At 44.0% G+C, this 72089-nt stretch overlaps 1 protein-coding gene across 1 annotated transcript; it reads left to right on the forward strand.

Annotated features, from left to right (window-relative positions):
- The first annotated feature begins 6974 nt into the window (after window positions 1–6974).
- On the forward strand, window positions 6975–59240 carry AQP1 (aquaporin 1 (Colton blood group)). The gene is made up of 5 exons (XM_061587629.1): window positions 6975–7041; window positions 8026–8537; window positions 50032–50196; window positions 53194–53274; window positions 54058–59240. The coding sequence occupies exons 2-5, from the start codon at window positions 8142–8144 to the stop codon at window positions 54229–54231; spliced, it is 816 nt and encodes a 271-aa protein (XP_061443613.1). The 5' UTR covers window positions 6975–7041; window positions 8026–8141; the 3' UTR covers window positions 54232–59240.
- The last annotated feature ends 12849 nt before the right edge of the window (window positions 59241–72089 follow it).

Raw genomic sequence — 72089 nt, forward strand, 5'->3', positions numbered from 1 at the left:
CTGACCTCTGAACAGGAATACTCTACACTGTAACATTTTGTTGCAGGTCCCACTTTGGCAGCCACCTCCAGACTGCCAGTATTTTGCAGCAGGGATTCAAGCACATCCTGGAAATTCAAGTATGCACAATCTGTCACCAAATCTCCTTTAAAAAAAATGTCTAACCACCATATAAGCTTTTTGCAAGCAAATTAGGACGAATGCTTCATAACCTGGTCCTCTGGAGGAGTCCTATATCTTTATTTGTGCTGCAAGACCTTTGTAATCTGCCCAGTAGTATAATGGCAAATTCAGAAGTGTAGGTCCCTTCATGATAGTCACAGCCACACCCCTCCCCCCTTTTTTGCTGCTGGGTTGAGAATGAGGTTCTTGTTAATGACCCCTGGAGCCAATGAGCATGAAAGGGGAGTGGCTGACTCACCTTCTTTCACTCTGATTGCTCCAATCAGCAGGAAAGGACAAGGAAGCATGCTAGAAGACTCTTCTCAGTGGCCAGCACACTCCCCTTTCATGCTGATTGGCTTGTAGGATGCTGGAGACATAGGGACCCTGCTGGGACCCTGCTCCCAAAGACGTTAGGGGTTTAAGACTCTGGATGACTACACCCCTGAATCTACCTGCTGTATCTGTTGTGTGTTATGATATAGGGTTGTGGGCTATGCCCCAACATAATCACAAACATTTTGCATCAGATCTTAGGATCAGACTATCACAATCTTGGTCTTATAAAAGGAGCTTGCCCTAACAGAGATGTGCCTGTTGTTACTTTTATTCCAGAGTAGTAAAAAAATGGATACATTATGAGTTGACGTCTTTCTCTCCCACACAGAAACACCATCCTTCCCTTAAACTTTCTCCAGCTGAACTGGAACATGGATCCAGCGGCATCTTATGTACTTTAAAAACCAAACCAAAAACACCAAATAGCAGACCTTAGGGAAACTAAACAGGATATGCATATATTAAAACACACACACACACAAGCCAGCTGAATTTGAATGGGTTTTGTGTTCCAAGGGCTTGCATTGTTTCTTCCCTGATCAGCTCAGTTGAGAAAGTGGATGTCAGCATTAAAAAAAACAGTTAAGGAAACCCCTTTAAAAAAGTTTTGCAAAAGTATTCAAGGGACCGCTAAGGAGTCATAGCAGTCAGATTCCTCAGATCATAATATGTCCAAAGGGAAATGTTTTTTGGGGGGGTTGGGGGGAAAGGTGTATTCTTAAAAGAAATCTCAACTCTGGCATCCCAGGAAACTTAATTTTGTAAATGGAATCATGCCTGCCCTTTCCTCCACCATCCCCATCTCTCTGCTGTTGGCTTTGCTAGTGGGCTTGGTATATATGCAGAATCCCGTCACCCTGGTGACAGCAGAGGCAGCTGCCTTCTGAAAAATGTGTGTGTGTTTGAAATGTGCAGTGTTCAACTAAGCAAGACATTCCTGGATGTCAGTGTAAGAACTGAGTGTGTGTGGAGGCAGAGATTGATTTTTAGAAATTATTTTATTAATTTTTCCACCCTTCCTCCATGCACCTCAGGGCACCACAGAAAGGCAATTTACCAACTTTATCCTCACAACAACCCTATGAGGTAGTCTGAGACCTCATCAGCACTATCAATTTAAAGCAGCTCCATCCCACTTGGCTTCTCTCAAAGAATCCTGAGAGCTGTAGTTTGCTAAGGGTGCTGAGAGAGTTGTTAGGAGGGCCCTATTCCCCTCACAGAGCTACAGTTTACCAGGGTGGTTTAATGATCAATCCATCTTCCCAGGGAACTCTGGGAACTGTAGCTGTATGAGGGGAATAGGGGTTCCCATAGACATCTGGGTGGCCACTGTAAGAACAGGATGCATGACAGTGTGCAGAGACTGTGGAAGCCATAGGATGTATATTTCCTATGGCGCCCAGCATTTCTACACACTGCTGTATTTAAAGGTGAGTCTAGGGTCGAACAGAGGTGCTACCACATCATCCTTCATGAGTCCTTTCTGTCACCACTGCACCTCAGGAGGCAAGGGAGGCTTGAAGAGGTCTCCTGTTGGGGCTCTACAACAGGAGTCAATCCACTCCAGACCCAGACCGTGCCACTGAACAGGATGGCTGGAAAGTGGGGGATTGCCTAAATCAGGAGAAAAAGGGTTTACAGGGATGGGGTGTGGCAACCCGGCAAGACAGAGAAGAAAGAACAAGGAACAATTTCCATGGAGGAAGGAGCTGGAAACAAGAAAAGCGAGGAAAAAGGAGTGCTCTGAAGACTGACAGAGGAAGCAGAAAGGTCAGCAAATACAAAGACAGGCTTTGTTGAATCGAGAAGAAGCTCCCTGCAAAGCACAATTCGGAGAGAAGAGAAAAAGCTGACTGTAGTGTTAAAGGACCGCGTGTGAGCTGCCTGGGATGCTGAGTTAGGATGGAGTATCCCTTTCCTCTTTACATGTGAAGACTCCAAAGAGGAGAAGAAGGGTTGGGTTAAATCTCCTAGGCCATCAAGAGTGACTCACTATATCCCACTTTGGATTTGTTGCTTTTCTTGTGTCATGAAGTTGGAGATGGGGGGAGGAAGAGAGAGAGAATACCCGTTAAAATGACATTATGCAAATAAAACGCATGACGATCTCTTCTGAATGTGTGCACCAGGTGGGAGGGCTGGATGAACATTCAAGACCTCGCACTATTCTGGCCAACCCAACTCACATTGCAATGTGTAGGTTTGGGTTTTTTTTTAAAATGCAAATCCTACATAAATGTGCTGAAGCTGAGTCAAAAGTGCTTTGCAGAATTTTTTTCACTCAAAAGTGGATTTTGGGGTGAGATGATTTGATGAAACAACCCAATCTACATTTTTTTGTCCCCACCAACGTTGGCACCCTGAATGTTGATGGGTACCATTTCCCCTCTCTGAAAGGTCCAGAATGACAGCAGACGGTCCTTCCCTCACTCTGATTTGGCTTCTTGATAATGGCATGTCATATCATGTCAGGAAGCAATCAAAAACTGGGAATGTGGCTGGCATCAAGGGCCGGTTCTAAAGGGCAGCCAGGTGGGGCACTGGCCCGATGGCCCCTGGAGCTACAGGGGGCCCCTCAGTCGCCCCTCCACTCCCCTTCCGCGATCCGCCCCCCCACCTGTCTGCTGTTTTTTACCATTGCCCTCAACGAAGATGGCGGCTGCGGTTTCCCTAAGATACTGAAGCCCCTGCCACCATCTTAGTTGATGGCAGAGATGTGCGCGCGTAGCACGCACGTGTGCCATCAACAAAGATGGTGTCGGAGGCGTTGGCGTCATCCCCTTAGGGAAACTGCGGCCGCCATCTTCGTTAAGGGCAATGGTAAAAGACAGCAGACAGGTAGGTGGGGGGTTGCGTGCGCACACACACATGCACACACCGGGGGCCAGGGCAAGCTGATGCCCAAGGGCCCCAGCATTCCTGGAGCTGGCCCTGCTGGCATCACTGGTAGTTTTGGCCTATACTTGACCTCATCCATGCTTCTATCCCTTTAAGCACTGAAATAGCCCCCCCTCTCTCACACACACATTGTTTTCTACAGAATGGACAAGTTGGGGAACACTTTGGCTTAGCACTAATAATTCTAGCTCCCTAAATTATTTCTGGTGCAGATTTGTTGGATAAGGGGAATCTGTCCATCACAAAATAGTCTTACCATCATATAACAAATCAACATTATCCGCAGCTCAAATTGCTCTCCATTGGTGAGCAAGAAGCTTGCAAAGAATGGCCAACTGGAGCATCATTCAGGAGCATTGTGAGACCTTGCACTCTTAGCCAGATGCATTCAGCTGCAATCAAGCTAGTCTTAGGTTAGTTCCTGGCTATGCTGTTCTAGATTTTATTAAGATTTCATTGTGCCATTTCTTGGAAATGTCTTACTCACTCAAGATGGGCTGGGCTGGTTTTTTTTTTTAAAAAAAGAACAAAGTATGCAGGAAGCCTGTGCACCATACTCCATATCATGAGTGTCAAGGGAGATGTTTATACAGCACTTCATTCATTCTGATGGACAAGGCTGACCCAAGTTTATTACAGTTCACTTAGCAGTCCATGGCGCCAACTTGGAGAGACTGAAAAAAGGCTCGATGTTTTGTCATTAAGTTGGCATCTCGCTCTTGCTCTGCTCTGAGTCAAGAAGAAAGAAGGGGGTTCACACAGTACCTCATACCTTGAGCAATACTCCTCTGCACCTAGGGATGGGGGAGAAATCTGATTCAGGCAAACTCACCGCATTTGCACTTTCCGAAACAATATCTGAACAGAAACACAGGCATCCTGTGAGATTCACACTTTGAATGTTGCAGAGCAGTTCTCCAACCAGGCAATGTGTACTAAAATGCATACATTAGGGTAAAGTGTGTATATAAATGCATATATTAGTGAAAATAGCATAGAAAAATTCATCATATTAGGAAAAACTGCTTGCAAAAATGTGTACCTCTGTCAAAAGTGCATACAAAAGTGAGGAGAAATTCACACTAAAATGCTGAAGAATTTTTAGGTTGTTTTTTTTTAAAAAATACAAATTCCTGCAGAAATGTGGAGAACTCAATTTAGGATCGGAAAAATGAGAAGCTGTGACAACCCGAAATGGATGGATTTGTCCATCCCTGTCTGCACCCCATGAGCGTGCCCGTCTTCTAAATTAATGCATCAGAGCACAGCTGAAGCAGCCAGAATGTTGGCTGCAGGTCTGGGGATGCCTTAAGCAAGATCCCTTCATGGGCCCTGCTAAAATATGTGGGTCAGGGAAAGATTCCTGCAACAGCAGCTGTGTCTCTCATGGTTCTGCAAACTAAGAGAACCCAGCCCAGACACCTGGCACAAAGCTAGAGATATTTATCTCCTTGTCTGAGTTTCCTGTACACTGCAGAGAATTTGGAGGGCGTGTGTGTTCCTTTTCATGTCAGGCTTTAGAGAACATCAGAGGCAGCGAGAGTCTAGCCGTACCATCTGGTTGTAAAGCCAAACCAAAATACCTTCCCATCCCATGTTGCTGCCCCTTTTATGGGTTTCTTGAAGGAACAAGCCGCAAAAGACATAGGAGCATTAGAAGAGCCTGCTGGATCAGGCCAGTGGCCCATCTAGTCCAGCAACCTGTTCTCACAGTGGGCAACTGGATGCCGGTGGGAAGCCCTCAATCAGGACGTGAGCACAACAGCACTCTCCCCTCCTGCAGTAAATGGTATTTGAAAGCATACCATCTCCAACCATGGAGGCAGAGCATAGCCAATGTGGCTAGTAGCCATGGCTAGCCTTATCCTCCTTGAATTTGTTTCATCCTCTTTTAAAGCCACCCAAGGTGGTGGCCATCATTGCATCTTGTGGGAGCAAAGTGCTGTGTGAAGGACTTCCTTTTGTCTGCCCTGAATCTTCCATCATTCAGCTTCATTGGATGCTCATGAGTTCTAGAGTTATGACAGAGGGAGAAAAACATTTCTCTATTCAGGTTAGGGTTGCCAGTTTCAAGGCTTGATCCTGTATCTTTAGGAGAAGAGAAAGTCAGCCAAGTGCAGGTGTTCTTGCAACACCGTAATGGGAAAAATCACAAGGTGGAATTCTCCCTTCCCCCTGCACAACTTTTAAAGATACAGAAGACCTCGTGGAGGCTGGGCCTGTCAACCAAGAGGTCTTCTGTATCTTTCAAAGTTGTGCAGGGGGAAGGGAGAATTCCACCATGTGGTTTTTCCCATTACAGGGTTGCAAGAACACCTGCACTTGGCTGACTTTCTCTTCTCCTAAAGATACAGGATCAGTCTCAGGCCTTGAACCTGGCAACCCTAATTTAGGTTCTCCATGCCATGCCGAATTGCATGCACTTCTTTCATGTCACCTCTTACTCACCTTTTCTCTAAACTAAAGGGCCCACGATGCTGCAGCCTTTCCTTAGAGGGAAGTCGCTCCCTCAATAGTTTTTGTTGCTGGACCGTTTATAATATCCTTTTTCGGGCGAGGCAACCAGAACTGTACGCGGTATTCCAAACGTGGCTGCACCATCGATTTGTATAACAGCATTAAGACTTCCTTGGGAAATGGCAGACTCTCCTTCATAACAGGTTTTTCATTAAAGGCTGGGTGGTGTCGTGGCCTCAAATGGAAAAGGAGGAGCCAGATGAGTCTGTGGCAGCTGTACTACCATCAGACCATGTTCCTGATGCTGGTGTTTCAGAGCCAAGGGAGTCCAAGGCTGAAGACCACAGAAGTTGAGCCTTCAGAACCTGGGGTGAGACCTTCACAGACTGACTTGTCAGAATCAAGCGTGTACCAAGTGAGAGGCCATAGAAAGGCGAAGAACAGCTTGTCTGCAAGTCCTTTAAGAGCCACAGTCTTTAGGCCAAGAGGGTGGAGCTTGGGGAAAGTGTGGACTGGAGGCTCACAAGGTCTCAGTTCTCTTCCTGCCTTTCTTGGAGCAAGTTGCTCACTCAGAGCTATCCACAGCGCTGCAATTTATCCACCTGCTTGCTTTTCTTCGCTGTGGGCATCTGGTAGAGATGGAACAGAAGAGATACCATCAGTCGGGGATGCTGTACTAGTGAAGATCCTACATTGGCCAGAGTTTGGACGAGATGGGTTTTAAGCCCATCCCAACTCTATCAGTCTATGAAATAAACCTAATTTTCTCTCCTCTCATCCCACTTAACCACAGATATTTGTTGCTACTGAATTTGGCCTGAACAGAAATGTCAAGGCAAAGTTGGAGGACATTTTCTGGGAGCTCATTTCAAGAGTTTCACGAAAACTCACAGGGTGTTGCCATGCTCTCTCTCTCTCTCTCTCTCTCTCTCTCTCTGTGTATACATATATTCTGCACATCTCTGATAGGAAACACCCAGCAAACACCGATGCAGGCTTGTTAAGCTTCCCATTGAGCAGGCAATACTGATAAGGACCGTGCTCCAAAGACATATGACGCAGCAATTTAAGGAAGGGAAGTTAGAGAAGGGTTTGGTCAGTGCCTGGACATCCCTGGGAGTCTGACAGGGCAAGGCTATAAATGTCTACTCAGAAGTAAGGCCCCACTGTGGGACTTACTCCCAGGTAAGTGTGCATATATAGGATTGCAGCCGCAGGTCATTCTAGCATTAGAAAGGTAAAGATATGCATAAGAACTTGTGCTAGAGTTGTCACCATGTTTTCATTTAAGTGAAATGTGGAGGTGATCATGGAAGATTCTGCTCAGGGAAGCTATGTGAGGAATTTGAAGGAAAGGCAGACAAGTTTGGATAAAGCTAGTACAATTTTACAGAGAGTTTTATACACAGGGTGTCATGCCTCTATGAGGATCGGAAGCTAACAGCAATGTCTGGGATCGAATCAGGCAGACACTCCCAAGTGTGCTAGCAGTTCTTTAGCATAGGGAAAGTCACTTATTCTGCAAATATTGTCCCTCTTTTAGAAAGATTGCAGCCCCCACAGAGCTTAATGGACACTGGCAACCCTTATTGTTAAAAACTGTTGGTAAACTTGGAACTGACAATGTTGTTCCACTACTTAAAAAAAAACAACTTTTGTTTTAGAAGTCAGTCCTATTTATTTAATTTGCTGTCCCTCTGCGTTCATTGAAAGGGAGAATAAATAGTGCATGAGCATGTCAAGAGACTCAGTTCAGAGAAAGAGAGAGAGAGAGAGAGATTAAAAAGTCTGGTATGAGCTTTCATTCTGGTCAGTATCCTGCCTCTCACTACCTGGAGAGTGAAGGAAAGATTTTAGCAGCGCCTCCAACAAGCACTCCTGATTGCTCTTGTAATAATGATGCCTCTAAAAGCATTTCAGAGCAACGGCTCAGCAGCACAGATCAGAGTTTGCTAAGGAAGACAGAGGAGTGGAAGTTGTCGAGGCGGGGGAAGCTGGTGGAGGAAGGGAAGCAAAAAAATTATTGGCAGGCAACTAGTGGTGCCTTGCATCAGTCGAGCAGCCAGCATCTCTTGTCAATGCTCTTTCCTCCCTTTGTACAACACCCCTTCCCTCCTACAGACCACCCAAAGCCCTATAAATAACCAGAGCGATCCCTTTCTCCCTCAGACGCCTCGCTCTTCAGCAAGGAAGCCTGTTGAGAGGGCAAGTGGTAGGTGAGAGAAGGCAAAAGGGTGGAAAGAGAAAAACAGAGAGGGAGGGAAGGGAACTGGAAAGAGGGAAGCATGGCTAGCGAATTCAAGAAGAAAATGTTCTGGAGAGCGGTGGTGGCCGAATTTCTCGCCATGAGCCTCTTCATCTTCATCAGCATTGGCTCAGCCCTGGGCTTCCAGTTCCCCATCACGGACAGTGACAACAGGACCACAGCACCTGTTCAGGACAACGTGAAGGTCTCGCTGGCCTTTGGGCTTGCGATTGCCACCATGGCCCAAAGCGTGGGGCACATCAGCGGGGCCCACCTGAACCCGGCCGTGACCCTGGGCCTCCTTCTCAACTGCCAGATCAGCATCTTCCGGGCCGTCATGTACATTATCGCCCAGTGCTTGGGGGCTGTGGTAGCCACAGCAATTCTTTCGGGAATCACCTCCTCTCTGGAGAACAACGTGCTTGGGCTCAATGCGGTAAGACAGCAGCAAAGGTTTTCTTCTCTGCTCCTCTTCCTATATGTGTGCGTGTGCTGACACTTAGGAAAAGCCAACAGCCTCCTGGACTGTGGTGCTCTTGGCATAGTGATGGGTTGAAGTGAGACCCTCTGCCCCAATGACGTTGGGTGGGATTGTCGGCGCATTTCGGTGGAAAAGTCCATCATTTGGCTGGTGATTTCATTGAATCCAAGTCCAAAGGGAAGGCAGGTTGTGTGCTCTCTTTCAAGCAAGGTTTGGGTTATAAGATGACAAAGTGAGCAGATATGTATGAAGGCAGCCAACTGTGATTTGTTTCGTTTGGTCCAGCAGAACTTGTGCCCTTTTAACTACTCTGTGACAAGGAGAGCTTCAGCAGGTGCAAGGAGGGGGGGGGTTCTTGCTAGATGCAAAGGAAGACGAACAGTTTTTGCAGAAGAGGGCATGTGGGGAGGCGCAGTTTGTCACTGCCAGGAGGAGAGAAGCAGCAGCTGCTGCCAATTCTCCCTTTTACAGAAACGTTCCAAGTACAGGAGCGCTGGCCATCTCTGCCATTGGTCACGCTAGCTGAAATAAGATCCCTGCAAGAAGAAAGTTGTCAATCCCATTATTCTCTCTCTCTCTTGCATTAGCAATGGAGACAATGTTGTAAAGGGAATGGGATGGGGTGGGATGGGTGTAAAGCAAGGAACTTTCTTGAAGAGCATGCTATGGGTATTTTTCCAAGCTCTCATGCTGCAAACAGGCTGTGCGAGGCAGAAACTGAACTGGTAGCCACTTCTCCATCATGCCACCTTCATTCCAAGGAAAAGCAACACCTGTTGATTTTCTGCCTGACACACACAGTTCTTGAAAGCATAGGAGCTGGATGGGGGTGACACCTGTTCTTTTCAGTCTGCCTAACCCCTCAAGCATTGCTTCACATGGGTTTTGACTGAATGGATTCACCACCGTTACTGCCTAGAAGTACTAACTCCAAGAGAGCAAAGATTTTAATAAATGCATTGATGAAACTGGGAACAGTTTCCTTTGCTTCAGTCTGCCACATGCATATATTGTCTTTATCAGCCACTGTGCATTTCTTCTCTGCTTCTCAAGTTTCTCTACTCCAATGGAGATATTCAAAGTTGTCAAAGCCATTTAGGGTTGCCCAGTCTACAGCTAATACTGTTAAGCTAGTAACATCTGTCATTAATAGTTGCAACAAAGGGAACATTTTTGCCAGAGGCAAATCTTGTCCTAACCAAGGAGAGCGACAGGAGAATCTGGCCCCTCTGCTTCTATGCCATTAAGTTTCCACAAGTGGGACCTGCAACAGAATGTTGCAGTATAGATCCTCATCCTCAGCAGGAATGTTCCTGATTATGCCTTCCTCTGGAATACTATACGTTGTTAGTGGCTCAAGCAAGCCAGCTCATGCCAACCTTTCAGCTTCTGATTGTTGTTTGCCAACGTGCACTCTACATTCCTCAGCTCTTGGTGATCCCTGAGTATGTTCAGTCTTCATTAACCTTGGGGTGTTTTTTTTGGAGGGGGAGAGGTTCATTTATTTATTAATTAATTTATTAGATTTATATCCCGCCCTTCCTCCCAGTAGGTTGGTTCCTATCTTTCCAGTTTTTTTTAAAAAAAGCTGTCCTTCTGCAAACTTTGAGGTCCTTCTGAGCATGCACATATCTCCCTCTTCTTCCTGCTTTGGCTCCACTTATGTAGGCACTCATCACTTGAGTTCTGTATTAGAGGGAGGGAGTGGTGGCTTTGGTCTTTGGGTTTACATACATAACGCCTGTTGTCCCCTGCAAACCCACATATAGCAGAAGATCCATCAGAAGCATTCAAAACTGCCTTGTACCAAGTCAGTTTATTGGTCCATCTAGCTCGGTGCTGTCTACACTGACTGGCAGTAGCTCTCCAGGGTTTCAGGTGGGGGACTCTCCCAGTCCTACCTGGAGTGAATTCCAAAGGGCAGGTGCCACCACACTAAAGGTCTGCTTCCTGTGTTGTGCAGAGTGGACCTCCTAGTGAGATGGTATCTGCAGGAGGCCCTCAACTGCAGAGCGCAGTGACTGACTGGGCATATAGGGGGTAAGGCAATCTTTCAGGTTATCTCTTGATGGCTGAACCATCTCTAGCAGTGGCTAGAGCTCACCCCCTAGACCTGGGATGGGCAACCTGTGGTCCCCCACGTGTTCTTGGACTACACCTCTCATCTTCCCTGATCATTGACCATACTGGGCTGGGGCTGATGGGAGTTATGGTACAACATCTGGAGCACCACAGGCTCCCCATCCTCACCCTAGATTCAGGGATAGCCTTCCCACACTTGGTGACCTCTGCTGTTGTTGGACTACAGATTCCCCTCAGCCCCCGCCAGCATGGTCAATGGTCAAGGACCATGGCAGCTGATGCCTGACATCAATTGGAAGGCACCAGGCTGGGGAAGATTGTTCCAGGACATAACATCCAGAGAGTAAATAGCCACTTCTTTTTTAAATATGTGTGGGGAAGGGTGCCAATGTAGCTTGGAGTTGGAGGCAGTGCTCAGTCGCCACTGAGTGACAGCTGAGATAGAAGGGATCCCTCGTAACTCCCCCAGATGCTTTTTCACCTACAAGAAAAAAGTTACAGAGTCCCAATATGTTCTTTGCATCTCCCACTAGGGATGGAAAGATCTGTCAGTTTTGGCCCTCTCAGTTTATTATTTTTCCAATCTGAAATTCAGTTCTCCACATTTCTGCAGCAATCTGCAGGTTTTTGTTTTTCTAAAAAAATCCCTGTGAAAATTCTCCAGCATTTTACTGTGATTTTTTCCTAATAAAACACATTTTTGTGGGCAGTTTTGACAAATGTACACATTTTTGCAAGCAATTTCTCATCCTATAATGCATTTTTGTATGCCATTTTCACACATATATTCATTTTTACGCTCATTTTCTCCTAATTTATGCATTTTTGTAAACACTGGTGGCTGGCAAACTGCATTGCAAAATTTGAGTAGTGTGAATTTCAATAGATGGCTGTATTTTGGTTCTCATATTGTTGGGGAAAGGGCAAATTTGATAGATTTGGCTTGAATTGCAAACTAAATTGAAATTCTCCCCCATCCCTATCTCCCACCATGGATGAAAAAACAGCTGGGGAGAGAAGCAATTTCAAGCTGAAAAAGGACAAGGGAGAGGGTTAAGTAAATACCCTCTCCTTAGCTGCTTACCCTTCTTTCACTGATTTGCAGCCTGTCTTGGAATGCTGTGCATTAAAAACAAACAAACTATGGAGAGTATTGCAGAACTCCGCTTAATGTGTACTTTGAGCATTAGAGAACTCTTTAGAAAATTGCAGAGTCTGATTGCTTCAGCCGTCTCCCTCCCACCAGCTGGCTTTTGTACAGAGCATCAGCACAAACCATCTGCTTCAGAGCTTTTAGACATTTAGTCTGTCTTGAACAAGTCCCCTTCTTCTCCACAGCTATTGCAGACTTGTAAATGTCTGGTTGGGGTTGTCAGAAATCATGGCGGAGGGAGTGAGGATCTGTGGAGGGAGGCTGACATTCTTTGGAGCAGAGCAGTGGCAGGAAACCTGTGTGACCCTCTAGAATTTGCTGGACTACAATTCCCATAATTCCTGTTCATGGCCATGCTGGCAGGGGCAGATGGGAGTTGGAGTCCAACACCTTCTGTGTGAAGGCTGCACAGGTTCCCCAACCATGGAGAAGAGGTTCTCAGTGCTGGTGCCAAAGTGGGCTAGCCTGTTGATGGGGACGGACTATCACCAGCACATAACTCTGGTGCTCAAAATCTTGCACTGGCTGCTGGGGATGGAAGGTTCTGTCAATTTCAGTTCTCTCATTTTTCCAATTTTAAATCCAGTTCTCCAATTATCTGCAGCAATGTGCAACTCCCCCCCCCCAAATTGCATTAGAATTATTCAACATTTTAGTGTGGATTTCTACACATTTTTGTACACGCTGTTGATTAATGTACACATTTTTGCAAAATTCAAAGGATGTCTGTCTTTTGGTTCTCATAGTTTTTCAGAAGGTGTGAGTTAATTACAAAATAATTACAAATCCTTGGAACTGTAGTTTGTTAAGGGTGCCAAGAGGCATTTTACAGTCAATCCCTCTTCCCAGAGAATTCTGGCTCTGTGACGGGAATAGGGGTCTCTGAACAACTTTCAGCACCCTTCACAGATGACAGCTCCCAGGATTCTTTGGGGGAAGCCATGACAATTGAAAATGGTATAAGAGTGCTTTAAAGAGTGGGCTCCTACTGGGAGAAAGGGTGGGATATAAATCTAATAAATAATAATAATAATATTAATAATGATGATGATGGTGGTGGTGGTGGAGGATGGTGTAGAAGGGGCCATAACTGAGGTACGTCAATACATTTCCAGACTAGCTGTGCCTACATTTCATATTTGAGAGCTGCTGTTCTACACAATGCTGGTCGAAGCACGTGTCTTTTCCTGTTTAAACTAATATCTATGCTGCCTCCTAGGCGTAGAGTTACGGGGAACCGCCCTGCCAAGAGGCCCACAAGACATAGAGAGAGCTCTGTATTGTCACTCATGATTAACTGAAGTGTTTCCTGACACAAAGATAGTTGCAAGTTTCATCTGTGAAACCCAGATGCCCAGAGCTGTTCTTTGCTGATAGCCTTATTTGCCAGATTGTTTGATTTAAGTCCTTGTTGTGCTGCGGCCCTCAGCTTTCAGTTACATCCTGGTTCCCTTGTTTTCCCCATCCCTTGGTATGAAATGAATATGGCCAAATTAGGTTGAATCCTGGTGCATACAGGACAAGGTTTACATGTAGAAATGTCAGCACTAAAGCTCGCCTCATAGATGATGCCTTAGCACCAGATTTTTTTCATTTAATATTCTTTACTGAAGATAAATAATTAGATAAAGATTAATGAAGATAAAGATTAAAATACAGCATGTGATTCCAACTCAAATACATTAAAAAAAGGAAAACATACATTTAGTTGTTTAAATAAAAAAAGAGGTTTATATTGTTAACTCAAATGCCTAAAGGCATATATTTGGTTTGTTAAATTAAAGAAAAAAGCTTGTATTTGTTCTCCTGATATTTTTGGTTCCATAACAAAATTGAAATTGCCCAGTTTTCTATTTCTATTTCTATATACTTATTTATTTGTCCACTTTCTCTCTCTTATATAATATATAAGTTCGATCAGGTTGACAGTGGCCCATATTCTGTTCAACCAATTCAGAATCACAGGTGGTTTGGGTTGTTTCCAGTTTTTAGCAATTTCCATTTTTAGCAATTAGCAAATTTCAGTTTTTGCTAATACTAATAAAGTTGCAACCATTTCCTTGTGTGTATCTAATACTATACCCTTCCCGTAGTAGAATAAGGTAACATCAGGAGTGCTTGGATCAATATCCTAAAATATATACATGTAATGACTGGATATAGATTGCCAAACAATAGATTTTTTTTAAAGTAACAGGGTGATATTCAGCGCTAGTCCTACTCAGAGTAGACCCACTGAAGTTAATATACATGCCTAACAAGTTCATTAATTTCAGTGGGTTTACTCTGAGTTGGAAACAACCCTTGGAGTACTTTCTGTCCCTTAAATCCTTCTTTTCATGCAGTTTGCATGAGTGGAGTCATTGATCGTTGTTCACCCAAGGGTGCTAGGGCAGGGCTGTAGCTCACTGAGAGAGCAGAGATTTTGTCCATGCAGAAAGTCCCAAGTTTGATCCCTAACTTAAATAAATAACAAACAAATGAAAGATGTCATTGCTCAGAAACACCCCATAGCTAAGGGCCACACTGTGTGCTAAAAAGCAAGTGGAGGAAGGTTTGATTCGCGGGGGTTCCCTATTAGGGCTAATGGCAGCCTCTTGGGGGGAGAAGGGGGGAGTGAGCAGAGCAGTGGGTGGGGAGGGAAAACACCATGTACTGCGTCCCTGATCCTGCCCCCCTTCCACTAGGAATGGCCTACCCTGTCAATCTCATTTTCTCATGTTTCCAGTCTGTAGTTCACCACATTTGCCATCACTCTGCAACTTTTAAGATAAAAGCCCTCTCTCTCTCACACACACACAAAATTGTCAGCATTTCATGGAATCATAGAATAGTAGAGTTGGAAGGGGCCTATAAGGCCATCAAGACCAACCCCCTGCTCAATGCAGGAATCCAAATCAAAGCATTCCCAACAGATGGCTGCCCAGCTGCCCCTTGAATGCCTCCAGTGCACCCATTTAAGGGTGCATTTCTCCTAATCTACACGTTTGCAAAATAAATAAAATTCACAAAGGAATGCATTCTTGTACATTATGTTGACCAACCTAGGCATTGTTATGCATGTACCTCCCTAACTTGCTTTTTTGAGCACATCTTTTGTTGGAGAACTGGGCTGCAAAATTCAGTGAAGGGCAAATGTAGGTGGATAGCTGCATTTAAGGTTGCATATGGTTCTGGGGAGTACAAATTAAGTACCAAACCACATTTCTCTCCCATCCCTAATGACAGCAGTTTTAAAAATGAGCACGTTAATTGCTTCCACTCAAATAATGTCACAAGAAGCTTGACCCTGAGACCCTGGAGAATGTCTGCCTGCTGGCCGGAATAAACAACACCAGGCTGTTGTCAATCTGCCGCTTTTATTGATATTTTATTGGCGATATCTTTGAAAAGCTTTTCTTTTGGATTGGAAGCTACCCTGGCAGTTGGAAAAAGGAAGAGCAGGCCAACAAATTCTGTACGAAAAATGGTAAATGAGCTGATGGAACAACAGTCTGACTTTGTATAGGGCAACGACAAATGAATGAATCAGAGAAAGTTACAACCAACGGCTAGGAACAGAGGAAGCTGCCTTATCCTGAGTCAGACCATTGGTCCATCTAGCTCAGTATTGTCTACACTGACTGGCAGTGGCTCTCCGGGGTTTCAGGCAGGAGCCTCTCCAAGCCCTACCTGGAGATGCTGGGGATTGACCCTGGGACCTTCTGTCTTCAATGCTCTGCCACAGAGCTACGGCCATTGGCTTCTCAGCTCCGCTGGAGCGCAGTGAGGTCTAGAAATGTTACAATTGCCATCTGAGGACAGAAAACACCCATACCAACGAGCTCAACAATCCATTGAATGTATTAGAGATGCAAAGAACAGCCCCGTCCTCCTCTGAAAAAAGCTGCTGGTCTTATCAAAACTTGTTTTCCTTTCCTCAAAATTGCTTAGACTTTTCTCCTAAGGAGGCTCTTCACATTCACTAAGACTTTTCACCTTAGGGGAAACGTAGGGGTGGGAAAAGACCCCAGGCCTGATCTGCATTGAGCATGGCTTAGAGTTCGTAATCACCAGCCCTTGACTCCCAGCAAGAGAATCTGGCAGTGAAGGACAAAGGATGGCGCCCACCACAGCACTGCTTACGTAACGCCCCCCCCCAACTGGATTAGGACTCAGGGGGTAGATATAACGCTTTCACCTTTTTGTCCCATGCTGCAGTCCCAACCTGCTGTTTGCATGGGAAGGAAAGGTTTCATTCTCACAATGGAAGCATCCTTTTCAAGGTGTGAGCCCCACGATCACACCGGGGGCAAATGGTTAAATCTGCTCCATCTTCCTGCTGTTTCCTTTTTTTAAAAAAATACAGTTTATGCCTCTTCCAGTTGCCTGAATGGCATCATGTCTTGTTTGACAGGGCAAGCCTGGATTTTTCCTGATAGGAATAAACAAGCATTCTGCCCCCCCCCCAGACATCTCTCATGTCTCAAGAAAACTCTTTTTATCTATTCATTTATTTATTTGATTTATATCCCACCCTTCCTCCCAGCAGGACCTCAGGGCGGCAAACAAAAGCACTGAAAACACTTGAAAACATCATAAAAACAGACTTTAAAATACATTAAAATAAAACATCTTTAAAAACATTTTTTTAAGCTTTCAAAGCATTTTTTAAAGGTTAAAAACATATTGTTTTTAATAAAAGAAGGTTTAAAAACATATTAAAAAGCAATTCCAACACAGAAGCAGACTGGGATAAGGTCTCAACTTAAAAGGCTTGTTGAAAGAGGAAGGTCTTCAATAGGCGCCAAAAAGATAACAGAGATGGTGCCTGTCTAATATTTAAGGGGGGTAATTCCACAGGGTAGGTGCCGCCACACTAAAGGTCAGTTTCCTATGTTGTGCAGAATGGACCTCCTGATAAGATGGTATCTGCAGAAGGCCTTCACCTGCAGAGTGCAGTGATTCACTGGTATAAGGGGTAAGATGGTCTTTTAGGTATCCTGGTCCCAAGGTGTATAGGGCTTTGTACACGAAAACTAGAACTGTGAACTTTGCCCCTGTAGAAATGGGCAGCCAGTGCAAAAGCTCTTTAATAAAAAAAAACCTTTTACTTCCTTAACTAACAAGCTGCAGTACTGTTTTCTTCTTTCTGTGGGTTCTACGTTTAGGGACACAGTAGAGGTTTATATAAAATGTATGAAGAATTTGGATGTAGCTACATGAAAATCCTTAGTGACAAGGAATGTCATATATATGAGGCTGAATTAGTGAGGACACAAAGGAGTGGGATTGCAGATTAAACAGCGGCATGGACACGCCCCAAGTAAGTCTCTAAGAAAGTGGGTGATACAGCAAAGTGTGACTTCTTCTCCTGTAATACCGGAGCTCTCTTTTCACTGTCTAAATCATCTTCAGGGTTGCAGGCATTCCATTCAGTTCACGTTTAAAGCCAGACTTAATTTGCACTTTCCAAAACAATATGAGAACTGAAACGCAGCCATCCTTCAAAATTTGCACTTATCCAATTTTTGTGATGTAGTTCTCCAACCAAGCAATATTTTTGTTGCTGTTATGTGCCTCCAAGTCGACTGCGACTTATGGTGACCCTGTGAATCAGCAACCTCCAAGAGCACCTGTTGTGAACCACCCTGTTCAGATCTTGTAAGTTCAGGTCTGTGGCTTCCTTGATGGAATCAATCCATCTCTTGTTTGGCCTTTCTCTTTTTCTACTCCCTTCTGTTTTTCCCAGCATTGTGGTCTTTTCTAGTGAATCAAGTCTTCTCATTATGTGTCCAAACTATGATAACCTCAGTTTCATCATTTTAGCTTCTAGTGATAGTTCTGGTTTAATTTGTTCTAACACCCAATCATTGGTCTTTTTTGCAGTCCGTGGTATCCGCAAAGCTCTCCTCCAACACCACATTTCAAACGAGTTGATTTTTCTCTTGTCCGCTTTTTTTACTGTCCAACGTTCACATCCATACATAGAGATCGGGAATACCACGGTCTGGATGATCCTGACTTTAGTGTTCAGTGATACATCTTTGCATTTGAGGACCTTTTCTAGTTCTCTCAGTTACCCTCCCCAGTCCTAGCCTTCTTCTGATTTCTTGACTATTGTCTCCATTTTGGTTAATGACTGTGCCAAGGTATTGATAATCCTTGACAAGTTCAATATTTACACAAATGCATATATTAGCAGAAAGAGTGCACAAAAAGAATATTTTGGTGAAAATAACATAAAATGCATTATATTGATACATTGCTTGCAAAAATGTGTACGTTAGTCAAAATTGGGTTCTTTGCATGTACAGCTGTACATGTGACTGGGATCCCTGATAGCACAGGCTTCCTCATTGCTTGGAAGTTCCTATGCACCTACACTTCTGCACATACAGAGTCCCATTTGCACCTTTGAAGATCTGCTCCCCAACCAAGTCTTCAGTCAACACAGTCTTGAAGGTGAGAACAGGGCTTCTAACTCAGCATCACAGAAGGAAACTGACTGTAGGAGTTTCAGGACTGGGGAAAAATACCTTTACATAATCCATAACTCAGATATGGAATGTGCTGTCATTAAAAAACCCTATGCAGGTGGTTCAATTGCTCACATGAAGAGAGAATGAAAGTGGAACTGAACTCAGCTCTTTGGCCCTGCCCCCTTGGTTGCATCCCCATTACCCTCCATGCATTGGAGGGTGTGTATAGCAGGGCCCTTCTCCTCCTTCCACCATGCAATTCGAACCCTGTGTGAGGGAGCACACCTGAATAGTGCTATAATGCAATGACCATGAGCATAGACAGTTTTAAGAGACGTTAAAACAAATTTATGGAACAGGAAAAGGCTATCAATGTCTACTGAGTCATGAAACAAAGCCCTGTAAGGAGAGACTGAAAGAACTGGGCGTGTTTAGCCTTGAGAAGAGAAGACAGAGGGGAGATATGATAGCACTCTTCAAGTCCTTGAAAGGTTGTCACACAGAGGAGGGCCAGGATCTCTTCTCGATCATCCCAGAGTGCAGGACACGGAATAATGAGCTGAAGTTACAGGAAGCCAGATTTTGGCTGAACATCAGGAAAAACCTCTTAACTGTTAGAGTGGTACAAGAATGAAACCAATTACCTAGAGAGGTAGTGGGCTCTCCAACACTGGAGGCATTCAAGAGGCAACTGGACAGCCACCTGTCGGGGATGCTTTGACTTGGATTCCTGCATTGAGCAGGGGGTTGGACTGGATGGCCTTATAGCCCCCTTCCAACTCTACAATTCTGTGATGGCTATCTACAAACATCCTCCAGGATTAAATGGAAGAATGCCACTGAATTCCAGTTATAAGCTGCAGCATTGACTGGGAGGGTTCTGCCATGCATCTGACCTCTTGGCAGTGGCGTCGCTGCCGCTTACAAGGAAGGGAGAGGGTGAGGCAGTAGGGATTTCATCACTGGGCAGGCACACTGGCAGGTGCACTGAATTAGCTCTGCCAGTGTGGCCACACAACTCTGGCATCTCAGGCACTACTGTTCTGGAAAGCAAGTGAAAGCAATTCCTTTCTGACTTTAGTGTGCTAAACATGCACAATCTGGAGAGGAAAGAAAAGGGAAGGAAGGAACCAGAAGAGAGGGATTTAGATGGAAGGGGAAAATGGGGTTGCTTCAAAAAGCATTAGGAGATGCATAAAATGAGGTCACAGGTTGCCTGCAGGCTCTGGGCTACAGACTGCCCAATTGTGCATCAGGGCATAGATGTCTCCCTGAGGCCTCCAGAGACAGGTTGTCAATCAGAGCTGCCTGTTGTGAACTGGGAACATTGGAAGCTGCCTTGTACCATGTCAGTCCATTGGTTCATCAAGCTCACCTATGCTGACTCTCCAGGGTTTCAAGCAGGGAATCTTTCTGGCTCTACCTGGTGATGCCGGGGATAGATCTTGGGACCTTCTGCATGCAAAGCAGGTGTGGTAGCATTGAGCTACAGCCCTCCACCCCTACTAGGGGGACTAATGACCCGGCTCAAGTTGAAGACAGATGCAATTTGCAAAAGAAATCACAAAGCTGTGGAGGGCCTGGTAGTGCACTTGATTTGATGATATGGTTCACCAGTGAACTGAATCCCTGATATGGATCATTCTTGCCCCCCCCCCCCGGCATATTCACCAGCCTGGTTGTTCATCCTGCCTCATCCTTCCTTTGGGAAATAAAGCACCCCGTCAAGAGATGCTTAGAACACGAGGAGCCTATGCTGCTCCATCTCTGGCCACAGACCCCTTTGTTCCCCTGTCAACTGGCCCAAGGTCACCCTAGTGAGACTCATGGCCAAGTGTGGGTTTGAGTCCTGGTCTCCCAGATCCTAGTCTGACACTCTAACTACTATACCCAACTGAATCCATGTTTGCCTAAATCTGAACTCCTACTTAACTGAAAGCAAATCAGACTGAAATGACAGACTTGCCTCCAAGCAAATGTAATGAAGACCTGGCTCTTAACACCTCACCCAACTGCAGCAGCTCCCAAGAGCTGCCATGTAGGTATGGGTGACTCTGTCAACTAGACATTCACTCCCATCATCTGTAACCATTGACCATGCTGGCTTGGATTGATGGGAGCGATAATTAAGGAGATGGGTGAATCTGTCCATTTCAGGATCTCATCTTTCAAGTCTGAAGACATGTAGTTCACCTTTCCACATCGCGTTGCAATTTTGTTTTTAAAGTCCTCAAGAAATTTGCCGGTGTTGTAATGCACATTTCTCCTAATATACACAAAAGGGTAAGCCATTTTGCATCACAGAAGCATTTTTGCAAAGCAATATCCCTTCATATAATGTAGTTTTTGGCAGAGCTTGGAAAAGTTACTTTTTTGAACTACAACTCCCATCAGCCCCAGCCAGTGGCCATGCTGGCTGGGGCTGATGGGAGCTGTAGTTCAAAAAAGTAACTTTTCCAAGCTCTGGTTTTTGATGCTATTTTCATTACGTCTTGTACGTTTGGGCACACTTTACCCTAGTGCATGCCTCTTTGTACGCATCATTTGCCTGGAGAGCTGCACTGCAAAATTGGGAGACGTGTGAGTTGCAAAGGGTGGCTGCGTTCTGGTTTGTGTATAGTTTTGGAAAGTGCAAATTAGGCAGGGTTTGCCTTTAAAGGCAAACAGCATCAAATTTCTTCCTCTATCCTTACTTCCTCCCCATTAACCTGAAACAGCTCAGGATCAGACTGTAAAACCGAGGCTTGCTCATTCTCTCCGAAACCACTGCTGCAGAACTTGCCCACGCAGCAGGAAAAAGAAACGACTGCAGCGGTCCTGATGCCAAGTGGCGTGTCCTCCAGAAAACAGCTGGATGGACTGACAACAGCTATTAAAGATGGGCGGTCTGGTTTCCAAGGCGTATGGCTTCCCCGGGTGCATCATTACAACTCCAGTGCTCTGAGTTACCTCAGAACTGAGACAGCTCTGGAAGACAAATTGCAAGCAGCTGCATGCAAAAGGAATTGTTTCCCCTGAACCTCTGGCTTCTTTCCCTTCATGAGTGATGCAAACTGGGAGTTGTAGTTGCCTACAGGTGTTGGGGAGCAAAAAGGAATTGGGGGCAGAGGGAACCAGGGTGTGAGAGGGAGGCCCTCCCTGTGTAATCTTGTCCACACTCTTTTGGCTTTCACTCATCATTTCCCAGATATTTGGCCAATGGCCCCACCTGCACTATCCATTTAAAGCAGTATCATACCACTTGAAACAGTCCTGAATTCCCCCAAAGAATCCTGGGAACTCTAATTTGTTATGGGTGCTGAGAGGAGACTCACCTCACCTCACAGAGCTATAGCTGTGGTTTAACATTCAATCCATCTCCTTGGGGAAATCTAAGAATTGTAGCTCTGTGAGGGGAATAAGGGTCTCCCAACAACTCTCAGCATCCTTAGCTGCCCTTAACAAAGTTGCATTTTCCAGGATTCTTTGGGGGAGGCCACGACTGTTTAACATGGTATGATGCTGCTTTAAATGGATAGATGGAGACACCAAATTAGCTCCAAATGTCACGTGAGGTGAAAATCGGGTGACAAAGTAAGGGGGTTTAAATAATTCCTAGTCTTAGGGCCAGGAATCATGTCAGCATCAAACATCATTGAACATCTATGTGGGCCCCTAGGCCCCAACCTGCCCCCTCATTTCTGCCTTCTCCTGGGCTCTCTTTTCAAAACAAATCAAAATACTCTTACCATCTCCAAGTGGTTGTCATCTTTCTTTTTGAAATCCCCACCCTAGGCTGGACATGATTAAAATCATTGTGATGGAAGACATGGAGCCACCATGTTTTTTAATGGTAGCTGCCATTTTTGTTGTTGTTGTTATGTGCTTTCAAGTCGACTACAACTTATGGCGACCCTATGAATCAATGACCTCCAAGAGCATCTGTCGTGAACCACCCTGTTCAGATCTTGTAAGTTCAGGTCTGTGGCTTCCTTTATGGAATCAATCCATCGCTTCTTTGGCCTTCCTCTTTTTCTATTCCCTTCTGTTTTTCCAAGGATTATTGTCTTTTCTAGTGAATCATGTCTTCTCATTAGGTGTCCAAAGTAGGATAACCTCAGTTTCATCATTTTAGCTTCTAGTGACAGTTCTGGTTTAATTTGTTCTAACACCCAATTATTTGTCTTTTTTGCAGTCCATGGTAAGCACAAAGCTGTCCTCCAACACCACCTTTCAAATGAGTTGATTTTTCTCTTATCCACTTTTTTCACTGTCCAACTTTCACATCCATACATAGAAATCAGGAATACCATGGTCTGAATGATCCTGACTTTAATGTTCAGTGATACATCTTTTTTGTAAAGCTACAATATCCCATTTTTGTAAAGTTACAATATTCCAGAAGCAGATACGACCTCTGGGGGATTGTCAGGGGAAAATGGCCACTGCACGGCGTTACTTCTGCTGCCATGGTAGCTCCCCATGAACTCCAGGGCCCCACCATTTTAGGAGGGGCCCCCACCTCATACCATTTTGTCTAAAGTTCCCTCAAACTTGAAGCACAAACATATATGTTAAATGTGTGTTGCACATCTGTGCATGTGTGTGTGTGTATATATATATATATATATACACACACGTATATATATATGCATATACATATATGCACACATACATACATACATATATATATGCACTTCCCCACCACCACAACCATCACAAGGAAAATCCTCCCTTCTAAAAGCTGGCAGCTGCTCCTGGAGAGATGGTGCTAGTGGTGCAAACAGCAACTTGTCAGGGTGGTTTTTTTGGGGTGGGTGGGGCGGGGAAGAGTTTGCTGTAAAAGAAAAGGCTTAAACACCCCCTCCCCTTCAGCCGGCTGTGTACCAGGGGATCCTGTGGCTGCAACTGAAAACAAACACACAAACTTAAAAATACAAATGCGACAGCATGCTTAACTGCGATGTGTAGTTTGACACTGTTTCAACAAATTTCCCCGACGTGTTTGCCTAAGGGGAAGCCAAAGGAATCCCTCCATTTGCATTATTCCTGCATGGAGAGACAGAAGCCCTAAAAATGGTTTTCCGGAGAGAAATTCCCAATTTGCTCACAGCATGGAACTCTGAGCTCCCCACCTGAATATTGAATGCCTGGCTCTTGTTCCACCCTCTGTTTCTCCGCTCCATCCTCCCCCACACCCACAGTCCTCTGCCTGCACTCCTGCAACCCACTCTATATTTATACCATTTCTAAGTATATTATTAACTGTCCCTGGAGCCTTAAAATTTCCATGGATATGCAGGAACATAAAAAAAAAAGAATTGCTGTGCTGGCTCTGAGCAAAACTAGACAGCCAGATGTCTTAAGAAAGCTCCAAGGCAAGGTAAGGTGGAGATAGCCCCACGTTTATTGGCGGTAGCCAGCATTTGGGCATCAGAGGTATACTGCCCCCGAACATGGAGTTTCTATTTTTAGCTCTTCTTTTGCTACTTTTTGAAAAAGTGATATAAAACATAATATCTTTTTATAATGTAATTTGTGTTACACTTTTCTTTTCACCCTCTTCGCCCTGATGGAGAGGGGAGAAAGGAGGCTTTGCCAGTCCTATGCTCAGCACTTTTGGAAGCATTGAGGATAGGCCTGGCAAAGCACCTGACGCTGTGGTTCCCAAGCGCCCAGCACTCAACTCGCTGTCAGGCACTTAAGAACCATGCACTAAGGATTTAGGTAGCTGGGTGGGACAACCCACCTGTCAATCTTGACATCATGACTTCATGTGACGGACAGGTGGGATGTCCTGCCCACCTGTCAAAGTTGGCCCAGGGGGTGGGGCCAGATAAAGATAAAGACCCCAGAGCCAAAAAGGTTCCCCACCCAGCTGCATTTTCAGCTGCAGACAGTGGCAGCTAGCCTAATAGGGCAAATGGGGCCCTGCCCTGCCAACTGGTCTGCAGCCAGATGGCCCCCATGGGCCTGCCTTCTTACTTACAACTAGGGATGGAGAGACCTGTCTGTTTCGGTTCTCTCAGTTTCTCATTTTTCCAATGTTAAATTCAGTTCTCTACATTTCAGCAGCAATCTGCTAATTTTTTAAAAACAATCCTCATGAAAATTCTCCACCATTTTAGTGTGAATTTCTGCAAATAAACACATTTTTGTAGGCAGTTTTGACAAAGGGACACATTTTTGCAAGCCATTTCTCATCACTTCATGCCTTTTTGCATGTTATTCTCACACATGTATTCATTTTTATGCACACTTTCCCCTAAAATAGGCATTTTTGTAAATGTTGTTTAGTTGGCGAAGTGCATCCCAAAATTCTCATGAATGCAAATTACGAAGGATGGCTGTGTTTCGGTTCTCATATTGTTTCAGGAATTGCAAATTTGATAAATGCTGCTTGAAATGCGGACTGAACCGAAATTCTCACCCATCCCTACTTACAACCAGTTCAGGGGGTGGCACTGCCTGTCAGCTTTCTCTCCCATCTCAGTGTTGCCCTTGCAGAACGTAACAGGCGGGAAGATGGGGATAAAAGTGTTGGTGCGTGTGTTGGCACGGTCCAGAGAGTCGGCTCTGAAGCAGTTCCGAACAGAAATAATCCAGGCCAGGCAAAGTACTTTGTAAGAGTCTTTTACTGACACTAAACTTCTCAAACACAGTTCTCCTTCCATACAACATTCCCCCACACCAGAGCTGCTGCGAGTCCTGCTCTTATCAGAGCTGTTGCCCTTGCCAACCAGCTGCTGGCCTTGACAGACCTGGCATTCTCTCTTGCTCTGGTTAACCCTTTTTCTTCAGGTTTCCTTTTCCTCACAAGAACCTCTTTCTGTGAGACACACAGATAACACAACAGGCCAACAGAAAGTAGGATGAATTGACTCTGCCTGTGATTGGGCCTGAGTCTGCCTCCTGTTGGTGTCTTCTTGCCTTCTGCCCCACCAGTCCCAATGGGTGCCAGTCACCACTGGCTGTAAGACTACATTTACATCTGGGTAGGGTTGCCAGGCTCAAGGCCTGAGACTGATCCTATATCTTTAAGAGAAGAGAAAATTCAGCCAAGTGCAGCTGTTCTTGCAACACTGTAATGGGAAAAACTACAAGGTGGAATTCTCCCTTCCCCCTGCACAACTTTGAAAGATACAGAAGACCTCTTGGTTGTCAGGCCTGGCCTCCACGAGGTCTTCTGTATCTTTAAAAGTTGTGGAGCGGGGAGGGAGAATTCCACCTTGTGATTTTTCCTATTACAGTGTTGCAAGAAAACCTGCGCTTGGCTGAATTTTCTCTTCTCTTAAAGATACAGAATCATTTTCAGGCCCTGAGCCCGGAAACCCTACATGTGGGTCATCTTCCAGGGGCCACAAGGCAGTGGCAGGCAGGGCCAGAGGCAATTTGGGCAGGGCAACACATGTGGATTTCACTCTCTCTGTCTCCATCCAGGCAAGCATGAAGCATGATCAGAGTTCAAGGATACCCTCCAACCAGGCAAAGCAGAGAGGGTATGACACAGGGACAGTGAAGGGTGTGGCATGGGAGAGTCCCAAGGGCCAGAAAATGAGGCCTGGAGGGCTACATTTGGCCCCCGGGGCCTAGATAGATATATCCTTTATGAACTGATGCTTCAGCACCATCTATCCTGCAGGCCTTGGCAGCATCCTGTGGCAGTGAGTTCCATAAGTTCGTTGCGCACACAAACATTGTGCCTGGTCACTGTTTACAGCTGAGCTGTTTGACACAGAGCAAAGTGGATCCAGAAGTCCCAGGAGAAAATGGAACCACTTATTCTCAAACGGCGGCAGGTTGGCTGGTTAAAGAAATGCACTGGCTAAAACACATAAAGTGTGTGTGTGTGTGTGTGTGTGTGTGTGTGTGTGTGTGTGTGAGAGAGAGAGAGAGAGAGAGAGAGAGAGAGAGAGAGAGAGAGAGAGAGAGACTCCCTTTTCCTCTGACATATGCTTGGAGTTAGAGGTGGGAGAAGAGAAGGGATCTCCATGGAAATGGGTAGGGCAGCAGCTGTTGTTTTCCAGGCGGAGAAAAAAGAGGTGGAAGTTTATGAAGCCTAGAATGGTTCTGTAGGAAAGGAAGGGATAGGAGAAAGCCAAACTCAGCATGGGAAAAAAAGGCAACAACAATAGCAGAGCCGTCTGGAAGTAGATTTCCCAGATCCTGTCATGACATGTCAATGGAAAAAGCATCACTCAGGCTGAAGGCATCACAAGCAGAGAGAGAGAGAGAGAGAGAAATGACATGGGACAAAAAAATGAATAATAAGCCACATCCACACCAGTCAACAAACAACAGTCTTTATTCACAGTCAACCGACCACAAGTACAAAGCATAGTATTAAGTATTAAAGGATAAAACTACTTAAAAACAGACACTGTGGCAAACCGTAAAAGCAGTTCAGTTAATTACCATTCACAATCTTACAGGGTCTGGTCAAAATGGCCAAGTTCGAAAATTTTGCCACTTGCACAGTATTGCCTTATCAGAACCCTTGAGTGAAACAGTCAGAAGAGACTCAAGGGGGTGGCCTAGGAAATATTGCATGATAGGGTCGATTAGATCTTTTGTGGCCCCTTCATAGTATCTACAATTGAACAGAACATGTAAGATAGACTCCACTTCGTCGTTATCACAGGGACAGCATCTGTTGTTACTTGGAATTTTGTTGTATCTGCTCTCCAAAAGTTTAGAAGGCAGGACATTAAATCGAGCCAATGCGAATGCCCTCCTGTATTTGGGAATGGATAACCAGCTTAGATAGGGCATCCCATCTTTGCAAGGAAGACCTGATAAGCCCAATGACTGGGGGGAGCAGGGACTCTGAGCTCTTGGGTGACCCACACCTGTCATTTATTCCACTTTAAACAGTGATGGCTCCCCCCAAAGAATCCTGGGAAACGTAGTTGGTAAAGGGTGCTGAGAATTATTAGGAGACTCCTATTCCCCTGACAGAGCTCCAATGGTAGTTTGTCATCCCCTCTTCCCAGAGAATTCTGGGAACTGGAGCTCTGTGAGGTGTCCCCTAACAACTCTCATACCCTTCACAAACTACACTTCCGAGGATTCTTTGGGGGAAGTCATCCCTGTTTAAAGTGGAATAAATGCCTGGTGCGGATATGGCCATAGAATCATAGAACAGTAGAGTTGGACAGGGCCTATAAGGCCATCGAGTCCAATGCCCTGCTCAATGCAGGAATCCAACTTAAAGCATACTGGACAAGTGGGTGTCCTAGTCGGCCTCCTGTAGCCAATGCCTAAGCACCAGTGATGTTAGAGAATGTTCACAAACATTCCATATGCTGAAGAGGAAGAGAGATTCAGGGACTGCTGATATCTGGTAATGAAGCTCATTGTTGCGCTGTGTGTAGTTGTGTTGCTTAATTTCATTTAAAAGCAGCACCACAGCAGCAGAGAGTAACAGTAGATGTTGAAATGCGAGTGTGCCAGCGTGTCTGTGCGTTTGCCTAAGAAAGCAGGCTTTTACCCTGCATCAGCATCACTGAGACTTGAGACTTAGTAAAATAAGAAAAGCTACTTTATTTATAGAAATACATAGTAGATAGAAAAGGCATACCTAGTTCTAACTAACTAGCTACGTTGGAGGCATAACGCCCAGGTGTAGGAGTTAGCCCCATGCTCGGAGAGAGAGCAGAGACGAAGGGAGTCTCCTCTCTCCTGGTCAGCCGGAGGAAAAAGGAATGGGAAGGGCAGACGGAAGAGGGGCAGGTAAGCTTCCCTAAAGGCATCACAGTCTAGCACAGAAGGAAACCAGTCAGAGCATCACAGGTAAAAGGTAAACAAAGCCTATCCATCTGAAGGACCCTAGCCCTATCTTCCCTCTGGAGCTTAAACAAAAGAACAAAACAGGAGTTGCTCTTGCCCCACTTCCAACACTCATAATGTTTATGGTGTAGGTGAGACCTTCCCATAGGATTTGGGGATAGATAGAGCTTGATGATGTGGTTGGGAGTGTGTGCTAAGTCCTGTCAGTTCATATGGTATGCATGTGGCAGAAATGATGGCCTTAAAGGACGACTCAAGGAGAACCTCCTTCATCAGACTGTGTATGCTGTTGGCTGTTTCTTGCTGCTACTGCTTCTGTGCCTTTAATAGTTGCACGAAGGGCAGGAATACAGTAACTGAAGTTATTTCCTGGCAGGGAGGCACAATGATGGGAAAAGCTGTGCCTCTTGAATTCCTGCCTGCCGTGCCTGATCTATGCCAAGAAAAGAAAATGGGCAACCTGAGAGCTCAGCAATAGAAACGGCATTGTGGGATCTATTTCCTAGAGAGCCTCACCTCAGTCTGGTCTGCAGTGCATGCAAGGGCAAAGCTTGGTGGTTTTCTCTGACTGCTCCCATCATCTCTCATGCATAGGCTACTGTCAGCCTCTCCTCTGTGGTCTTCTGTTGTCATCCTGCACATCTATCCACTTCTGTGCTGCAAAAATCATTTGCCCCTCTCAGTTCACGCATTTTGTGCCTCCTCCTTAAATCCCGACACTGGCTTTCTGTGCAGTCCCAGTTCCAACATAAACTCCCCCAAGCCCTCTGTGACTTTGCCTGCCCCATTCGGTAAGTCCACATTTTAATGAGGACCTACCTAATTCACATTTTTCAAAACAATATGCAAACAATATGACGCACTGCTTGCCTTTGAAACTTGCTCTTAGCAAATGTTGTGATCCAGTTCTCCCACCAAATAATGTGTGCATTAGGGAGAAAGTGTATATATATATATATATATATATATATATATATATATATATATATATATATATATATATATATGCATATACTAGTGGAAAAAGTTGTGGAGGGAGGTTCCGGTTGTCGGCGTTGGGTGAGTCTTTTCCTTCAGTCGACTCCGGCTTTTGCTAATATAGGTTCCAAATACTCACATTTTCGACGTAAATCAAGAGACTCTACAACATATACTAGTGAACATAAAATATAAATGTGCAATACATTGGGGAAAATTGCTTGCAGAAGTGTTTATATCAGGCAAAATTGCATACGAAAATGTGTGTATCAGGAGAAATTTGCACTCAAATGATGGTGGATTTTCATGAGGAAATATGTTGATTTTACCCTAGTAATGCATTTTTATACACAGTAGTTGTCTAGACAGCTGCATTGCAAAATTTGTAGAAGTGCAAATATGGAAAGATGGCCATGTCTTGGCTTGCATATGATTGTGGGAACAGCAGATCCAGCAATTTCACATTTAAGTGCAAACTGAATCCAATTTTCTCCCACCCCTAGCTGGCACCCAGGGTAAAGATTTGCCGGAGGTAGGGCAGAAGGCAGGGAGGCCAGCAGTCAGCACAACCCTCCTGAGATCTGGCAACTCTTATTGCCTAAACAAAGCTTTTCCTTCCAAACTGAAATCTGAGAGGGAATGGCAAATGAAAGGACTTCACTTAGCAACCTGTGCCAACGACGAAGGCAAGGTGCACAGATGCTTTGCTACGTATATGCTTACCCTTTGCTATATGATGACAGGCTTACCACTCAAATGACGGCAACATCAACATCATCATCATTACCTGATCCAGTTCTCATTGACTTCAATGGGAAATGCTGTTAGTTCTAAGCCAACAGCTAAAAGTTGGGAAATCTCAACGCTTAAAAGGCTTGCCTCCTTAAGATGCCTAAGCAGGGCAAACACAGTTAATGGAGGGAGAAGCTACCACTCTTCCATCAATGTCTCTTGATTGGCCTCTTAAGGGTTTATTTTTATTTTAACTTGATGGTTTAAAGACTTTGTGAGAGAAATCATTAAACAAATGGAGCGAAAGCGTGTGTGGTGGTGGTGGAAAGATGGATGTCCCAAGAGTAGGGTTGTCAGGTTGAGGAGGCTGGGCCTGGCAACCAAGAGGTCTTCTGTATCTTTAAAAGTTGTGCGGGGGGAGAATTCCACCTTTCTTTTTTCCCATTACGGTGTTGCAAGAACATGTGTGCTTGGCCAGCTTCCTCTTCTCCTAAAGATACAGGATCAGTCTCAGGCCATGAACCTGGCAACCCTAAGACACATATTTTTTAAAAAAAGAAATATTTATTCATGCAACATATCAGTGACTATTACAGCTCACTGCATCTATATATTTAGTGATATTATATGCTGCTATTCTGAAATCATCACTCCAAGGTGCTTACTACTAGTCATTAAAAAGAGATCATCACCCCCTTGACACAGAAGGAGAGGAGCTAGAGGGGTTCCAGCCACTGCCTGCTATCTAAAGTGGTACAGCCCAGACACAGACATAGTCCTTAATGCTCTTTAAGGGTTTGGAGGCTGAAGGTGATGGAAGATTTTGTGTTTGGGGGGGAGGGGAGGTCCTTTTTCTGTAGATTCCCCCCCCCCCCATCTCTCTGTCGATTAGAATGAGCAGCCAAAGGAACAACTTTAATGCAATGCAGAACACAGGAAAATAACAGGTTTGGAAACTCCCGCGGTGTTGCTATGTTAGGAACATTGTTTGTGCAGCAAGATGAAATCCATCGTTCGGATGACACACACAGTGGCGGTCATTGAGGGTGCCATGGCAAATTTGGGACAAACAAGTGTGTTAAGTCTGATGGCTGGGGCTTCTCCATATACAGATTCCCTGGATACATTTTCCCTCATTTCTTCTCCTGCCACACCCACGACATGTACTTGGCAATGACATTTATTCCCGGAACACTGATGTAGTAGTGATCCATTGTGGTTCCATTTAAGTTTCCATCCAGCCTCTGATGTTTGACAAATGCTTTCTGAGCAAGTGACTATTTTAGCAGTGGCTAGGGATGGAAGGATCTGTCAGTTTTGCTTCTTCGTTTTGCTTCTCATTTTTTCATTTTTAAATCCAGTTCTTTCTCCCCATTTCTGCAGCAATTTGATTTTTTAAAAATCCTCCTGAAATTTCATCAGCATTTTTTTTAATCATGGAAATTCTTGAGCCAATTAGCTTGAATTTCTAATAAACACATTTTTGGTCTGCAGTTTTGACTAATGTACATGTTTTTGCAAGCCATTTCTCCTAAAGTAATGCATGTTTGTATGTTATTTTCACAAATACACTTATTTTTATGTGCATTATGGATTTTTGTAAACATTGGTTGGAGAGCTGCGTCACAAAATTCAGATAAATGCAAATTTCAAAAGATGGGTATGTTTAGTTTCTCTTGCTGTTTCAGAAAGTGCAGATTTTGATAGATACAGCCTTAAATGCAAAGGAAAACTGAATCAAATTTCTCCCCTATCCCTAGCAGGGGCATATCTCTCTGTGTGTGTATATATGTATATATATGTGTGTGTGTGTGTGTGTATAATACATACCTATATATATATATATATATATATATATATATATATATATAAAGAAACTATATTATTATTATTATTATTTATTACATTTGTATACCGCCCCATAGCCAAAGCTCTCTGGGCAGTTTACAACAATTAAAAACATTAAAAACAAATATACAAATTTAAAAACACTTAAATATATATATATATATATATATATATATATATATATATATATATATATATATATATATATATATATATATATATATGTATATATATGTATATGTATATGTATATATGTATGTATGTATGCGTATATATATAGTATACAATGTTTGTTGTTTTGACTTTTGATTCTGTTATATTTACTGTATTTATATATTTTGCTTGTTTTATCTTTTATGTACACCGCCCAGAGAGCCTTTTTGGCTTAGGGCAGTATATAAATTAAATTAAATAAATAAAATAAATAAATGTATGTGTATGTATATGTGTATATATATAATCACACAACCTTGCTCTGGATCCCTTTTAGAATTCAGTTAATCACTAAAATAAAACGTGTTACCCTGATTAACAAAAAAGATATTTTATTTATTTGGCAAAACATTTTGGCTTCCACCTTCATCAGCTGCTATCATCAAAATGAACCAATGATGAAATAACTACTGTAGAGATGCCAACAGATCCTACAATGTTAGCAAAGAGGGAGGACGTTTGGAGGTACACGCTGGGCACCTTAATACCACATGGCCTCATCCTGCAGGATAGTGGCACAGTCAATTAGCTTCAGCCAGTGGAGGCCTTCTGAGCTTTCCATCCTAAAGCTCTATAACTGCCACCTTAGAAACGGCATAATTTAGCAGCTGATGAAGGGATTCAAGTGCATAGCAGAAATTTAGGTTTGTGTAACTAATGTCGATGAAAGGGCTCGGTTGTCCTACTGCAACATAATCTGCTTTTTTAAAAAGGATCGGCATGTTCGTGGTTTGGAAAGTGTCAGAGAAATGCATGTAAGAGAGAAGGATGGATGAAGACGTATAAACATCCCTGCAAGCAAGTTAGGATGAATGCCGGATGCTGTTGCGTAACTGCCCTATAAAAGGAAAAGAGGGGGATAATCTAGAACGAATGCTCAGTAAAGACCAGATGCAATCTAACTTCTGCATTAGCATTGTGCCATCAAATCAGGGTAAATGCTCAATAAACAGGTTATCTGGAAGAGCCCTTGGTCAGCAGGAGCCCAGGACTTGCTCAATAAATTTGGCAGTTTGATTGAAAGGACAATGCAGTACCTTCCTATACACTTGCACAGAAGCCAACTGGACCATCAATATTATTTCGACCCTGGGGGTGGGAAAGTATCCTGTTGCACCTGAAGGCAGGAGGTCAACTTAGTGGATCACACACAGCTCACCCTGCCACACCCATGTACCTTTTAATGGTTGGGACATTTTGCATACAAGTAAATGTGTGAAGGGTTGCACCCAACTAGGTTCTACCTAAATTAGTCATGTCCGTTCATTTCAATGGGTCGACTCTGAGTAGGATTAGGAATGGATGCCACCCATGGTCTTCCACTGAACTTTCCACTTCCTTCTCCAGCTTTCACAGGTATCTTTTTGGTATTATGTACCAGCGTCTGACACTATCATGTTTTGCTGAGATCACTCAGGGGGATGAGGACATGATATAGCAGCCTTGGGTCCCCAGATATTTTATTTATTTATTTATTATTTGATTTATATCCCACTCTTCCTCCCAGCAGGAGCCCAGGGCAGCAAACAAAAGCACTACAAACTTTAAAACATCATAAAAACAGACATTAAAATACATTAAAACAAAACAACTTTAAAAACATTTTTTTAAAAGCTTTGAAGACATTTTTTTAAAAAGGTTAAAAAGCATATTGTTTTTTTAAAAAGGTTTAAAAGCATATTAAAAAGCAATTCCAGCACAGAAGCAGACAGGGATAAGGTCTCAGCTTAAAAAATGGACATGGACTGCAAGTCGATCCCGACTTATGGCTACCCTATGAATAGGGATTTCATGGTAAGCGGTATTCAGAGGGAGTTTCCCATTGCCTCCCTCTGAGGCTAGTCCTCCCCAGCTGGCCAGGGCCTGCTCAGCTTGCCACAGCTGCACAAGCCAGCCCCTTCCTTGTCTGCAACTGCCAGCTGGGGGGCAACTGGGCTCCTTGGGACTATGCCACTTGTCCACGGCTGCACAGGTGGCAGGGCACGTAACCCCTGAGCCACTCCCTGTGGGGGTGATCTTTAGCTGGCCCTTGACACCCAGGAGACATGAGCAGGGATTTGAACTCATAGACTATGGACTCCCATCCAGGCTCTCTCCCCACTGTGCTATACCAGCTGTAGCTCAACTTAAAAGGCTTGTTGAAAGAGGAAGATCTTCAGTAGGTGCCGAAAAGATAATAGAGATGGCGCCTGTCTAATATTTAAGGGGAGGGACTATTGTTGGACTACAATTCCTGTCATCCATTGACTAGTGGCTAAGTTGTGATAGAGGGCTTTTTAGACTCCCCCCCCCCTTAAGATTCAGGATGGACTAATAGTACTTCACCATGCAGCATTCATTTTTGAGGATGTCCACTGGCTTACATAGCTTTAAATCAGGAATTGAGACTCTCCCAATGTTGCTGGACAAAATATCCCAGCATCCCTGACCAGTGGCCGTGTAGGCTGAGACTGATGGGAGTTGGGGCCCAAGAATACCTGGAGAGCCACAATTTCATCCCTCCCCCCAGTTTAAGTGGAGATTAAACCAATTCAGAGGAAAAGAAGCCTACCAGTGGCTAGTAGTGCGAGAGCCACTGAAACCTCCAGGGTCCATGGCAGTATAGCACTGAATAGTGTTTGCTAGGAAGCAACAGTGAGGGAGAGCTATTGCTTTCAATAAGGCAGCTTAGGGCTACCTTGGAGGAGTGACATGATGTGGTGGAGCATCCAAGTTCAATCCCCAGCATCTCCAGGTAGGTGTGTCTAAACCCTGAAGAGTTGCTGCTTTGACACTGTAGACAGGAACAAGCCAGAGAGACTGATGATCTGACTCCGTACAAGGCAGTTTCCTATGATCCTGTCTGAATGATGCTGGACTGAACTGATTTTTGGTCTGACCCAGCAGGACTCTTCTTGCATTCCTCTCCTTCCCAACCCTTTACATTTCCAACACAGCATTACCCATGGCAACCGTTCGTTTGTTGGAGAAAAAGTCATGGGATCCATGTGGGATGAGGGCTAAACCTCCTCCTAATAGCCTCTGTGTGGACATCCCCTCCATTTGCATAACCTCCTCCAGATGGAGAAGTGAGGCTGTGAGTGGTTTGAACATTCTCTCCAAAACACACACAGACACACACAAAACCATGCTGGGTCCCATTTCTTGACAGCAGCTTTTTCCATGATTCAGCTACTAATGCAGTTAAGTCAAGTTTCCAGAACTCCATCAAACCAGGTGCAACACATTTGTTTTCCCCAACGGTTCCCTGGTATCCATAATGGTCCACAACTGGCTCTGTCATATGGAAGATGGATCACCTCTCGCTCTATATAAACAATGAACTGCATGCGGTAAAGTTGGCTGCAGTTTCCAAGCTTCTCATGCTCACACAGGGCAAGTTACTGCAACCATCTGCTTTGCAGATAAAATTTAAGGAGGATCAAGATGGAACTTCTACTCCTTAAAATTCATAGACTCTTGATGTCCACGAGTTCTAGTGTTATGAGAGAGGGGTGAAAAACTTTTCTCTATCCACTTTCTCCATGCCATTCATAATTTTATACGCTTCTATCTGTTGCCTCTGAGTCGCCTTTTCTCTAAACTAAAAATCCCCAAATGTTGCAACCTTTCCGTATAGAGGAGTTGCTCCATAATGACAGAGCATTTCTTTTTATCCCACTATTACAGCCAGGGAAATATCCGACCTGGCCCAGACTCATCCCCAACCTTGCCAATAGCTTGATCCTCCCAGGAAACTAGCATTGCCCCTCTGCCCCACTGGGCAAGCTGCTAGACTCAGCGGAGCAGCTGAAGGAATGACCTTAGTGACCACTCAGGGACAAGCTCTTGTGAAGGAATCCCAGGACCATCACAGTCACATTCAGCAAAAGTTCAGCAGCAATTCAAATTAAGGCATTGTGTAAACCGTGATAATCCCTGGTAGGCAATTTCCACCTCTGGACAGAGTTGATTTATCGTGAAGACACAAGAGAGAAGATGCAGCACTAGATAAATATTTGAAAGCCTCTTGCTAAACTTTCTGGCTCACACTCTTTTGTTTGCCACGTCAAACACCCTCCTGATTTATCTCCAGCTGTTTTCCCCTCCCTCCATGAGTAACGTTCCCACAGGGAGGAAACAATGGTAAAGTCTCAAGGAGACAATTCAGCAATCTGAAGGGTTCCTTGCTGGAGACAATGAATGTGAATTGACTCATAGAAATGCAGATATTTACTGTCTGTCCACTGGGCTCATACTTTTTCTTTTTATATACTTTTTAATTTAAAGGAGATCACAATTCTTTTTGCAGTCTGTTATCCCCCACCCTCCCAGGTAGCAGACAAAAAGAATGATTGCTATCTCTCCATGCTTTGGAGTTACTGGGGATCTGTAGTTTCAGCACATTAGCTGATGGTGGCTGAGGAATGCAAGGTGCTCTCTCTGACACGGCACTTCACATAATCTGCAGAAAAACGGAAATGGGCTGCCTTCAAGTTGATTCCAACTTATGGCGACCCTATGAATAGGGTTTTCATGGTAAGCCGTATTCAGAGTTGGTATTGGAGTCCCCTAGCCTTGTAGTATTGGGCGACTTCAATATCCATGCCGATGTTGCCCTTTCTGGAGTGGCTCAGGATTTCATGGCCTCCATGGCAACCATGGGTCTGTCCCAAGTAATATCAGGCCCCACTCATGCCGCTGGTCATACCTTGGACCTTGTCTTCTGTGTTGGACGGATATTTGTGATCTGGGGGTGGAGGAACTCTCATTAGTTCTGTTGTCATGGACAGACCACTACCTGGTCAGGTTTAGACTTACTGGGACTCAGAACCTCTGCAGGGGTGGGGGACCGATTAAAATGGTCCACCCCAGGAGACTGATGGATCCAGATGGTTTCCTGACGGCTCTTGGGGACTTTCCTGTCACCTCGGCAGGTGATTCTGTCGAAGCCTTGGCCGACCTCTGGAATGAGGAAATGACCAGGGCGGTAGACACAATCACTCCTAAGCATCTCCTTCCGCGGATTGGAGCTAAATCTGCCCCTTGGTTTACTGGAGAGCTGACGGCGATGAAACGCGAAAGAAGGCGGGTCAGAGGAGACATGATAGAAGTGTATAAAATTATGCATGGCATTGAGAAAGTGGATAGAGAAAAGTTCTTCTCCCTCTCTCATAATACTAGAACTCGTGGACATTCAAAGAAGCTGAATGTTGGAAGATTCAGGACAGACAAAAGGAAGTACTTCTTTACTCAGCACATAGTTAAACTATGGAATTTGCTCCCACAAGATGCAGTAATGGCCACCAGCTTGGATGGCTTTAAAAGAAGATTAGACAAATTCATGGAGGACAGGGCTATCAATGGCTACTAGCCATGATGGCTGTGCTGTGCCACCCTAGGCAGAGGCAGCATGCTTCTGAAAACCAGTTGCCGGAAGCCTCAGGAGGGGAGAGTGTTCTTGCACTCGGGTCCTGCTTGCGGGCTTCCTCCAGGCACCTGGTTGGCCACTGTGAGAACAGGATGCTGGACTAGATGGGCCACTGGCCTGATCCAGCAGGCTCTTCTTATGTTCTTATGTTCTTAAGGAGACTAGAGCGACGTTGGCGGAAAACTCTGAGCGAATCTGACCGAAAACGGGCTAGAAGCTATTTAAAGACCTATTCCGCAGCAATGCGGGCTCAGAAGAAATCTTTCTTCTCCGCCACCATTGCATCTGCTAACTCTCGTCCTGCGGAACTGTTCCGAGTGGTCAAGAGTCTTTTAAGTTCTGACCCACATGAATATGATGCTGACTACTCAACAGCCCGCTGTCACGAGTTTGCTCGATATTTTGCAGATAAAGTCGCTCAGATTCGCTCTGACTTAGACGCCAAAATTAATACAGTCTGTGTGGATGTAACTTCGGCCTCTACTTGTATAATTAGAATGGATTCCTTTCAACTTGTTCAACCCGAGGATGTGGACAAAATCCTTGGAGAGGCGCGTCCTACCACCTGTATGTTAGATCCCTGCCCATCCTGGCTTATAAAAAATGCCAGAAAGGGACTGGTCAAGTGGGTCAAGGAAGTGATCAACGCCTCTCTACAACAGGACAGATTACCACCCTGTCTAAAGGAAGCTGTAATAAGACCTTTGCTGAAAAAATCCTCCCTTGACCCCTCATTATTAGGTAACTATCGTCCAGTCTCCAATATTCCTTTTTTGGGCAAGATAATAGAACGAGTGGTAACCGCCCAGCTCCAGAGATTTTTGGATGAGACGGATTATCTAGATCCATTTCAATCTGGTTTCAGGCCCGGCTATGGGACTGAGACGGCTTTGGTCGCCTTGGTGGATGACCTACGCAGGGAACTGGACAGGGGGAGTGTGTCCCTGTTGGTTCTACTGGACCTCTCAGCAGCTTTCGATACCATCGACCATGGTATCCTCCTGGGTCGCCTCGCTGGGATGGGACTTGGAGGCATGGTGCTACGGTGGCTCCGATCCTTCCTAGAGGGGCAAACCCAGAAGGTGGTTATGGGGGATACCTGCTTGACCCCTTGGCCATTGACCTATGAGGTCCCCCAGGGTTCAGTCCTGTCCCCCATACTATTTAATATCTACATGAAACCGCTGGGAGAGGTTATCTGGAGTTTTGGGGTTCGGTGTCACCAATATGCGGATGACACCCAACTCTATTCCTCCTTTCCACCTAATGAAACCAAGGAAGCCGTCCAGGTCCTAAACCGCTGCCTGGTATCAGTGATGGACTGGATGGGGACGAACAAGTTGAAACTAAATCCAGAATTTTTTTTATTGGGTTTTATGGATAAACAAATAGAAAAGAAATATGGAAGAATAATATTATATATGATTACGGCAGCAAGATTATTATATGCACAAAAGTGGAAAATGGAATCAACACCAACAAAGGAAGAATGGCTATTGAAATTAATGGACTTAGTAGAGATGGATAAATTGACATGTCTACTTAGAGAAAAATCGACAGACACATTTCTTAAGGAATGGAAGCCTCTCTTAGACTTTTTGTTGAAAGATCAAAATAAAATGATGATATTGGGATTTGACGATTAACTAAGATAGCCTATGGAGAAAAGTGATCCTGTATGTATATATTAAGGGACAGGTTTGATGTATATTATATACTTATAGCTGATCTGCGACAAATCAGAAGTCAACTATTTTATTTTTTGTTGTTGTATTGTTATGTTTTTTGACTTTGTTTTGTTTGTCTTTTGAAAAATTTGAATAAAAATTATTAAAAAAAAAAAGAAACTAAATCCTGACAAGACAGAGGTGCTCCTTGTCAGTCGGAGGGCGGATCAGGGGATAGGGATTCAACTTGTGCTGGACGGGGTTACACTCCCCCTGAAATCTCAAGTTCGCAGCTTGGGAGTACTCCTGGACTCGCCTTTGAGCTTGGAGGCGCAGGTCTCTGCTGTGGCCAGGAGTGCCTTCGCTCAATTAAGATTAGTGCGCCAGCTGCGCCCATTCCTTGACCTGTCAGACTTGACTACGGTAACACATGCCTTAGTTACATCCCGATTAGACTACTGTAACGCACTCTACGTAGGGCTGCCCTTGAAGACTGCTCGGAAACTTAAATTGGTACAAAGAGCGGCAGCCACAATGTTAACTGGAGCTGGGTTCAAAGAACATACTACTCCTTTGCTATACCAGCTCCACTGGCTGCCAATCTGTTTCTGGGCACAATTCAAAGTGCTGGTTTTGACCCATAAAGCCTTATACGGCTTAGGTCCAGGCTATCTGTTAGACCGTGTCTCCCTCTATGAACCTGTCCGGATTTTAAGATCATCCGGTGAGGCCCTCCTTACTATTCCATCTTTCTCGCAAGTTTTTCTTGCCGAGACACAGAATAGGGCCTTTTCGATGGCTGCCCCTAGATTGTGGAATTCCCTCCCTAGCGAGGTTCGGTTGGCTTCCTCGCTATCGTCCTTTCGCGCCCAGGTGAAGACTGTTTTATTTAGGCAGGCTTTTAACTGAAAATGTTATAGTTTTAATCTATTTTGATTTAATCTATTTTTAATTGTTTTTAACATGCATATTGGCTGTTCTGATTGTTTATTGTTTTAATTGTGAGCCGCCCTGAGTCCCTCGGAAGAAGGGCGGGGTATAAGTATTTTAAATAATAATAAAACAATAATAATTCACCATTGCCTTCCTCTGAGGCTGAGAGGCAGTGACTGGCCCAAGGTCACCCAGTCAGCTGCATGGCTGTGTGGGGATTCGAACCCTGGTCTCCCAGGGCGTAGTCCAGCACCTTAACCACTACACCACAAGTTAAGGCTTCTTCCTGGATTGTACCATCTTAGACTGTGGGTCTTCCCACTGCACATACGAAACGTCCTCCTAACGTGCTAGCTGTTTACATGCAGGGAGGTTTGTTTGGATGTAAACATGCAAACCTCATCTGCATCTGAAGGGGTATGGTCCAGAATAGGAAGCTTTACCACTTGATTTTGCTGATTGCATAAATTGGTCGATACTGGGGGCTCCAACTAGGAATGCCAGTTGTTGAAATATGGAAGCCTCCCACTTCTGCACAGAACCCCCGTTAGAAATTTTCCTAGTTTGGGGTTTGGGAAAAACTCAAACCTCACCTCGACATTTGGCTTGAGGCAAAACAAATGGCACCTGCAACGTTTTTTTGCAGGGGATCCCCCGTTCAGGATGGTCGATTCCGAAACGTCTCCCTTGTGCTTTTCCATCTCCCCACCCCTCAACCAGGCAGTCAGCATTCCATGGCCTGCTTGGCCCACTCTCTTCTCATTGGACTATTGTTAGACACACACCCTCTCCCCCAAATTTTTTGAAAAAGGTTTTGGATACTTCCACAGACCTTAGAGTTTTCTCCAGCCTACCCGTACCTTCCTCTTGTGTGTGGATGGTACTGTTTTGACTACAGAGGCGATGGAGCTCACAATATGTATCAGAACCGGAGAGAAAGAGTTTCCACAAGAACTCTCAGCCCACCCCAGCACCTCCAAGCTGGAGTGGCTCAGCACATGAGAAGCTTAACTCCTTGAGTCTGCCAATTATTAAGAAAGGGCCAACCAATGGTGTGGAATCACCAGTGCCAGATTTAGGAACAAGCCAAGTTAGCCATGGCTTAGGGGCTCACATTAAGGTGGGGCTGTAAATATGTTGGAGATAACTAAGGCATTTTATTATAATTGAAATTGCTTTGGCTTCAGTAACCTTACATATAAAATCTGCTATCAAAATTCTGAACTCTGATCCCCCCATCCCAATCCACACCCAATCCCATTCAGGGCTGCTAGACCAGTTGTGTCATCCATAGGTCGTCCAAGCTTGCCTCAGACCTCAAGAAGAGACAATAGGGATGGGGTTCGCTGCCTACTTCTGATCCGCTCGTATTCCGATAGTCCGTGATTCGATCCCGATTTGCCCTTTTTTTGTTCCTGCTTGCTTTGGCACTTGCCGATTCGATCCGCTGTTGTTGGGTTTTTTTGGTTGTGAAAAAAGTGTAATTTTTAATGTAAATGCCTATGTAAATGATCACAGTGTTCCACGTGGTTTATTTTTTCCTATTTATCACACCTACACACTGTTACGAATGCATCAACATACGGGAAATTACAAAGATAAAATCAAGGGGGGGGAACCATGCTGATTACAGTTGTGGCCCACTTAAAAATCTGTGCCGATTACAGCCGCAGCCCACCGCAAAAAACTGTGCCGGTCCGAAAAGATAGTGGACTGTTGAATTCAGTCGGAATCCAGCGCTAGGTCCAATTTAGGAGATATTCCCCTCCATCTCTAGGAGACAATGGGAGCTAGCCTACCAACACATTCTAAAGTCCCACTCCACACCAGGCATCATTTCCGTTAATCCCCTCCTCATCATTTCCCCACCACTTTTTTCTCTCTTTATTTTTTCTGGTATGGGGCCTCTGACTCTTGACATGGTTTAGGGCCTCAGCATGACTTAATCTGGTCCTGGGAATCATGTTGCCCGGATTCTAAGGGATGATCCTAACACTCAGTGGGCCATGAGGTCAGGTCCTGATGGGATAGCTCTACCTCTGGCAGGCATGTGGAGACTGCAAATTGCTGTGTTGTCCCTCCTTAAATTCTCCCTTCACATGCAATCCATCAAGGAAGCATCTCTACGACATGCTAGCTTGGCCCGTGGATGGAGATTCTAATATGTACTAGAACTCAGTTGTATAGACTTTTACTAGTCCTGTTCCAGCATTTCCTTTTGCTATGTTTTTGTGTTTACTGGAGGTATAGGTTTTATTGGTGCATTTAGAGTTGTTTTTAATCAGTTCGGTTGTATTTTACATGCATTGCTGGGGAGGGGGGAGAGATTTTCATTATAGGTTCTTGATGTTTTGAGTCTACAGCAAAGAAACGAGGCATACATTAAAATGTTCCTGCAGGCTTTTTTGTAAAAGCCTAAGATGAGGCCTGATGGATCAGGCCAAGGCTCCATCAAGCCCAGCATCCTGCAGCCAACAGAGGCCAACTAGATGACTCCAGGATGCCCATAAACAGATGGCTTGATGCTACCAACTCGAGTCAATACAAACCAGGGTTTACAGAGCATTCAGCCTGATTTGCTGCACAAAGCTTACCGTGATTGAGACTATGGCCGCATCTGCATGACACATTTATACCTGCATCATGCCACTATAAACTGCCATGGCTTCCCCCAAGAATCCTGGGAACTGTAGTTTGTTAAGGGTGCTGAGAGTTGTTTTGGAGGCTCTTATTTCCTTCACCAAGCTACAATTTTCAGAGTGATTTAATAATCAATACCTCTTCCCAGGGAACTCTGAGAAGTGTAACTCTCTGAGGGAAATAGGGGTCTCCTAACAACTCTCCACGCCATTAACTGTTCCCAGGATTCTTTGGCAGAAGCCATGACTGTTAAAGTGGTATAAAAGTGCTTTAAATGTATCATGCAGATGTGGCCTATGTCAGTTGTTTGTTGAGCATTCATTCTGATTTATTTGTGGTATGACAATCAGGGCTGGCTCAAGGCATCCCGGGGAGCCTTGGGCATCAGCTTGCCCTGGGCCCTGGTGTGTGTGCGTGTGTGCATGTGCATGCTTGGCCCACCCCCACCTACCTGTCTCCTGTCTTTTACCATTGCCATTAACCAAGATGGCAGCTGCAGTTTCCCTAAGGGGATGACGCCTCCGCCGTCATCTTTGTTGATGGCACGCGTGTGTGCTATGTGTGCACGTCTCTGCAGTCAACTAAGATGGCGGCAGGGGCTTCAGTACCTTAGGGAAACCGTGGCCACCATCTTCATTAAAGGCAATGCTACAAGGCAGGAGACAAGTAGGTGGGGCAAGGGAATGGCGGGCAGATGGAAGCTCCTGCCCTGCAATCTGTGGCTACTGCTGTGGATCACGGAAGGGGAGCGGAGGGGCCACTGAGGAGCCCCCTGTAGCTCCAGGGGACCTCGGCCAGTGCCCCACCTGGCCGCCCTTTAGAACCAGCCCTGATGACGATGAGCATCCATCCTGATTTGCTTGTGGGGTAATTATACACCTTCCTGTTAATAATGTCATCAGTGCATTTCCCCATAGCTTTACTAACTGCAAGGTATCTTTTGTTTTCCCCCCAAAATGGATTTGTTGTGTTAAGACAGACCCTTTCAGAGATCCAGAGAGACCAATTCCAGTTTTTGGGACCCCTAACCTTAATAATAATAATAAAAAAGACTACACACAAAAGCCAGAATGTATATTAGTTAACAAAAATGTCCTTTACCTACCCCTTTTCAAATTTGCAGCTCTAAGCTGAGACAGTGTGTCACATTTTTGGTCTGATGCACATAAAAATCAAGTTGAATTTTTTTTTCAAATGACCCCAAATTAATCAGTGTCTAAATCTGGGGCCCCTTTTGAGCTGGATGTCCAGGTTTCCTAGCTTTCCTGTCTGTCTCCTCTAATTGGCCTTGTGCTAGGGCAACAGAGCACTTTAACCCACTTTAATTGTGGAAACCTAAATTTCAGATATGCACTTGAATCCATTCTGCAAAATAGTGGTGATCTAGAGGCACCCTGAATGGTGCTGGAAGGCTTCATGAGTAGAAAAGGCTCCCTGTGTGTGTGTGTGTGTTTGACACATAATGTGCGGGACTCAGATGTTCACAGAGTTTTCTCCACGGGGTGGGGGTTGTGGAATGATGATGAACCAGCCAATCCCAGCTTACATAAAACTGAATTAAATAACTGCTGCCACTCGAAAGGCTGTTTTGATCATAAAAGAGCATGGCTGCATGCCATGGTGTCATCTTATGTAAAAAACAAATAGCATCGTTCTTTGTGTTGAAATGGAAACACTCTTTTTCCTATTTTATATCCTTTTTTTAGAAAAAAAAATCTAATGGGGGAAAATATCTAGCCACGGCGAAACAATGTAGCTGGCTTTACCTTGATCCACTTTAATTTCCTGTTTCCTCTTTTTCTCGCTTTTTTTTGCTTATGTAAGGAAATAAGCCTCCTGGCTATGAATCATACTCTTCATTACTCTCATTCTTCTTTAAAATTCTGGAAATGGGTTGACCATGTTGTTTATGTAACAAACATGCAAAGGTTGTCACTTCCAGGCTGTTATTAGGAGGTAATATCCACTGTCTAGGACATTATGACATAGTTTTCATTGAGGTGGTAAACCTATGTCTGGACTCTACTACATCAGATGCTCACATCACTGAGTGCTTCTCCATATTCAAATAAGAAAACTAGATGCCTGGGAGAGAGATTCTACCTTTGCATTCTCCTTGGGAGGCTTGGTTTCTCTGTGCAGGGTGCAAATTATTATTTCATTCTTTCATTTCTGTATCTGAGCTGTACCACATTGTAGGCTTACATCACCGAGTGCTTCTCCATATTCAAATAAACAAACTTTATGTCCAAGAGAGAGATTCTAGCTTAGAATTCTCCCTGACAGGCTTGCTCTCTGTGTGCAGGGTGCAAATTATTGTTATTTCATTCTTGCATTCCAAATATGAGGGCTCCACTAAGCTTGTATATGGATCTTGTTAGAGAGACAATGGGAGACAAAGGTTATTCAAGAGCTGAGCAAGTGAGAAGTTCCAAAAAGATGAAACTAACTAGCCAATGATGAAAGGCAAAGCATTCCACTAAGTCCAGCCACTAAAGACTTATCTGAAGCAACCAAAATACATCTCCAGGAAATTAGACTTCAGATTTTGGAGAACAGGTTATTTTCAAGTATTTTCAACCAGGATTTCCTGTGCTTTCTTTGTCTCAGCTTGGCCCCGAGATGAGTTCAACACGTTGTTGAAATGTATGGCTTTGTAAGATATACTGGATGTTGCAATGGATTGTGCTATCAGTTTGTTTTGATAATAAATTGAATTGTGTTCCACTTTTCATTGTTCTGTTGTATAACTGGTGATGGCCTTTGGCTATGCCATGAATATAAGAAGAATAGGAGAGAGAGAGAGAGAGAGAGAGAGAGAGATGTGTGTTTTCCCCCCAGTTAGAAGTTTAATATGTCTCCTATGAAGCTCCTATGAAACACAGATATGCCATGCCATTTTTCACATTGCATGACAACTGGGTTGTTGTTTTGGTGAATCTGTATGTGTTGAATGCTTAAGAATGCAGTGGATATCTGCTGTTTTCATTTCCCAAAGGGAAATGCACCTGTTCATGGCTGTGCAAAGCTGCTGCAAAAAGCACGGACTTCCAAAAAGTAATTGTGAAACTGAAAAAAGACAGAGTGGCCCCATCTGCACTATACATTTCAAGCAGTATTATACCACTTTCACGGCTTCTCCCAAAGAATCCTGGGAACTGTAGTTTGTAACGAGTGCTGAGAGTTGTTAAATGATGCCTGTTCCCCTCACAGATTCACAGTTCTCAGAGTTCCCCGGGAAGATGGATTGATTGTTAAACCACTCTGGGAACTGTAAACCCAGCTAGTCATTCTTACACTTTCTCATGTCGGGGTTTTCAAGAACAAAGCTGATTTTTTCCCCAAAGTAAAAAAAAAAAAGGGGGGGTAGCAGAGGCAGGATAGTCAGTATTTTCCCTTAGAAACAGCAAGAATTGACATGAAAAATACTAACAATGTGTGGGTGGGTGGACTCGTTTATTCAGTGATCTATGTTGAATATAAGCTCACGTACTCTAAAAATTTCTGAGAAATAGCTTAGTGTGTCCAGAACATTTAGGTTTGTGTTTTTTTTAAGTAGAAAATGAAGGCTAGATTGCTTGCTGCGGACTTTTATCCCCTTAGATACAGATGACCTTCTACATTATAGAACAAACGTCTAGTTCCAATTCCTTGGAAAAGATGCCAGTAACTTGGGTTGGTGCAAGCCACAACAACACTCATTCGTATCTGGTTGGCTGGGTTCATGTTTCTCTGTTGTCACCCAGTCCTGTTCTGACTGGGATGCCATGCTTGAAGGCAACTGGCGCTGCAAGCCTGTCACCTTTCTCTTGTGCTACTGTAAGAGCTGGTTCCTGCAAATACATAGCAACAAAGGATGATGCCTTATTCTGAGTGATTGGTCCATCTAGCTCAGCACTCACTGCACTAACTAGCAGTGGATCTTCAGAGTTTCAAGCAGGAGTCTCTTTCAGACTTACTTGGAGACACTGGGGATTGAACCCAGATGCTCTACCACTGAGCTAAAAACATAAGAGCCTGTTGGAACAGGCCAGTGGCTCATCTAGTCCAGCATCCTGTTCTCACAGTGGCCAACCAGGTGCCCATGGGAAGCTCCCAAGCGGGACTTGTGTGCAAGAGCACTCTCCCCTCCCATGGCTACCGGCAACTGTTTTTCAGAAGCCCATTGCATCTGACAATGGTGGCAGAGCACAGCCATCATGACTAGTAGTTTCAGCCCTCACCTCACACCCTGGACTAATGCACATCATTTGTAGGTAGGGATGAGGAAGAAAGTTGGTTCAGTCCGCATTTAAATGAGAACCTGCCTAGTCCACACCTTCCTGAAGCAATACACGAATCGAAACAGCAATCCTTCAAAATTCACACTCCTCCAAATGTTGCAAAGCAGTTCTCCAGCCAAGTGATGTGTACAAAGAGGCAAATGTTAGAGGTAAGCGTGCACAGAAATGGATCTGTTCGTGAAAATAGCATGCAAAAAAGCATTGTATTGGGGGAAATGGTTTTTTGCCAAAAATGTGCATATTAAGCAAAGTTGTGCACACCAACAAAGGGTCTGCTAGGAGAAATTTGCACTAAAATGTTGATGAATTTCAATGAGGACTTTTTTTTAAGTAAACTGATGTGGAAAGGTGGAGAACTGAACTTAAATGTGGAAAAAATGAGAAACTGGAAAAAACTGAAATTCACAGATTTGCACATCCATTCTTTGTGAATTCCAATATGAACTGACCTGATTCTCACCTCCCAAACTAATGTTTAGATTGGAACGTTATCCTTCAGATTCTGTGCAGATTATTAAGACACATTCCTTGGCTCAAAAAACATTATAACATTTCTAGTAGCTTCCATTAAAATAAGGACACAGTGATGTTCTGCGTTTTAAATTATATAATTTTAATTTAGTTTGGCATTTTTATCTACTTCATTTTGTTCATATATTTGTTTGCACTTTGTACACAGATTGCAATGGCTGGTGGCTGATAGATTCTTCTGACAAGAACAGACAATTTGGAAATTTTAACAAGGTTTTTTATTTTCTCAAGAAAAATAGTTTATTTCATTTGGATATGTAAATATTTTTAAAAGTTATTTTTTTAAAAAACAGCTTCCCCAAGTAAAATATTTTATTTATTTTGTTTGTTGGCTTTCCACAGAACAGTGCCAGCACTTTGGCATAATCTAAAAGCAATCAAGCAATGCATAAAACAACTGCACTCTCCCAAAGTACAAAAATATGCATCTCTTTTCTGCCAAAACAGGTATTTAAATTTTTATGAGCTCACACACTAGAACCAATGAAGGAATGTAAGATAGGCACCCAACGCAGCAATGGAAAGGCAGGAATCTTCAAAGATGCACACAATTGCACAACTTATGTCTGAATACTTTTTGAATATTGTAGCTGTTCCTCAAGCAAGGGGGCATAGCTCAATGCTCGAGCTCACATTTTGTATGAAAAGGGTCCCAGGTGTTCGCAAAGTCACTTAAGTAACACCAACGGAGCCCAGGGAGAAAAGTCCTGATAACACTTTTCTGAGCATACTGAACAAAAGCAGAGCATAATTGGAAGCAAAAGGAACAGTGAGACAGAATTCCACAGCCAGTCAGAGCACCTACTACCTCAGTGAAGATCATGCCAATCTGCTTAGTTGCTAACCAACACCTTTGCCTAGTCCCCCCCCCCGGATGCTGACTTTTAATACTAACAAAATTAACCCTTAAGTTACAAACGGAATGATCCCTGACTTCCCCAGTTAAAGATGTCAAGAAAGACCCCTTTCTGCCTTAGAACCTGGAGAGGCACTGCTAGTCAGAGCAAACCATACTGAGCCAGTTGGACCAACAGTCTGCCTTGCTCAAAGGCAGATTCCTATGTTTCTCAAGAGCAAATAAGTAACTTGCTGGAGATAAATTCTTAAAACCTTCCTCTCTCCTTTTTCCATGTAAGCCAGAGGTGGGGAACCTGAGGACCTCCAGATGTTAGTGGATGATGGTGTCCATTGTCCCTGTCCATTGGCCATGCTGGCTGGGGTTGATGTGAACTGGAATCCCAACAACATCTGGAGGACCACAGGTTCCCCGTGCGTGATGTTAATGGGGTGAGGTTGTGTACGAAGGGATTGATCTATGGTGATACATTCACATACTGGACTGGATCAATCATGGAGGCAACCTAGGCAACCTCTGTGGATGTCCAGAAACTACGGAGGTGCCTCCTTCAGCCATGGCAATATCTTGGAGAGCCACTGCTTGCACTTTTTTATCCACTTTTTTAATGAATGCTTTGATGGTGTTAGTGAAGGTGCCCATGAATCTGGAGGTAATGTTTATCAGTCCAGATCTACTCATATGGAGCCAGACAGTGGGGCACTTCAATTCTATGCATGTTTTCTCAGAAATCCAACTCCACTGAACTGGGCTTCCTCTTTGGTAAGTATGCATAGGATTGCAGCCTCGTTTACTAAAATTACAAATAAATATTGTTATTGTTTCTAAAAAAAACAACAAAGACCAGTTATTGATATTTTTATGTGTTGCTTATTATGATGTTGAGCATATGATAAGACACAGGGGGAGGAACATGGGGATCTGGGATGATGTTTCTAGGATCTAGGTGATGAACTCCACATATCCTATCAGTGGTGGCTGGTGCCCATTAGGGCTGGTGGGGTGGAAAGCAAGGAGGCACAGCAGTAGGGGGAACCAGGATCTAGTTTGTCCTCATCCTCTTCCTGGCTGAGTTCTACAAGGAGCAACACTGAGAGAAAGGAGGAGGAGGCTGACAGGAGGTGCCACACCCTGGACTGGTTGTAATTGAGAAGGCAGGCAGATGTGGTGGCTGAGGGCAGATGGAGGTTGGTGGGGCAATGCCCCACTTGCCCTAATGGACAAACATATAATCTGTACTACTGAAGGAAGACAATCTGTGTTTGAAAATCATGGGTTTTATTTGTGATGTTTTGGAGCATAAAAGTACATGTCAGAGTTGAACCTGGTTAAAATCATTACAGTTATGTGTAATCAGATACACTAATGGCAAATTCTCTGAGTGCTGGTCCTTATGTAGCCAAAACATCACCATCCACCCTGAAGGCTTAGTTTGCAGTAGTAGAGCACAGTCTTAAGAGGGGAAAAAACCCTTTTTAAGGGGAGGGGATGCAAAACAGCCCCATGAGGACTGAGTATGCCCAGTGGCCCTGTGATTCTGAGTGATGGAGAGGGGAGAAACCAAAATGGAAAGCCAAACTGGAAGGGGAATGAAATGGAGTGTCCTGGAAGATGGCAGGAGTTCCATTTGAATAGGCACACTCCACACGGCAAAACCTTGTTAGGTTCCAACCTACAATACCATTTATCTATAAGACTTAATATTTTTCTTAAACTTTGGGCTCGCACTGTTCACACAAGTAAGTCACCACTGGGTGCTCAGCTATCACGTGGCAAAATACTTATGTGAAGTAGCCCTACCACTGAACTCTCTCACAATCTCAGACAGAGGACTCACAAAGCACAGCACCTCCTTTGGCTGACTTGTCCTCCTCTCGGTCTTCTTCCCTCGCAGCTGGCCAAAGGGATCAATCCAGGACAAGGCCTTGGTATTGAAATCATTGCCACCTTTCAGCTGGTGCTCTGTGTGCTTGCCACAACAGACCGGAGGAGGAACGACATCTCTGGATCAGCGCCGTTGGCCATCGGGCTTTCTGTGGCCTTAGGACATCTTCTTGCTGTGAGTATAAACTCTGACCAGGGAACAGTTAGAAGTCTCCAAGATATTAGGGTAGCTATCTACACATTGCCAGAAAGAGATCGCCCAGCCACCCCAAAAAAGAACAGAGGAGGATACTCATTTGCATAAAATTTGCACAGATAGGTCCAATGTCAAAAAGCAAATAGAAATACTCACCATTGCGGGGAAGAGTGTGACCAGGTAACTTGTATGCCAGCTCAGTCTGCCGTCCAGTGCTTCCCATGGACCACTTCAAGGGCCCCCATTCTCCCTCCCAGAGGGTTCTTCATTTATTTATTTATTTACTACATTTATATAATGCCCCATAGCCAAAGCTCTCCGGGCAGTTTACAAAAATTAAAAACACTGAACTTTAAAAACAAATATATAATTTAAAAAGCCACACAAAGTTTAAAACCATGAAGCACAGATAAACAAGTTGCCACCCTGGGCTCCTGCTGGGAGGAAGGGCGGGATATAAATCCAATAATAAATAAATAAATAAATAAATAAATAAATAAATAAATAAATAAATAAATAAATAAATAAATAAATAAATAAGTTTAAAGACCTGGGATCAGAGCTCAGCACATGCTGTAAGAATGTTGGGAGAAAAGGAAAGTCTTGATCTGGCACCGGAAAGAGAACAATGTTGGCGCCAGGCGAACTTCATCGGGGAGATCATCCCATAATTTGGGGGCCACCACTGAAAAGGTCCTCTCCCCTGTTGCCATCCTTCAAGCTTCCCTTGGAGTAGGCACCTGGAAGAGGACCTTTGATGTTGAGCGTAGTGTATGGGTGGGTTCATGTTAGGAGAGGATTTTCTTTATCTTTAAGTTGGGCTTAACCTCAACAGTCCTTCAAATAGAGGACACATAGAGGACTGACGGCCCTTCAAAGGAGAGGACTTGTCCTCTGCAAAGTAGGACACAGGGCCATCCTAAGGTGTACTCAATGGATACTGTAAATAATATAGAACCATGACCAGCAGGTGAGTAATGAGCCAAGGGTCTCCCCCCGCACACACACATACATACCTCTTGCAGAGCTTGGAAAAGTTACTGGATGGCCACTGGATTGGGCTGATGGGAGTTGTAGTTCAAAAAAGTAACTTTTCCAAGCTCTGACCTCTTAGCCAGAGGTGCTGTTGCCTCCACACACCTCATTTCCTTTGCATTTGGCTGTATAATGGTATCAGATCATATACCTGATTCAGACTATTGGCCCCAAGAACTTCCTAATAACCACATCTTCCTGATCCATGCCTGAGTCCTGACTAACTTAAGAACATCAGAAGAGCCTTGCTGGATTAGGCCAGTGGCCCATCTAGTCCAGCGTCCTGTTCTCACTCTGGCCAAACAGATGCTCATTATGGGAAGCTCACAAGTAGGACCACAGCACTCTCCCCACCAGTGATTCCCAGAACCTGGTATACAGGGGAATATTGTATGGCTGGTAGCCATTTAATAGCATTATCCTCCTTGAATTTGTCTAATCCTAAGGACATAAGAAGATCCTGGCTGGATCAGGCTAGTGGCCCATCGAGTGAGCATCATGCTCTCACTGTGACCAACCAGATGCCCATGGGAAGCCCACAAGCAGGACCTGAGCGAAAGAGTGCTCTCCTCTCCTGCAGTTCCCAGCAACTACTATTTAGAAGCATACTGCCTTCAACCATGGAAGCAAAGCATAGCCCTCATGGCTAGTAGCTACTGATAGCCTTATTCTCCTTGCATTTGTCTAATCTTTTTTAAAAGCCATCCAATCCTATTTGTTCAATCCAAGTTGGTGGCCCTATGGGTTAGGGATGTGGCAGCATGGGATAATGGGTTAGGAATGTGATAGCATCCTGACTCTGGGTCCGGATCTACCTTTGATCTATGCCCCTGCCTTCAAGCATATGGATATGAGGAATTGCCTTGTACTGAATAGCATCATTGTTTGTCCCTGTATCTTGGCACTGGTCATCCTCATAGAATCATAGAATAGTAGAGTTGGAAGGGGCCTACAAGGCCATCCAGTCCAACCCGCTGCTCAATGCAGGAATCCAAATCAAAGCATTCCCGACAGATGGCTGTCCAGCTGCCTCTTGAAGGCCTCCATTGCTAGTTGCTTCCAATCCTGAGGCAAGGCCTCCCCTCAGTTTAGCCTACTGGGCACCAGGTAACCAGAACACTTTGGGATCAGCCTGGGGCCAGGAGATTGTTGATGGTTTGTAGCAGGGTTGCCAAACTTGTTTGGGGCCCATTGCACATACTCTGCAAACAGGAGGAACTTTGTGGGCACCAGACACGCAGATAATAGGTAGAGAAGGGATTCGTCCCAACTTCCTGAAATAAAACGTGAGCTGAACCACAGCCATCCTTCAAAAATAGCACTTCTTTGAATTTTGCAACACAGTTCTCTGGCAATATGTACGAAAATACACATAGGAATGCATACATTAGTGAAAATAATAGTCATTACAGCAAGGGAAATTGCTTTGCAAAAAATGTGTATGTTAGTCAAAATTGCATACAAAAATGTGTGTTTTAGGAGACATTTGTGCTAAAAAGGTGATGAATTTTCATGAGGGCTTTTTTGAAAAAAAAAATCTCAAACTGATATGCAAATACAGAGAACTGAGTTTAAGGCTGGAAATATGAGAAATGGAGAGAAATCAAAATGGACAGATTTGTCCATTCCTACTGCTGACGCTGACCAGAAGGAGATCTGCAATGAACACCCTCTCTGGGCAAAGCTTCCTGAAACCTTTTCAACTGGAACTATCAAGGACCAGTTTCAACATTTTTTTTTACATTTATTTATTTATTAGATTTATATCCCGCCCTTCCTCCCAGTAGGAGCCCAGGGCAGCAGACATACAACTGGCTATGAATTAGCTGCCTGTTTGCATTTGGTAGTGTTCTTCATGGACAGAGTCCCTCAGCAAAACTCCAGATTTCTGACAGAAAGTCTCCTTCTTCCTAATGATCGCTCTCTCTTTCTTCCCCATAGATTGACTATACCGGTTGTGGAATCAACCCTGCCAGATCGTTTGGATCTGCTTTGATTGCCAATAAATTTACTGATCACTGGGTAAGTTTCAAATCATAACAAAACAAAAATGGATACATGCTTATTCTAATGGGGGAGTGGTACCCTAAAAGCCCCTGGTAGTATGAAGTTCAAATAGACATGTGTTAGAAGCATGGGGAAGTTCTGCTGTGGCTCTCACATACAATTCTTCATCTGTTGTTGTTTCTGGGTTGCACGTATATACCTTGCACATATATACTAGGAGGGCCAAGGGGGCAGTGAGGTTGCCATGATGCAAACACACTGGCAGGAACGCTGGATTGGCTCTGCTGGTGCATTTGTACTGTGCCAACATCACTGCTGCCTGACCCCTTGCTGTCCTGGTATGCCACAGTGACAGCGGTGATGGGAAGTCAAGTAAGCACAGTGGTGGCTGGTGTCTACATGTCAGTGAGGCAATGGAATCCACTCTGGGATGTAGTGTGAACTATCAAGTATCTCTCCAGGGTGCTGAAAGCTGAAACCATCTTGGACAGCTCCTTGAAAGTTTGGACTAAAACCCGGAGCGGATTCCACTGCCCCACTGACATGGAGCCACCAGCCACCACTGGGCAAGCAGCCCCCCATCCCCTACTGACTACTGCCCTGTTCTTATTTTCTTCAAATCCTATCTTCTCTTGAGTGGAGACAGATTGAGGACATCTCTTGACCACAAGGAACTGCTCTTCTGGGGGGAAATGTGCAATAATCACTTATTCATTTGAAAGAACTGACACCAAAATGACAGCATTTCTATGTGAACCGCTACATCAAATGTGCCTGTTCATTGACCTTGCCTTTCAGATCTTTTGGGTTGGCCCACTTATCGGAGGGGCCAGTGCTGCCCTCATCTATGACTTCATCCTGGCTCCGAGGACCAGTCATGTAACCGACCGCATGAAAGTCTGGACCAGTGGTCAGGTGGAAGAATATGATCTTGATGTGGATGATTCCAGAGTGGAGATGAAACCAAAATAAAAGAGAATGAAGACAAGAAGAAAAAGAACACCAATTTCTGAAATTTTTTTATCAGTATTATAGACTCTTTGTAAAACAACAAGCAGTTCTTCCAAATTTTTTTATAAGTCATTAGAGTTTTTCCTTCTGCATTTTTCTCCTATCCTTTTCAGATTTTTAGATCTGTGGCTGTACCACAAGAAAACAAAATGGAAGGGGGGGGGAGAGAGATGATTATATTTTGTATTATATACGCGTGCATGAGCTAGGGAGAAGATTGGCAGTAGGCATTCTGGAAGCCCAAATGTATATTTCTTTATCCAAAGGGACTGGCTTCTCCCACAGTAGATGAACATATGAGAATAAAGCCCACACGAAGAGCTTCAAGCAGTCGGAAATGAATATTGAAGAGACTTTGCCTGCCAAGCTCTAGAAATGAAAAAAAAAAGTCTATGGAAGTGGCAGGGCTGATAGAAGCTTCTAGAGCTTGGGTGGCCAACTTCTATATCCTGCGGATTGTGCTCATCTCTAGAAAGTAGCAACGACACCAGAAGGTTTTTTTTTTTTAATCACATACAGACCCAATCATGAGTGGTCAGACTCCAGAATGAAGTTGATGCCATTTAGGCCTTTGCCAAGGTGGTGCCCTACAGATGTTTTGAACTACAACTCCCATCAGCCCCTAACCAGTATGCAAATTGAAGTCCAAAACATCTGAAAGGCATCACCTTGGCAAAGGCAGGTGTAAGGGATCCACAGCTGTGGAGTGTATGTGCTCTGACATAGCCTTATTTACAAAGAAATCCCTTTACACATCCCATGTGCGTTGCATCCCAATCCAAAAGAGAGGCTTCAGTTTAAAGTATGGAGTATCTCTAATTCTCACAACTTGAAGGAACTTCTCTTTCCCTTTGCAGAAACCTATCTGCAATTTATTTATTTATTAACCATTCCTTGATGAAAATTTGGCGGAGTCTGGTAGCATTTTTGCTACCAGGGGCCACATAAAATTAGCTTAGAGGCCAGATCTGGCCAGTGGCCTGCTGACTGCCAATCCCTCCCTAGAGATCAACATATAGGGCACCATCTGCTAGGAAGTTCTCCAATGGAAGCTTAATAGAAATTAATAGGAGTTCCCATCAATGTTGCAGAGCTCCCTTTTATTCGCCTGAGGCTTGTGCAGGTCAATGGTCTGGAGGGTTGGGTCGTCAAAGATCCCATAGGTAATCAAAGACATGAAATAAGCCAATGTTTACTCATTTCTGTTAATGTGCACCCCTCTTCATGTACCATTAATACTATCACATGCCAAAAAGCTACCAGACCCCAAGAAATGTTTATACTTTATAGTTTTATGGGTATATAAACTATATCTGTACATACCCTTGCATAAAGCAGAGTTCCCTAGACCGGTGCCCTCCAGATGTTTCAGACTGCTATTCCCATCAACCCCAATCCACCTGGCTGCCCTGGCAGGGGCTGATGGGACTTGTAGTCCAAAATATCTTGAGGGCACCAAGTTGGGGAAGTGTGGCCTAAAGAACGAGAAATATATAACTAAAGATCAAATCAAAGACCTGAAGTTAAAACAAACATTTTCACACATTTCAAAACAGGAAAAAATGTCAGAATTCAAAGTGGACTGATAAAAACTTCTAAATTTTTATTTTTTAAAAGTTTGTCTAGAGCAATACTTAACATAACGTATCAGATTTTGTTGGTGAATTTAATGGCAATGATATTACGTCCTAGCCTGAGAAAGTCATTGGATTCACAGGTTTATTTCTCCTCCATGCTCCCTGGCCCCCACCAGCAATGAAAAATGCAATCATATCACAGATTGGGAATACTGGGCAGGAAAACAGATTAGGATAGCAGATTTCACAAGCAAATTTAAGTTAGAGAATGTACTTCAGAATTCCTCCCCCCCATAAAAACACTTCACTCCTAAATCATCAATAAACACCAGTTACCAAGAACAAGATACGATGATAATTGTTTACTTTTTAGAAAACCCCACTTCTCAGCCATTTAGGACTAATGTAGTCCTCACAACATTCATGCTAGGCTAGGCTGAGTGATCGTGACTGGTCCAAGGTGAGCTACAGAAGTGGCTGGTTGGCTGGGGTGCAACAGCTGCAGCAGCTCCTTGGCAGGTGGGTTGCTGTTGATTACCAGGAGGAAAGGCCAGCAGGGATGTCAGGATGGTACAAGGATGCTGGCAGAGTGTGCAGTGGAGACAGGTGGCTCCGATGTCAGTGGGACAGTGAATTCACTCCAGGTTTTAGTCTGAACTTTCAAGGAGCTGTCCAAGCAGCGGATTCATTGCTCCACTGACATTGGAGCCACCAGTCTCCACTGAGAGTATGACCTCCCTACCCCCCTCGCCCCTCCTGGTAAGCAAGAGTGAGGCACCAGCTGGGAAGCTTTTGGTGAGTCATATGGCAAAGTGGTAATTTGATCCTAACCTTCCCCAATCTAACTCTGACACTGGATCAGACCAATGGCCATTCTAGTCCAGCATCCTCAAGGGTTCTTGGGGAACCACTGAATAAACTTATATGTTTGTTTTTGTTCTACAAATCAAAGCATGTATTTTAATAACCAGCCATGATCTTGCCTTTAACTGGTATACTTTTAGGGGAAAATTAACAGATGGCACCAGCACCATGTTACGAAAATCACAGACTGTAAACCAAAGCCTTGTTAGCCTGTTTTATCATCCAGACCTGGTCCAGATTATAAAACATCACTGTCAGAAAATGAAATCAAAGGCAGAGCCAAATGTATTCTTAAATGTTCCATGGACCATCTAAATGGAGCCTGTCGGCCACCCGTGGTCCATGGCCCACAGTCTGAGAACTTCCAACAGAAGACAAACAAAGTATATATTCTGATTGGCCATAATAATTAAATGTCTGTTCCTAGAGACATTGGGTTGCATCCAGTGTTAGACAGAGGAGACTCTTTGAAATTAATGGCTATGAGTAACTTAGATCCATTAATTTTAATGGGTCTTTTCTGAATAGAATTTAGTTGGATGGAACTCTTTCTTTTTTTAATGAGACTTTTCTGTTTTATATATATACACACAAACATATGTTTATAATATATGTATGTATGTATATGTTTATTGAGAGGGATTAATTTGCTTTGGAGAGACGCAGGGGAAAAAAAAAAAGAGTGGCAATACCCAAAGGTAGAAAAGACCTTGGAAAATAGAGGAAATTAACATTAAACATATTTGTACTAATGTTGCTTGAGCTAACAGACACACAGAAGTTATCAAGTGTTTTTCCAAAGAGCCTCACATTAGCATCAAAATTTGCTTCAGGTGAAATTCCGTGGGCAGCCTAGGAATGCAAGTGCCCCCCTCCCTCCTGAAAAATTTCACTAATCTCTCCAAACCTCTTCCAGCTTACCCTCCAAAATCCCTCAAATGTTTTGCCTGAGGAACTTGTGACCAGTTTCCCCTCAAATTTTGCTTGAGGTGGAATTTGGCAGCAGTTCTGTCATAGCCAGAGCCTCATGGAGCCCCTCAAAAAACAGCGCTGTTGGGAGCCAGAACTGATGTGACAGGAATGAGATCTAGCCTGGCCACATCTAAAGTGGGCAAGGCTGTGCGTCCTATTTTAACACCCCTTCCCTGCTTTCATTCCCTGTCTCTTCGAACAATTTTCTTCTCAGCCCAGACCACTTCTCATGTTGGACTTGGGCTTGTAGAAAAACAGCTGACGTACAGGGCTGAATGGAACCCCCTCCCGTTTTACACCCAATTTATGAGCAGCGCAATAAGGGTCCATTCCCCCCCCCATGATTTTCAGTGGTTTCTGAAATTTGAGGGCGGGAAAACCCAATGCCCACCTTCAGAGCTCCTTCTGCTGGCTGCAAGCAGGTAAAGGTAAAGGTGTCCCCGCACTTGTAGTGCGAGTCGTTTCCGACTCTTAGGGTGATGTCTTGTGACGTTTACTAGGCAGACCATATATATGGGGTGGGATTGCCAATTCCATCCCCGGCCTTTCTTTATCCCCCCAGCATATGCCGGGTACTCATCTTACCGACCACGGATGGATGGAAGGCTGAGTGGACCTCAATCCCTTTTACTGGAGATTCGACTTCCTCCTTTCGTTGGAATCGAACTCCGGCCGTGAGCAGAGCTTCGGCTGCGTTACCGCCACTTACCATCTTTTTTTTTTTTTACCCTCAAAAGCCCATGCCAGAATAATGCTCTGCCATCCACACAGCATCGCTCCTGGGGTTTTTGGGGACCAGAAAGGTGCCTGCCTGGAAGGAGTGATGGAGGTGGGTGTTGAGTTTCCCTACCCTCAAATTTCAGCCCCTGCTGAAAATCAGTCGAAACAGCACCTGCCCAGAAGGAACTCCAGAAGTGGGTGGTGAATTCTGCCTGCCATCCCCCAAATTTACCAGGGGCATCAACCCACCCCCCACGCCTTAGAAGTTAACACTGAAAACTTCTATATGAGAATGTTCAACTCAGCACCAGCCTGGAGAAAAGGAATAGAGAGCCAGGCAAGGGAGATTTAGGTCCCCTTACCTGCATAACTCCTTGTAAAAAAAAGTAGATAAACCGCTACTTCATCAGGTCAGAGCTGTGGACAAAACAATGTGGCTGCCCCCTAAACCTCTAGTTTAGCTTTCACTGAGATCCATTCACATGTTCAAGTGTTTGGAACCACATGCTGACTGAGAACACACATATGACGAGGCTAGCATTATATTGAATGGGGCACACATGTTTCAGCTCACCCAGCCTGTTACAGGTCTGTGAAAGCTATTGCATTATGGCATTCATGAAGCATCATGGGTCTAAGGATGGGGAGAAAGCTTTTCAGGGGGTTCCACGTATGGACCAATAAAGAGAACTTAGGAAATCTCTTAGGAAATAATTCCAATAAATTAAAAATATCCTCATTGTTTCTTGAGTACATTTGACATGGCATTTTGTGTACCCTGCATGTAAATATGGCATGACTGGACTTAAAAATAAAGAAAATTTGTTGTGCTGCGAAGTGGCTCTTCTGCTTGATCCATAACTACTACAGTGAGTACTACTGATTATTATTATTATTATTATTATTATTGTTGTTGTTGTTGTTGTTGCTGTTGTTGTTTACATTTGTTAGTTGCTTTATAAAAAAGTCTCAAAGCAACTTAACAAGATAAAATACAAATAGATAAAATCAACTAAAAGCCAACAATTTTTTAAAAATGTACAAGACAAATTTCCTGAAATGCTCATCCAACACAATAAGGTCAAGTCCTATTCTACCCCACTAAAAGAGTACCACAGTAGTGGGTAACTTAACTCCCAAAGGCCTGGGTAAATAAAAATGTCTTCACCTGATATCTAAAAACTGACAATGATCATGCCAGGCACATTTCCCTAGGGAGCGCATTTCACAAACGAGGGGGCCATCACTGAAAAGGCCCTTTCTAATTTCTCCCCTATGGCCCTGATCCAGGTAAAGTCAGTTGTGCTTAAGTACCACCTAATTCAATGAGTAAAATTAGCTATGACTAACCCTGTGTCTACTGATGTCAGTGATACTTCAGTGATACTGAAACAGCCTTGGTCGCCCTGTATGATGACCTTTGTCGGGAGAGGGACAGGGGGAGTGTGACTCCGTTGATTCTCCTTGATCTCTCAGCGGCGTTTGATACCATCGACCATGGTATCCTTCTGGGGAGGCTCGCGGAGTTGGGAATTGGGGGCACTGCTTGGCAGTGGCTCTGCTCCTACTTCGCGGATCGTCGCCAGAAGGTAGTGCTTGGGGAACATTGCTCGACACCCCGGACTCTCCATTGTGGAGTCCCTCAGGGGTCGGTTCTGTCCCCCATGCTTTTCAACATCTACATGCAGCCTCTGGGTGCGGTCATCAGGAGTTTTGGAGTGCGTTGCCACCAGTACGCTGATGACACGCAACTCTACTTCTCCTTTTCACCTTCTTCAGGTGAGGCTGTTGATGTGCTGAACCGTTGCCTGACCGCGATAATGGACTGGATGAGAGCAAATAAACTGAAACTCAATCCAGACAAGACCGAGACACTGTTGGTGAGCCCTTTACCTGCCCAGATGGTGGATGTTCATCCTGTTCTAGATGGGGTTACACTCCCCTTGAAGGAACAGGTTCGTAGTTTGGGGGTCCTTTTTGACCCTTCCTTGTTGCTTGAGGCTCAAGTGGCCTCGGTGGCACGGAATGCGTTTTACCATCTTCGCCTAGTAGCCCAACTACGCCCCTATCTGGACAGTGACGATCTCGCCTCAGTTGTTCACTGTGATGCGTCCTTCCCTGGCTCTCCCTGTCAGGTTCCTACCTGCTCGTGGTTACTGCCTGTCTCTAGGCACCACCAGGGACTCCACCAGTCCGGACCGCACTCTCTTATGGTTTACCTATCCACTCTAGCACAGATCTCAACAGATCCCCCTGCTAGGCAACCACCAGTAACGTCCCAATACTAGTATTCCCAGAGACTCTGAATACTGGTATTGTTATTCTCTTCACCACTGCCACCATTTGTTACAGTTCCCCTTCAGCCTTGGTCATTACCTTACCCTCCCTTCTGGTCTGTGAAACCCCAGCCAAGGATCAGGCCTTTGGTAAACCAAATTAAGTATTTATTACAGATAACAAAACTAACAAGATTAACAGGATTTCTTCTTAAGGCACATAAGCATATGGTTTTACTCAATACTAATCCGAACTCCACCTCCCTCCTTCTTCACTCTCTCCTGACAAACAACTCTCTCAAACCCCACCAAGCAATCCACTCTTTCTCTTCTCCCCCCTATTCCACAATTCACCACCTCACATTCACCCAGATTTACCTGTCACCCTTTCATTTATACTGTCAGCCATTTTAAACATTCAGCCAATCATCAAGCATTCTATTGCCCATTCACTCCCCCTCCTCTTTCACTACTTACCATGTATACTCTAAACAACCAGCACTTACCATATATACACTAATATATAGAAACATCACATTCACGCTCTGGTAACTTCTAGATTGGACTACTGTAATGCGCTCTACGTAGGGCTGCCCTTGAAGACTGTTCGGAAACTCCAGCTAGTGCAAAATGCGGCAGCCAGGTTGTTGACGAGGACCTATCGGTCTGCGCATATAACACCTGTCCTGGCCCGCTTGCACTGGCTACCCATCTGTTTCCGAGCTAGATTCAAGGTGCTGGTTTTGACCTATAAAGCATTATACGGTGTGGGACCGCAATACCTTGTGGAACGCCTCTCCCGCTATGAACCTACCCGTTCACTTCAGTATCTAAGGCCCTCCTCCGGGTACCAACTCATCAGGAAGCCTGGAGGACTGTTGTTAGATCTAGGGCCTTTTCTGTGGTGGCCCCCGAACTCTGGAACAGCTTACCTGAGGAGATACGCCTGGTGCCTACGGTACTTTCTTTTAGGCGCCAGGTTAAGACCTGGCTATACTCCCAGGCATTTTAATGTTTTTATGTTTAATTTTGTTAGTTAACTTGCTGCTATGTGTTATTGATTTTATTATATTATTGTATTTTAATCCAGTTTTGTACACCGCCCAGAGAGCTACTAGCTATGGGCGGTCTAGAAATGAAACGAAATAAATAAATAAATAAATAAATACTTCTGTATGATGCCTGGAAGACCAAAGCAGTTAGAAACCAGAGGTGGTAGCATAGACTGTACCACTTCAGACCACAGAAGAAAGATTCCATGTTTGTATGCACTCTTTGTAAAATACTACTACTACTCCTTGCTGTGCTTCTTTTCCACCTTCAAGGGAATGCTTCTTTTACACAGAGAAGAACTGATAGACACGATACCCCCCAGCTGCACTCTGAAGTGGTATAGTCTATTCTACCTCCTTGTGGAGAGCTGCTGAGAACTGTATGTGGATGCCCCATGTGGTGAAATTGGGAACTGCAGGTGGGAGCTTCTTAGTGAAGTACCCTCAGGCCCTGGACTAACTCCTCCCACCCAGGTTGGCCATAAGATCCTTATGGACAGGAATGAGTATAAGATGACTGCCTGTCCCAGTTGAGCCTCGTTCAAGCAACACAATCTTCCTGAATGTGGGGGTAGATTAGGCTGAGTGAAAATGACTGGCCCAAGGTCATCTAGTGAGCATCATGGATGAGTGGAGATCTGACCCCAATCTCCTCTGCCTAAGTCCCGCATGATAACCACTACACCACTCTGTCTGGTTATTTATCTATCTAACCTAAGGTATTTTTATACTGCTTTTCAGGAGGACTTCACAAAGCTATTTACTTTGTATGGACATATACAAACGTGGCTCCATAGGGCCATGGTTCAGTTGTGGACCATCTACTGCTGGATCAGGCCAATGGCCCATGTAGTGCAGCATCTTGTTCTCACAGAGGTCAGATGCTTCAATGGGAAGCCCAAAAGCAGTATAAAAAATACCTTAGGGAAGCACACAGCCTTCGACTCTGGAGGCAGAGCATAGCCATCAAGGCTAGTAGCCACCGATGGCTTTATTCCTCCACGAATCTGCCTTATCCCCTTTTAAAGCCATCCAAGTTGGTAGCCATTACTGCCTCCCAAGTTTCAGGTCATAGTTTGGTGCACAGTTTCTCTAAACGGTCTCATAGCATCTTGACAACAATAATTATATCTATATGTGCCCTGAAGAATAAGACAAATGCACCCCACTAGGCAGGAAGTTTCCATTGTCTTCCCACATGCTCGAGAAGCAACAGCTGCCTGCCAATTCTACTGTTAAAATTAAACATCATATTTTATAACAATGCAGTTGGAAAAAGACTTCTTCTTTTCTTTTTTGTCCTTTGGCAGTCTTGCCAAACTCAGATAAAACCAGGAAATGCAAAAACAAAGCAATACTGAAAAGAAATGAAAAGGAAAAGGTTTGGTTCTCCAGAACATGTGTATCATTTGCAACGTGGGTCTTACTCATCAGTATAGAAGCTAAATTAAGAATTCATTAAATGCATAAAGAATCAAAGTCTGCGGTGCAGAAGAATGTTTAGAGGTGAACTACAGCTCAACGGCAGAACACCTGCTTTGATGCAGACAGTCCTAGGTTCAGTCCCTGCTTTTTTTACGGTTGAAAGGATCAGGTAGCATATATGTAAAGTCCTGTCTCTGAGGCCTTGGAGAGCCACAGTCAGTCAGAGTGGAGAATGTGGTCTAGATGGTCAAATCATCTGACTTTGTGTACATAAGGATGAGGTGGTCAAATAATCTGCTTCCTGTACATAGGGATGAGGGAGAAGTTTGATTCACTTTTAAAGGTTAACCTAGGTAATTTGTACTTTGCAAAGCAACATGCGAGCCAAAACACAGCCATCCTTTGAAATTCGCACTTCTCTGAACGATGCAAAGCAGTTCTCCAGCCAAGCATTATGTGAGAAAATGACATGCTAATGTGAATATAAATGCATATGTGAGTGAAAATAATGTACAAAAATGCATTATATTAAAGGAAATTCCTTTGCAAAAATGTGTATATGAGGGGAAAGGGCATGCAAATGGGTACATTAGGAGAAATTCACACTAAAAAGCTGATGAATTTTCATAAGCCTTTTTTTCTAAAAAAAAAAATCACTAAATAATGTGGAAAACTGAATTTAAGATTAGAAAGATATGAAGCTGAGAGAACTCAAAATTGACAGATTCTTCCATCCCTACTCATAACCCATCAAGGCAAATGTAGCCTGAAAGCAATGTATGTCGCCCAGCAAGGAGCTGGAGAATCCTTTTGTTTTTCAGCTTGCTTGAGGCTGCAAAAATACATGGCTGTATCTGACTTGAGTTGCAGGATTTCAGGACAACCCCTGCATCTGAAACGTTGGAGAGTTCCTGCTACTGAGAGTAAACACAGCTCAAGTAGGCGGGCTACTGGTCTGATGGTATCAAGCAGGTCATTACATGCCTGGGAAGATCATTTTGCAAATTAGATACCAGCTTGAGTTGTTATCACCCTTGTTTCTATTATCATTTTCACCTCAGGATAAAACAAAGCTGCAGATTTTGAGAACACCACGAATATGTGCTGTTGCAAGTCAGGAGAGAGGAAAAGCAGGAAAGAGTGCCTGAGAAATGTATCGCTGAGATGTTTCCAGTCTACGTTCCCGAATAATGAGCATGTGAAGGGAGAGGCTCCGCAGTTCCAACTCTTCCTTCTGCAATCCCAGGTCCTACAGTGATATCCAACTGGGCCTTCCATGTGACATGCATACACCCCTCTGGCAAGCTGTATGAGGAAACATATCGAGGACATGCTTGTTGTGGAAATTCAACCAACTGCTGGATTTTGCAATAGGCAAGAGCATCACAATACATGCTGACACTGGCATACAATTTTGAGACAAAGCATCATAGCTGCTTTTGGGGGGGCAGAGGGGGCTGAGCCTTCGCTATGACGGGGACCTGAACCAAGCCATCATTAAATAGATGAGGTGAACTAGGGGACGGAGCAATTCCCCCATGAAGAAAGGTTGCAGCATTTGGGACTTGTTAGATTAGAGGAAAGATTTAGTAAAATCTATGATGCCTTCTCCTTCTCTCAGACTGAAAAGCAGGGCCAGTCTAGGACATTCTGCTGTCTGAGATAAAGGACAAGATGGCACCCTCTCCCCATTCCATGAACAGAAGCCAACTGGACGGGCAGGTTGAATCTTACTTCAACACTGGTGATATAACAATGCCCTCCACTGCACTTGGTGGCAGCAGGCTAGCTTTGGGGGAATGACCAGGGACTGCTGCCCTGTCCCTCCCCCCAAGTTCTAAGTAGGGACAGGTGGTTCCTTCTATTTCTGTTCTGCTCTGTTCCTCACCTTTCCTTGTCATCGATCTGTGCTATCTCATTTTCACAAAACAGTATTTTTTTAAATTAAAAAATGCACCAAAACTGGGCAGTAAAGTACAGCCCAAAGTACTTTCCCCCCCCTATGTCTTAATGTGTTTTGGGTCTCATTGTATGCATGAAATATCACACAATTCTAGTCTGGTTTTTATGCATTTTTGATCAGTTTTTGAGTTGAAAAGGTGGAGACGTGCACAATCTGAATGACTGTTAGCTTACATGCCATGCAGGGTTTTTTGAATCAGTTCGGTCCTTATAAAAAAATGCAGACTGAAGCAAATCCTTGAACCCTGCTAGTTCTATGGCACTACCCTGCCAGCCCATCCTGGATTGCCACTAGAGAGAGAGGAAAGTCCAAAGCATTAAGTAGAGATGGGGTATGGCACACAATGGGGGCAGCCATCCCAACATCAAAAGTTTCCATCCCAGAGTAAATTTTCTCTTGGACAGAAGAAGAAGACAAGGAAGAAGGCATTGCTGTTGGCTGTAGCTGCCCCCTTGTGGTTCAGCAGATCCTTGGCTGATGGGATTATATGTGGTATGCGCGTAAAGCTAAACAAGTGCAAAGGATGGCAAAGTTCAAAGTTAGGCGAGCCAGTATTCTATAAAGCAAGGCCCTTTGGGATTCTAAAGCAAGGCCCTTTGGAGACTAAGTTGGGACTCTAGCCTTTTCTCTTAGAGAACTGGGAGAAGTGCACATTTTGAAGCATAGCCATGTTTCAGTTCACAGTTTTTTTTTCTTGTGAAGTATGAATTATGAAACTTTGTCTTAACACAGGGGTTCCCAAATTGTGGTCTGCAGACCAGTAGTATAGTGGCAAATTCAGAAGTGCAGGGTCCGTTCATATTAGTCACAGCCACACTCCTCTTTTTTGGCTGCTGGGTTGAGAACGAGATCCTTGTTAATGCCTTCTCCCACAACAACGGATATCCCTAGGAGCCAAAAAGCATGAAAGAGGAGAATGTTAGCTGCTGAGAAGAGTCTTCTCAATGGCTGACTAACTTCCTTTCACTCTGATTGGCTCCAATCAGAGGAAAGGACAAGGAAGCATGTTAGAAGACTGTTCACAGTGGCTAACACACTCCCCTTTCATGCTGATTGCCTCATAGGATGCTGGAGACATTGGGACCCTGTCGGACCCAGCTCCCAAAAAAGTAAAGGGTCTAAGACCCCCTGAGTCCCTAGACAACTACACCCCTGCTGCGGACCACTGGTGGTTGGCAAGTTTCATTCAGGTGGCTTGTAGCATGTCTATAAAAATGCAATAAAAATCATACAACAGCTAGCACAGCACATTACAATCGCCACAGCAGACAGAAAAAACGCTAAGTGGTCTGCTAAAGCCCTCAGCAATTGTTAAGTGATCCGGAGGGAAAAATGTTTGGGAACCACGGCCTTCACATAGGAACCAAAGTGGATTTCTCCCACCATTCCCATTTGTTGCTGTCTTAAATGTTGTTTTTTTAGAAAATGCTTTTCCACACATGATGACAAGCTTCTATAATGCACAGCTCATGTAGGCCAAAGGCAGATGGCTGCAGGACTGAGGCATTTATTCATTCGCTTTGCCATTTGAAAGACAAAAAACTCCCTCATGGCAGCCACACTTGGCAGGGATGCAGCGTTTTTCAGTGGCTTTGCTGGGAAGTGTTTGCAACTCTCTTTCCCTCCCACTCCACCCCCCCGAGAAGCATGCTGCCTGCTATCTACTGAAAATTGCATTTTTGGGTCCATGGCCAACAAGGTAGGTTGCATAATTACGAACTGAGGTGACAGTGAAATGTTGACACACTGAGTGGTGTGGAGAGGTTTGGGGTCACAATATGCCCATTTTGCTATCCTTTTTAAAAAATTTTAAAGCTCTCTTCCCAGGCTAACAGATGATTAGTTTGGTTTATTAAATTTGTCAATGGCTTCCCACAATGGGAAGGAAGTCCTAACACGAGTTGCAGAACAAAAAATAAAATGCAATATAATCAATACCAAAACAATGCCATACAGGACAAATATACAGCAATGTTCCTCAAAAAAAGGTCTAAAAAAAGAAGGAACACAACACAAGAACAAAGCACCTTATTTCTATCCACAGTGAACAAGGAATGATCTTACAAAACAAGTTGCCATTCTGAGGGGAATTATGGGCTAAAATATTTGATACCACTGAAAAATGTTGATGTCATGATGATGTAGTGTCCTTCCAAGAATGCTGGTGGGATGGCAGGTTTTCCAGAAAACCCATCCCTACTCTGGTCTGGCCAGTAAGAGTTTATTATGATATTTTAGTTTTACATGCATGACCTTTGAAATAAAGCAGGACTGAACGCCAAACAACAGCAATCTGTTGTCCTCCTTCCCATAGGCCAGGCCTTCTGAATAATAGCTTTGAACTGTTCTTCACGGTCAGTATTTATTTGTTTAAAACATTTATATATTGCATAGCCAATGCATCTCTAAGCGGTGTACAAAAAAACTCACACCAAGCATAAAATAAGCAGTAGAGGAACAAAATCATCATATAACTCAATATAACACCAAGCATTACCTTCAAATGCCTGCTGGAACAAGAAAGTTTTAGTCATATACCTGAGGTTTTACAAGGAAGGTGCCTGTCTAATTTCAGTTATCTCAACAGCAGCTCTGCACACACACCCCAATCCTGCAAGACCCATTCTCTGTGTTCATATTTACTCTGTCAGTGACTTTTACAGTGGGCTCACACAAACCTCAATCCAATACAAGAGAAATAGTTTCCCACTCTTTAAAAAAAAAAGGAACACCACAGCAACCAAATATTTGCTTCTTTTAGTGAACCTTGGAGAGCTGAGGGAGGACTATGCCAAGCCAAGGATAAGGTGCCCAACTGTGGCCTAATATTCCTTGGGACCTGTCCCCACTGGAATCAGTACAGTTACTTTGTGGAAGATAAATTCTTTTGGGAAAAGACTTCTTTTTAAACAAACACAACACAAAAGGACTCCTTTGAGGCCTGAGAGTGTGAATAACTGCACGGCCTTGACTTTGCTCTGGAATAGAGAAAGCTCAGCACTTCCTAGGGAGATCCCGATTCCTTCAAAACAAAAACAATCCCTTTGGCTCCCTTTTCTCTTTCGAGTGGGAATCATTGCCAACCCCTGCCATTTCTGAAATCTATTTTTGGCACCCGTTTCGGGAGGCAGACTATGGGGCCGTGGCTCTTAATCTGTACAGAAAGCTTATTTTTCTTCTTTGTAGGGGAAAAAAATAACCTCATACACAAGGGAAAGCCAAAGAGAGGAAGAATTTGACTCGCCTGACATTACAAGGACTCAAAGGAACAGCAGTTCACATGAGTGCCCATATCACACCCTCTTGCCTTTCTAGATGCCAACGGCCAAAGCCAGAAATTGTTGTTGGTTGTTGTTCTGAGGTCTTTTCTTTTTTTGTTTGATATCTGGGTTGCTAAGTAGGAAACATTATTTTCAAATTGTTACTTTAAAGCATTTAGAGAAAAAGATCAACAGTGGAACTTGTGCATGCAGATTCCAAATGAAGAGCTTCACGGATCTCACTCCTAAGTAGAGAATTCCAGTCTCAGGCTGCAGTTTTATGCAAACTTACCTGAGAGTAGGGATGAGGGGAAAAAATGGTTCAGGTTGCCTTTAAAGATGAATCTACCGAATTCGCATTTGCTGAAAAGACACAAACTGAAACACAGCCATCCTTTGAAAATTACACTTCTCTGAAAGTTGCACTGCGAATCTCCAACCAAGTAATGTGTACAAAAATGCATATGGTAGGTGAAGTGTGTATAAAGGTGAATATATTAGTGAAAATAACATGTACAAATGCATTATATCAGGGAAAATATAAATATTAGAGAAAATGTGCATTGCAAAAATGTATATATTAGGGGAAATTGCATGCAGACATGTTTATATTAGGAGAAATTTGCACTAACATGCTGATAAATGTTCCTGAGGACTTTTTTCCCCTTTTAAAAAAAAGTTTGCAAATTGATGTGGAAGCATGGACCACTGAACTTAAGACTGGGAAAATGAAAAATTGAGAGAAAACAAAATTGACAGAATCGCTTATCCCTACACAAGGCAGTGGGGAAGGATGTTTATTCCCAAGTCCTCCACATTGCTAGCCAGCCTGTGAGTAGTGCCCCCCTTAATGCACTGAAACTAGAGGTGTGTCCACACACACAGCTATTACCCAAAGGCTACCCATGAGGGAAATGAAATGCCAAGAGAGAAAATTAAAGACTTGAGTATCCCTTATAGGAACAGGGGAGGAAATTCATTAGGTTGGCATATTAGTATTGACTCACCAAATAAGCACTTCCTAAACCAGAGCTTGGAAAAGTTACTTTTTTGAACTACAACTCCCATCAGCCCAACCTAGTGGCCAGGCTGGCTGGGGCTGATGGGAGTTGTAGTTTAAAAAAGTAACTTTTCCAAGCTCTGTCCTAAACCAATATATGAATCAAAACACAGCTCTCCTTTGAAATTCACACTTCTCTGAATGTTACAATCCTAATGGTGGGTGGTGGTTCCATGCCAGTAAGGCAGTGCAATCCACTCAACCTTGGACAGATCCTTGAAAATTTGGACTAAAACCCAGAGCGGATTCCACTGCCCACTGACATGGAGCTACCAGACGCCACTGTACAATCCAGTTCTCCAACCCAAGAATGCATATAAAAATGTGCATATATATATAAGTCAGAAGTGCCTGTAAAATATATATAGTAGTGAAAATAATGTAAACATGCATTCTAATAGGGGACATGTGTTAGCAAAAATGCAGATGCCAGGCAAAATTGCATGCAAAATGCACATATTAGGAGAAATACGTATGAAAATGGTTATGAATTTTCAAACAGACTTTTTTTTTAAAAAATTGCAGATTGATGTAGAAATGGGGTGAACCCAGTTTAAGACTGTCAAAATGAGGACCTGAAATGGACTGATTTGTCTATAAGGGTTCTCTTCCTGTGAAAAACATCTTGTACTTGATTAATCATTATTTCCCCAAAGGTCTTTGTTGGTGCCTAGCTCACTGAAGGCAGACAATACCATTCTAGGGTGGAGACAGACATTGATAAAGAATATTCTGCCTTCATCCATCAGGCCTTGTCTCACATGGGAAAGCATGTGTGAAAACCCTCCTAGGAGCTGGAGTGTTGGTGTTACAAGAGGTGGAGCTGACTGTGTTTCTCTTGGCTGTTGAATACTCTCTTTCTTCCTCTGCATTCTTCAGCATGTGCACAGACAGGAGATAACGCAGCATTTATTTCCAAATTGCATTTCAGGCTCTTCCCAGAACTGAGAAGCTTTGCTGTCTTCTGTCTCGTATCAGTCCCAGCAATGGGATTTTCTATTGAACAAAATATTATTATTATTATTTCCATTTATAGACCTCTTGCTATCTAAAAGATCTCAAAGCGGTTTACAATAGAATACACAAGGTACAATAAAAATATCAAATTAATTTACAAAGCAAAATATATAAACTATATCCATAGACATAAAAATATACATAAACACAGTATAAAAATCAGAATGATCAAAAAGTCAAAATATGTTTCTATCTTGCCTAGGGATGGGGGGGGATTCACTTCAGTTTGCATTTAAAGCTGAATCTATCAAAATTGCACTTTTTGAAACAACATGAGAACTGAAACACAGCCATCCTTTGATATTCGCACCTATCTGAATTTTGCAATGCAGTTCTCCAGCCAATGTTTATAAAAATGCATGTATTAGGAGAAAGCGTGCACAAAATGAATATACTGGTGAAAATAACACAATAATGCATACAATTTATTAGGACAAATTGCTTGCAAAAATGTGGACATCAGTTAACACTGCATACAAAAAGTGGGTTTATTAGGAGAAAATTGCACAAAACTGCTGAAGAATTTTCTTGAGGATTTTTTTCCAAAAAAAAATCTAAAATTGCTGCAGAAATGTGGCGAACCGAATTTAAGATTGGAAAAATGAGAAACTGAGAGAACCGAAACTGACAGATCCTTCCATCCCTGATCCTGCCTTTGGAACAGTGTTTGGGATCCTCATTGGTTCCATTGTCGTATGGCTCTAACAGTTAGGAAGTTTTTCCTGATGTCCAGTCGAAATCTGGCTTCCTGCAACTTGAGCCCATTATTCTGTGTCCTGCACTCTGGGATGATCGAGAAGAGATCCCAGCCCTCCTCTATGTGACAACCTTTCATGTACTTGAAGAGTGCTATCATATCTCTCCTCAGTCTTCTCTTCTCCAGGCTAAACATGCCCAGTTCTTTCAGTCTCTCCTCATAGGGCTTTGTTTCCAGTCCCCTGATCATCCTTGTTGCCCTCCTCTGAACCTGTTCCAGTTTGTCTGCATCCTTCTTGAAGTGTGGAGACCAGAACTGGACCAGAACCCAGCCATGGCACTGAACCCACCTTGGTCACCTTAGTTGATGATATCTGTCAGGTGAGAGATGGGGGGAGTGTAACTCTGCTCATTCTCCTAGACTTCTCAGTCGCTTTTGATATGATTGACCACTGTATCCTTCTGGAGCAGCTTAGAGAGGTGAGAGTTGGAGGCAAGTACTTCAGTGGTTCTGCTCCTACCTCCAGAGCTGTTTCTAGAAAGTAGTTATGGGGGGGGCATTCTTTGACATTATGGTAGCTGTCCTATGGTGTCCTGCAGGGTTCCATCTTATTTATTTATTCATTATTTATTATTAGAGTTATATCCCGCCCTTCCTCCCAGTAGGAGCCGAGGGTGGCAGTCTTGTCCCCTGTGCTATTTAATATCTCTCTAAAGCTGCTGGGAGCTGTCATCAGGAGATGTGGAGTGAGGTTCTACAGTATATTTAATTCAGCCCAGAAGCTTGTAACATTTCTGAATGCTGAAAAAAAATGGTGAGGATCAATTGGATGAGCTTGAGCTGTGAACTGAATGTAATCCAAATTAGTTTTTTGAGTAAAGGGACAAACATGAACTGGGATTAGTTCCTTTTGGGATATGTTTAACTTGAACTAGA

The sequence above is a fragment of the Rhineura floridana genome, chromosome 10 (assembly GCF_030035675.1).
Source record: "Rhineura floridana isolate rRhiFlo1 chromosome 10, rRhiFlo1.hap2, whole genome shotgun sequence".
Taxonomy (NCBI): Eukaryota; Metazoa; Chordata; class Lepidosauria; order Squamata; family Rhineuridae; genus Rhineura; species Rhineura floridana.

Excerpts from the sequence above, each read along its gene's own strand:
- AQP1 (XM_061587629.1), top strand. The coding sequence starts at position 8,142 with ATGGCTAGCGAATTCAAGAAGAAAATGTTCTGGAGAGCGGTGGTGGCC. Across the intron at positions 50,197-53,193 it reads CCTTAGGACATCTTCTTGCT|ATTGACTATACCGGTTGTGG; the intron begins GTGAGTATAAAC and ends TCTTCCCCATAG. Across the intron at positions 53,275-54,057 it reads ATAAATTTACTGATCACTGG|ATCTTTTGGGTTGGCCCACT; the intron begins GTAAGTTTCAAA and ends CTTGCCTTTCAG.